General features: G+C 46.9%; 1 protein-coding gene across 1 annotated transcript; it reads left to right on the top strand.

Moving 5' to 3' along the window:
* The first annotated feature begins 21885 nt into the window (after positions 1–21885).
* Positions 21886–48889, top strand: SCD (stearoyl-CoA desaturase). Its single transcript, XM_090056969.1, has 6 exons — positions 21886–22105; positions 26473–26752; positions 39011–39141; positions 42261–42466; positions 44065–44297; positions 45189–48889. Exons 1-6 carry the CDS (start codon positions 22079–22081, stop codon positions 45386–45388), a joined length of 1077 nt encoding a protein of 358 aa, XP_089913095.1. The 5' UTR covers positions 21886–22078; the 3' UTR covers positions 45389–48889.
* The last annotated feature ends 12059 nt before the right edge of the window (positions 48890–60948 follow it).

Below are 60948 nucleotides of genomic sequence, written 5' to 3'. Positions count from 1 at the left end.
ATGTTTATGTTATAAGTCCTTTGGGAGGAGTTGTCAGGAGCATATTCCATCCTTTTATGTCCCCCTCTCATCCAGCCAGGTGTGGCAGGGGTAGTCTGCCTTGATTTCTCCTGGCTGGCTAGTAAACAGGTGCAGACAGGCTTTGAGGCATTGATGAGCACCCCCTTTTGAGGACTTCATTACCTGAAATGCAGTCCAAATAGACCCCAGGATGGCCTTCCCCTTGGCTTGACTATGGGGAGGCAAAGCATCCTTCATCTACGTTTCTAAGCTTCATTTCAGCTGTTGAGAGCAAATCTTCCCCAAACATCAGGAGCTGCACCTCCTGCAGCTATTTAGAAGGTTCCACCCCAAGAACCTTTCTCAGGGAGTCCCCCAGCAAACCACCACACTACACTAAACTCTGAACAACTGAGTCAGTAGCCTTTACTAGGGCCAGGTGTGCCTTAGCTGATTAACAGTCTAGAGGGATGCTATGGACAGTTCATTACTCCTGGATAGGCTGTGATAGACTTGTTCCTCTTCAAGATGGCTGCCATGGGTTGACTAGATCTAACTTCACTTAAAAGGGAAGTGAAGTGATATGGGCTTGCTATTCTTCTCTTAAGCAGTGAATATTGCATGCAAATAATTTCCTCACTACCAGGCTTTAAAATTTTAAGCAGTACACAAAGCCAAATCTGTCCCCTGAATAAGCCACGCGAAATCAGTGCAGCAACCATGGAATAAATTGACAGTGTAAACAGTTTTCATTAATCGTTCATTGGCTTCTGTTGCAGTGTACTCCTTGGTCATGCCAGAGGAAGAGGAGCTGGGACTCCTGGATTCTTTCCTACAAAGCTCTTGTCAAAATGACGAGTCATAATTTTTCAGTTGTGGCGTCTGATTCTGTCAAGTTTTGTACATTGGTGCTGGTTTTTAAATGCTCAGAGCCTGAATTCAGCTCCCAACAATACTCCCAAAATGCAGCCAAAGGTGTCTGGGGTCAGGCACACAAAATTAGGAGTCAGTTGAGAACAGCCAGGCTTAGCTTTCATTTGCTCATCTGTGTAGTAGAGTAAAAAAATATTTTTCCTTTCAGAGATGCTGTATTTATGCAGTGCTTTGGTATCACTGCTTGAAAGATGCTATATGTATACCGGGGCAGATCCAGAGGGCATGCAGTCAAACCCCACTTGGATTCCTGGTCCACCCAGGTTTAAACCCAACTTCCTGGCAGTGGCAGCAGCATTTCTAGTCAGGTAACAGTGACGGAGTCACTTGACTTCATGGTTCATTATGATCTACCAAAGTCTTTCTAAATTCTTCATTCCACAGGGGTTAACCACTCTCTCTCCTTTTTAATGGTGTTGATGTTCAGCTAATCAAGTTAGCCTTTCTTCTGAAATTGTTGTCTGTTACCTGCTTCTGGTAACGTAGTTCCTATTTCACAGCTGTACAGACTTGTCTGACTCTAGCTAAAAATATTAATTCAGATGTGGAAATAACTTTCAGTGAAGCATTGGATTTATTGTCAAGAAGCCTAGATTTTGTTTTATAAACCTGAAAAAGACATGTCTATTTAATTCTAAGGACTGCAGAATTAGTGAAACAATATATTTTAATTATTTTTGCCTAGTCTGTTGGGTTTTTTATCCATGGTGTACCATATAGCAAATTAATGTACATTCTAATACATTTATATTTGTTTTTGCTCCAATTGTAAACTGAATAGTACAGCCCTAGGTCACTATTAAAGGTTCTAGTTTCTTTTGAATTTGATAAAAATATGTGTTTTGTATATGTGATGATGCAGCCCACCATTTGCATCCCCTTTTCAAAATCCTAGATCTGTTCATGGCTATATATGTTCAATTTTTCCTTGTTATCTGTCCTTCCATCCTCACTGCCCTGGGGCAATGGCTCCACCTCCTGTTTCTCAATCAGTCTAAACCTGCCTTGAAAGTTCTGCTCCTGACCCATGATTCAGGGATCTGTGAACAGAAAGGCATAACTGCCTCTTAGCTAACCCTGACACTGATGCCCTTTCTAGCATTTGTGACTGTCAAGTCATTGCTCTCTACCGCATTTTTACTGTCTGTGAATAAGGAATGATAATAACAAGCTAGGTTACTATCAATGTGTCGACTGATCTGTTAGAGAATGCTTGGGGAATAATAGAGCCTACATAATACTTTTGGCACCATGATCTTGCATTTTGCTTACATGAGTATCTTGTAACCAACAGCTTTTCACCTAACAATGCATCAGATAGAAATGCACAGGCTTCAAACAGACTTTTACCACAAAACAATGGTTTCCTTTAAACTCAGAACAACCAGCCAGGCAACACATGACAGGAACCACTCTCCTGTACAAAACCCTGCTAAAGACCCCAGAGGTCAGAGCACCTCAGTGTCTACAGGCTCTTTGTGCTGGTGCCCACAGACTGGACTTAAAGTTTGCATCTTTCAGCTATAAATCCTTAGAGTAGTGTTTTTTAATATTTTTAATCTCAAGACACCCCTCATTAGATTCAAGTGCTCCTCCCCTCCTCCCCTTGGAAAATATCAGCTTTTAACTTTCACTGGTTTTCTGACTAAAGAAAAATAACAGAACAATTTTTCTATTGCAAAGAACTCAGAAAGACCAGAAGAGGTCAGAATGGTTTCTGACTGTATAGATTCCTATTTGAAATCTCTTGGTTTATCTTATAAACCATACATAGGTGTTTCCACACCTAGTAGGCTAATGTTATACAGCACCCTTAAAAATACCTTGCAGCACCGCAGGGTGCCAGAGCAGAGCACCCTAGGGAGAATCACTGTATTAGGGACTGAAACAGCCACTGTTTAATAACCAGAACTCAGTCTCTAATACAGTGATTCTCTGCTAGGTTTGCTCTGGCCCCTGAATCTTTGCATCCTAGGGCTGTGAAGCTTCAGGTGCTAATTCGATTCAGAGGAGATTCAGCCCGATTTGGTGGCCAAATCTCCAAATCCAAATCAAATCAGGGGACCAATTAAAAGGTCCAAATTGATTTGAAGCTCTCCAAATTGATTCAGAAAAGATTCAGAGAGCTTCAGTGATTTGGGTGGTCCCTGCCCACTGCAGCAGGGACCTGGACCCAGATTCATGGGGGACACCCGCCAGGGCCCATCCCCTGGCTGCTCCCCTGCCTCCCCATGGCTGCCCTGCCCAGTCCCACCTCCCCACCCTTTATAAAAAAGCCCTCACTCACCGGCTGCTGCCTGGTGGGGGAGTGATCCCGCACTGCATGGGGGGCTCTGCCATGAGCCCCTCGACGCCCGCTCACTCTCCCAGCCTCCCCTCCCCCATGGCTGCCCTGCCTGTCCCAGCTCTGGCCTTTTAAGAAAAAATACATCCTGACTCACCAGCTGCTGCAGCAGCCTCAGAGCTTCTGAGGGCTCATGGCAGAGCCCCCCACACAACACAGGGCAGTGGGGATCACCCCCCTGCCTGGAAGCAGCCGGTGAGTGGGGTTTTTTTTTTTTCCAAAGAGCCAGGAGCTGGAGCTGGGCAGGGCTGGGAGAGCAGGTGGGGAACAGACCTGTGTGATTCAGAGATTCGGGTGATTCAGCAGCAGCCGAATCTCTGAGTCAGATTCAGCCGAATCGATGTGGACCAGTGATTCGAATCACTGAATCAAATCACTGTCCCCCGAATCGGCGAATCCAAAGCGAATATTAGCCGCTTTGCACAGGCCTACTGTTTATTCCATCTGCATCTCTGCTATATTAAAGTTCCACATACAGCCAGGATGCTGCAGGAATAATCATCATGTAAAATGATTTAACAAGTTGGATCGGTGACCCTAAATCCTGAAGACTTCAATCTATGTCAACGTTCAGGAGAGGCAGTAGCAGGGCAGTCTGTCCCTGTCTGGACTGCCCTATATGTGTCAGCACTGACTGAAAAATCATCCTTTTCTCTTCTGTTCTGGATGTTCTGTTGTGCCTATCACCATAAATATCCTTCCTGTCTCATTCACCCTTCCATCTGGCTGTAATGCCCTGAGACATGCCCTCCTGATTCATGACCAGGACCTCAAAAGAGCTAATGAAAGGACTAGCTTTTAGAGATCCATCCCAGGTGAGCCCAGTGCATTTTGTGACAGAGCTATAGGAACTTAGTGTTCAGTATGGATTACTGTAGAGATAAAACAAGCTGCCCAGGAAGAGGGCAATACCATGTTAGCTAATTCTCCCAGTGCTGCTGGGTTTTGTCCTGGGTGTATACTTTTTTCACTGCTACTCAGTCCTCTCACAGGTCTCTCTCTCCATCCATATGTGGCATATGGGTGTGTGTGAATACCACTCAGGTACTGGGAGAACCCATTGCAGAGTCCCATTGGTTGTGAATCTGCCTCATGTTCAGAGGGAACGAGTCTGTTAGAGGTCCAAGATGGGGGACATACTTCTTCACGGGGGACATACTTCTTCACTCAAGGTATAAGAGGGCATGCTGTTAGCTGTGGAGGCTGCTCGTTCAGTCCCTGGTGCATGGTCATTATTAATTTCCCCATTACAGACAATTATTGTCAGGATCCTACATCAGTTCACCTCCAAGGGTTAAGAAGAGGAGAGAAGCTACTCTGTTCCTAATCAGGCTTTATCCTCCTTTCTAGTCCCACCTGCTTTATCCTTGTGGGTGAATACTAGGAGTTGCCTGATTTGCTTGACTACATTAGAAAATGTTTTGGAACAGCGTCCTGTGCCCATATACAATGGTCTCCAATGAATGGGCCTGCTTTCATGGAGGGAAGTGGAAAGCAAACACAAGGTTACAGTCACTTCAGGGGAGGAGCATGACCATTTTTAGAGTGCACGGTAACATCCATAACATTCTGGTAGCAAGTAAAACTGAAAAATCATATCATATGGAAAGCAAAGGAGAAATTGGGGGCTTTAGGTTTGGTACAGACCCCTCTTTCCTCCTCCCTTGGATCTTTCAGGACCTATAATGGTCCCAAGTGGTTTTATGGCTCATCCTAAAGCTAGTCCCTCCCTAGGGTCCCAATCACCATACTGCAGCATTGGTTAAAACAGGACCTCACACAGCAGAATCCTGCTACCTGGATCACCACCGCCAGTGGGTATAGCAGGGCAGGGCAGTGTTTTCCTGGGTCTTTCCACTAAGCTCATGGCTACTTCGCTAGGCATATCCAACAGACCCTCAGCATGCTCCCATCTTCCAAGAACATGACAGTGCCCTACATGGTGCACTAGGGCTCCAAAGAATGCACCTGCTAGAGCTGCCATGCAGGCTTGTCAGGTGTAAGATTTAGTAGCTGTTTGAATCTGGTACCCTCCACATGTGTGGCTCTTACTCTGTCAGCAATCACATGCCATGCTTGGCTTGCGCTTGATGCTGCTGCAGTGAGGTGTGGATGCCTGATATGGAACATTACCCACAAGAACACACTTTGTCAGGCTGGAATTAGAAACACCTCAGTTACGTCGAATCTCAGTATTGGCCAGTGCTGTTATTCCAGAGGGTGTTCAGTGTAGCCTCTGTGTGCCTGAAGGAAGCCCCCTTTTACTTCTCTCTCTCTTGCTCTGCCATCCCTCATCTTGACTGATTTTTATCTCTCCTTTTTCTATTCATATAGCCCAAGTCTGGGATGGGACGTACTACATATCTGTAACAGAAGGAAAGAACTCAATCAGAGCAAACTGTATTAACTATGAAATGGGCTCGTCAATTAATTCATGTCTTTGGGCTGCTGGATACATTGAATTTTGTGTGTGTGTGTAGTTGGTAACATGATGCTATCCTCTTACTATGAGATTAAAAGAGAGAAGAGCAGGATAGAGAAGGAGTACCCACCACCTGGTTCATTAACTCCCATGGAAAGGTGCTTGGGATAGAACCGCGAAGATGGTAGCAGGAGGCCCGGCGTAAGGGCCCGTTTGGGGGAGATCTGTGTTCAAGAGGTGGAGTGAAGGAGGAGAGTGTCCATATGCTCAAATACAGGCAAGGGTGCAGCAGCAGAGCAATATTAGTCTCCTGCTACTGCTCCAAAATGTACCGTCAATCCTGACTTATGCTAAAGTTAACCTAGTACAAGTGGGTACCTGGTCAGTCTGGCTAGGGATCAGAAGTGGTCAGATGTGAAAATGGCCATACTGCTCTCTTTTGGGTCATTAGCTACAGAAATTACCACAGACTATCAAGCTGGTGTGGTTAAGACAAGCCAATCAGGCAAATTCAAGTAAAGGAGAGGGAATAATCAAACTCCAAGTAAGAAGTAACTATGCACCTGAGGAGTGATGAGGGTTACAAAGCACAGCAAAGAGAAGCATCCAGCAGTGCTGAATGTAGCAACCAGCAACCCTCCTGCTGGCAGCTGAGCTGCTCGCTGCCCAGGAAGCACCTTTCTAGCCTTACTGGACCCTGCCTGGGAGAAATAATTGCAGAGCTAGCTTCAAGCAGTCCTCAGAGGATGCTGACAGTGGTCTCCAAGTGTGCTGACTACTTGGCATCTGTCTGGATGTGCATGATGTGAGTAGAATGACACTAGGCAGATACATAGATGGACAGAGACAGGCTGTACAATGAGCACAGTGTTTCCCCTCAGATTTATTTGCCTAAGTTAAAAAGACAGCCTCACAGTTCCCAAGGGGCTGGGTGAAGCAGCCAAGGGGTGGGCTGTGAGGTCATCCTTAATGAGGGCAAAAATCCAGTGTCAACAATGCTGCCCATTGTATATCTGTGTTTATACAATGCTGGGCTGGTTATTGCTGCTTGCATAGCTGGGACAGGGAGCAAGGCCTGTTTGGAGCCAAGGGAGAAGGGGCACAGGGCTTGGCAGTGAGTCAGATAGTTGAGGACTGGAATGGGCATGGGGAAAAGCATAGAGACAAATGCCCTTCGTGATCGCTAGCTTGCACTTTATAAAATAACATGATTGATAGGGGATCAATTCTGGGCACCTTGGTTAGGCACAGCCAGTCACCTGCATTATTCCTTTCTCTCTACCCCCACTGAGCTCCTGCAGTGTGGCACCAATAATTTCATCTACTATAAACAACTCATTTATCACCAGTCTTATATGGCAGCAAATATCTTTGTTATATAAGCAGATAGTGCAGGTTGGGAAAGATAGGCATTGCTTGCTCCCCTCCCCACAACCAGCATCAACTCTTCAAAAGCCTACCAGAAAAGTGATGTGGCCATTAACTGTTTCTGACACCTGGCTCTGTTCTAGCAACTGTCTTTTAAGGAGGGGTTTCTAGGGACTGCTGTCATCTGGGGAAGCCAAAGGTGACACAGGTCTGATTCAGGCAGGCTGCCAAACAGAGAAGAGCTCAGGGGGCAGCAGTGGATCTTTGAGATGTACTTGGCTTTGTAACACAGCTCTTTGCTCTTTTGGGGAGGCAATCACAAAGATACCAAAGGTAGGAACAGTCTGACCAACTTTTGTGATTTTCATCATAACTCTTGCGACATTCACTACTTCTCTTAAATCACCAAGTTGTAGAGGCATGTCATTACAGGAGAAGGTCAGCATTCATTGATTCATCCTCCCCCCACCCCCCTTGCTTCTTTCATATTTCCTGGATGACCATGGCTACAACAACACTGACTCTACAACAGCATTCATTTAAAAAGGGAAGAATCTGGTTGTGGAAAAAAGGCTTGGAAATATGACTCAAATCTATCACAGCATAAAAGTACATAGAGGAGCAACCATCATATTTAAAAATCTCAGGAGTGGCGGAGACCTGCCTGATTCATGACTTCTTTTCTCCGGGAATCTGGAGGAGGTAGAGGTGTAGGCATACTGAGCCGAACTCCGTTTCACCAAGTGACAACCAAACTGCAGCTTGTGACCAACTCCAACTTACCTGACCGACGTGTAGGAATAGAGAGGTGTGCAGAGCTCCCACATCCAGGAGAAAGAAGACAGCAGTCTAAGTATAGCTGGGTGACACTGACAGGAAACAAGAATGGCAGTGTTATTATGGTGCAGGTCTACTATAGGTTGCCAAGTCAGCAAGAGTAGGTGAACAAGGCCCTCTTCAAAGAAATAAGAGTATCCCTAAATTATGACATGGCACTAATGGGGGTGTAACAGGGAGCTTAAAGCTCCTGGTACTTTAAGAGGAGAAACCATAGCAGCTAGAGCTGGGTCAGCTAAACAGTGCCAGCTGTAAGTGAGAAGGCAGCAAGGAAAACACTGCTGCCTAGGCATTGAGCTGCCTGTCAAGGAAAACGGCACAAATGCCACCAGTCTAGGGAAGCCACACAACAGAAAGGGGGCAGGGCTGAGGGAGCACATAGACCCAGGGCTTGAGCTAGAGCACTCAGTCTGGCCTTCACGGTGCAGGGCAAAGGGTTCCTGGTTTGGAAGGCTGTAGGAGGGTATTCTGCTGACTCCTGGGCTGCCCTGGCAGTGCAAGTAAGACACCAAAGGCTTGCGACCGGGGGATATGACCCAGGGCAGGAGAGAAGCTTGTTATACAGCCAGTGTGCCTATGTTTTTGTTGGAGTTTTAACTGGTGGTTTGGGAGTGGCTGTAAGGGGAGCGTGTGGAGGCCGCAGTGGGGTGCCGGAGGGGCTGCATTCCGGGTAACCCCAGTGGGGCATCTCAGGGGCATTGAGGTGCCAGAGGCACACTAGCATTTTGGAGCTCAGACAGGGGCTAGGCAGCTGGAGGCAAAAGGGGCCAATGCCTAAAAGTATAAGAGAGGAGGGGTGGCCTGAGGCCAGGAAGTCTAGGGATGGAGCCCAGGAGGGGCAGTGACCGGGGCCAGGGAATGAGACTGTGGCTGGAGCCCAAAAGCCAGGTGCAACACGGTGGCTTTTAGCTTAACAGACCAGCAAGAGGAAAGGGGAGGAGTCCAAGAAGGCTGAGGCCCCATCAAGGGAGATTGCCTGGACAGCAACACCTTTGAGGCATGAACATGGCTGTAGGGGAGGTTGAAGGCCACAAATAGCCCATAAGGCAGTGGTGCCCAGGGTGGGCACATACAAGCCAGGAAGGCCCACAGTTGTGTCTTTTTGTGTTTTCCTTGTACAGTCCCTGTAAGGCCACAGCCTTCATGTTCAGCACTGCAGAGTTCAGTTTGCTTGTGGCAGTTTTGCAGCACTGGGGACTTCATGCTCTCTCCCATGAGGAGCCAGAGGCTTTCCTGGTTCCTCTCCCTCCATATGACTGGGCTGGGTCAAGTCAGAGGCAGAGCAAGTATAAGTTCTGTATACATATATTGAGGCAATTGTTAAGATCCACCCTGGATATGATGCCAGAGAATTATAATAATAAATAACTGCTAGTTCAACCCAGCAGTGTCCAGAGTGTTGTTGCTGAACTTAAAACATATCATCTAGCAACAAGGATGGGATCCCTTGCTAAAAAGACACCCTGAGACCGGGAGACACCATTCTGAGACCTGGCTGTGTTTTGCGATCAGAGGAAAGTGTTTTTTCTTCTTTTTCTCTGTTATGGCTGATATTAGTTAAGGTGGCTACACGGGGGCATATAGAAGAATTTGATGTGAGTGGGCGGGGGCCAGGGGGGGCTGCTGGAGTAGGGGGGTCAGGGGGACTGGCAGAGGTCCCCCCCATAGTCCCCTCCCCTGCCCCTAGCACTTACCAGCTCTGAGTTGGCTGCAGCTCCCTGCTGCATCTACCAGGGACTGCCTGAATCATGAAAGCTCTCCAAATCTTTTCCAAAGATTCGGAGAGCTTTGAATCGATTGGGACCTCTAAATTGGTCCCCTGATTGTGGAAATTTGGGGTAGCTGCAGTGTAGATGTCCAGTATGGATCTGTTAGACAGTGTCTACCCCTCATTGTTACTAAGGGTTCCCACAAAAGTCTTCTGGGGAGAAAGTCCCAATGGGGAGTCCCTTGGTTCTCACCATTGGGATTCAGTATTCAAGGCACACACAGTCTCTGCACAGAAAGTCTGGAACAGCTTGCAAGGGAGTTTCCCTGGGTATTCTCCAAGGAATTAGGAACTTACTTAGGTCCACCTGTGATGTTCCAAATGGATCCTGTGATCGCCCCTCTCTCTGTGAAGGCTCAGAATGTACCTGATGCAGAATTAAATTCGCTGATCGTGCAAGGGGTCCTCAAGCCAATCATACATACAAGCTGAGCCACACCAGTTGCTCCTGTTTTAAAACCTAATGGCAGTGTTTGCATCTCTGGAGATTACAAGCACACTGTTAATAAAGCACTTAAGCAGGACCCGCATCCATTAACCAGTTACTGCCATTAACCAGTTACTATCTGTTCTTGCAGGAGGGAAGGTTTTTTGCCAGACTTGACCTTCCTCAAGCCTATCAGCAATTGATAGTGAATGACAAGGCTGCTGAGGCCCAAACAATAATTACACACCGGGGAGTGTTTCATGTCAAGTTCCTCCAGTTTGGAATGTGGCACCAGGGATTTTCTAGAGGTTCGTGGAGAAAATGCTAGCAGGAATTCCCAGGGTTGTTCCATACTTCGATGATGTGTTGATCATGGGGCTGTCTAGAGAGAAACTCACTGAGAGGCTCAGAGAAGTTTTACAGAGATTTGATAAAGCAGATATCAGAGTAAGAAGATAGAAATGTCAATTGGGAGTTTCCAGTATCAACTTCCTGGGATATCAGATTGAGGCTTCTGGCATTCACCCAGCTGAAGACAAGGTAAAAGCAATACCCGGATGCCCCTATACCAAAATGCAGACATGATCGTCAAGCATCCTTAGGACTTCTCACTTTTTGTCACATCTTGAAAGACAAGGCCACCAAGGCAGAGCCCCTGCATCGCTTACTAGATAAAGGAGCTCAGTAGAAGTGGACTTGCCAGCACAACGAAGCCTTTCAAGGCATCAAGAAGTGGCTGACATCAAACTCTGTCCTTTTTCACTATGATGAGCAGAAGTCACAGTTCATTACTTGTGATGCCTCACTGTTCGGTGTTGGCGCTGTCCTCGGTCACACATTGCCTGATAGCACAGATGCACTTGTTGCTTTTTACTCAAGAACAATGACTTCAACCAGGAGGAACTATGCACATATTGATAAAGAAGCATTGGCAATCATAGATTGTTAAGGGCTGGAAGGGATATTGCAGATCATCGGGTCCAGCCCCACCACTCTAAGCAGGAAGACAACTTGGGTCAGGTGACTGTCCAGTCTCCTCTTGAAAACCTCCAGGGTAGGTGACTTCACCACCTCTGAAGGGAGTTTATGCCACAGTCTGGATACCCTGACTGTGAAGGAGTTTTTCCTGGTATTAAGCCTGAAGTGGCCTTCCAGGAGTTTATATCATTGCAGGAGTTAAGACATTTTACAGCTATGTTTACAACTATGCAAATTCAAAATCTGAACAGACCACAAACCCCTTCTTAGAATTTTTACTATGGGCAAACCAACTCCTCCTATTTTGTTGCTCCCCATATGCAACTCTGGAGCATCATGCTAAATGCATATGACTATATATTTGTGTACAAACCTGGGGAAATGATTGCAAATGCTTGATAGTGCTACAAATACCTGATAGTGCTACTCCTCCACCACTGGAAGTCCTCATGCTGGAATCCATGCCAGAAGCCCCTCTTCAGGCTGATCAGATAGCAATGACTGCAAAAGACCCTATCCTTGCCCGTGTCCGCAACTGGGTGTGGAGAGGCTGGCCTGCCGACAAATTGGCTGAGGAATTCAGGTCATTTTCATCAAGTCAGCATAAGCTGTCTGCTCACAAGGGTTGCCTCTTGTGAGGAAATCATGTCTTAAGTCCAGAAGCAGGAAACCAAATCATAGTGACAACACTGCTCGCAGCACACCCAGGCACTGTGAGGATGAAAGCACTGGCTAGAAGTTATGTATGGTGGCCAGGTGACATAGAAAGGGTTGTGAGGGAGTGCAGCAATTGTCAAGCGACCCGTCATAATCCACTGAAGGCACCAGTATCCCCTTCGGAAATGACAATGTGGTCACGCATCCACATTGATTTTACTGGACCTTTTCAAGGTAAAAACTTTTTAATTGCTGTTGACTTGTACTCAAAATGGCTTGAAGTGATTACTGTCTCAACTCTTACATCAACTGCCACTATAAGAGCTCTCCACCAGCTGTTTGCAATCCACGGGGTGCCTGACGCCATCGTTTCTGATAATGGCAGCGCATTCACCTCAGCCGAGTTCCAAGACTTTGCCAGCTCCAACCTCATTCGAACTGTTACCATTGCACCTCACAGGCCACAGGTCAACGGGCAAGCTGAGCGAATGGTGCAAACCACAAAAGATGCACTGAAAAGGCTTGTTGTAGGAGGCTGGCCTACCAGACTGGCCAGATTTCTGTTTGCTCACTGGAGAAGTGCCTATCTGTTTCCACCAACTCAAACCCTGCTCCATCACCGTCAGAAGGAAGCATCACTGTTGAGTCTCCAGATAGGCTGACAGGACCGTCATCTGCTGAACCGCTCCTGAGTCCAGTCCTATGGGAAGACCACAGCAGAAGTGGAGCCCTCCTAAATGGTTGACTGACTATCCTGTCTAGGTGAAAGGGGTGTTGTGTTTTATTGGCTTTTCCTTGTACGGTCCTTTTAAGCCCAAAGCCCTCATGTTCAGCACTGCAGGGTTCAGTTGCTTTTGTGGCAGTTTTGCAGCACCGGGGACACCATTTTTCTCTGCTGTGAGGAGCTAGAGACATTCTTGGTTTCTCTCCCTCCACAGGCCTGGACTGGGTCAAGTCAGAGGTAGAGCAAGTATAAGTTCTGCATACATATGTTGAGGCAATTGTTAAGATCTACCCTGGATATGATTCCAGAGAATTATAATAATAAATAATTGCTAGTTCAACCCAGCAGTGTCCGGAGTGTTGTTGCTGAACTCACAACGTATCACCCACCTAGTGTAAGGACTGGATTGAGATCAGTGGGGTTTGAAAGGGATCTGCTGGCAGTAAGACAGAATAAGGCTTACACTAGGACCCTTGGGCAGCCTCCCTTTCCGAGACAAAAAGGGAGGGTACACTAGAGCCAGAGCAGGGTAGGAGCTGTGTAGTCACCAGAGGGTGTTACAGCCACCCCTGGAAACCCTGTCCTGTTACAGGAGGATCTTAACTTCCTAGATAACTGCTGGAAGAATAATGCAGCAAGACATAACAGGTCCAGCAAGTTCCTAATATTTGTGGAAGACAACTTTTTGTTCTAGATAGGTGATAATATGACTAGGAGACAGGGGCAGATCCAGGATTTCCCAAAGTGGGTTGGAGGAGCAGCAGCCTGCATTGCAGGGGTGGCTGCACCCCCTGCTCCCAGTCTCCTCTACCCCCACTGGCCTGGGCAAAATTTATGAAGTCCCTAATGCAGGTGAAAACTGCCTCTCCCTTTCCCTTCCTTCTCAGGGGCACACCCCTCCCTTTCTCTTCCTCTTCCTGCCCAACTCCCCTGCCTGCTGCTGCTCCTTTGTCCTCTGCTTAAGGCTGGGGAAGCTCCAGCCAGTCTGAGCAGTGGCTGGGCTTAGTTGGGGAGGGGATTGTGGCAAGAGTGAGGTGGGAGAGTAGTTCCCCCACTCAGCCCCAAAGGGGAAACCCCATCTATCCTTGCTGCCATTGTCTGGGACCCCAGCTGAGTCCAGCACCTGCATGGTGAGTGCTACCCTTTCCATAGCAGGGAAAGTCAGGCAGGGGAGGGGGCATGCCTTTGACCAGGAAGGGAAAGAAAAGAAGGATTTTCACCTGCTTTAGGGGTTGTAAAAAGTCTGCAGAGGCTCCCATGGTGTAGGCCAATCCAAAAGGTGGAGGGGAGGGGGGTGCAGCCACGCCACTGCACCCCCTCTTGATCTGCATCTGCTAGGTCGGAGATCATCTATCTTGTCATCTGTTCTGATGAACAGGGAAGAATTGCTGGAGACTGTGAAAGCGATGGTTTCTTGAGGGGAAGTGATCACGATATGATAGAATTTATGATTCTAAGAAGGAGACAGCATGAGATTAGCAGAACTAAGATGCTGAAATTCAAAAGAGCAGATTCAGAAAAATAGCAGCTCAGTTCCCATGGATACGCAAGCTGAAAGATAAAAGAGCCCAGAAGGGCTGGCAGTTTCTAAAGGGCAAGAAGCTATACCGACAAAATGGAAATTCGAGAAGAATGGAAGGAGACCAATGTGACTATACAAGGCACCTCAAAATTGAAAGGAAATGAACAGGCAGTGGAGGGAAGGGCAAGCCATGAAGGAAGCATACCAAGAAACAGCAAGAATGTACAGGGACAACATCAGGAAAGAAAAGGTAAAATGTAAGTTACATCTGGCAAGGGAAATTAAAGACAACAAGAAAGACAGAGAAGAAAGTCTAAAAAACCTGTGGATACTTACCTGTCCACACTGCACAGGGAGTAAAATTGTGAACCATCTGTGTGTCAAAAATGGCAATTACACAGGTGGAAAACTGCCATTTGGGCATGTAAGATGAAATAGGTTTCTGCCCTGGATATCTAGGCAAAGAAATCAACCCTGCCTAGAAAATGGACAGTCAATAAACTCTAATAACCTGCTAGTTGCTATTAGGAGTGACAAATCAGGGAAATAGTTCACCTTTCCCAAGCATAATAAGCAAGGCCAAGCAAACCCTTCTTCTTGGTAGAGTTTTGTTCTGCTGAGGTATTGCCAGCATAACTAGGCCAGTTTGAGGGGTGTTTTTTTCATGTTTCTATCCAGCACAGCTCTATTGTTGAACTTGTGCATTATCAACCAAGACTGTGGGTCAAACCTTCCACTGATATAAATCAGAACAGTTTTGCTGGACTCAGGTAACCTGCTTTTAAATCCGAGTCCTACAAATGCACATGGAGCTGTTTGCAAGAGGTAACATTAAGCTAAGAGAGGGAGCTCTGTTACCTACATCTCAGCCTGGGAATGAGAAATCCAGCATTTGTGGAACCCCAGCTTCCTGCTTTATTCTCTGTCCTATGTTGCTTTAGGCCACATTTCTGCTACCAACCTTTGTCAGCATAGTTACATTGGTCCTGGATAGGAAATGGTGGGTTCCTTGACTGATCTATCTGTGTTGGCATAAGCCCTTAGCATAGACACAAATCTACTGGCCAAATGTTACGCTTGCTGGAATAGCTTTATTTGCTTTGCAGTATCACTTCAAGGTGCACATTTCTGCTAAATATCTACATGTGGAGTGCTTTACCAGCAGTGTATGTACTGGCCTTTCTGTACCAGTAAAGGGCTTTTAATATAGACATGGACCCAGTGGTATAACTGAGGGGGGAAGTGGAATGACCAGGGCACCAACCCTGGGTGCTGCCTTTCTAGGGGGGAGGGGAGCAAAAAAATAGTGCTACTGCTGATAGATGGCCACCCCACCTCCAACAGCATGGCAGCCAGTGCTTCTCCAAGCACCGCCACTGCCCAGGGTACATATTACTAATTAAGAAAAAGGAAAAAAAATGTACAGGGTGCCTGCCTTCATAATTGTTGAACAGAATCCACCTTTTTATCTTGATTGATAATTCAGGGCTACACCTTCACCACGAAAATGTACCAAAACTAAAGCACTGGTGAAATTTATGCTGTTTTAATGACATGTTTAAGGAATGATACAATATTATTACAAATAGGATTAATAGTAACTGAACCAGTTTTAAATTCTTAAAATTATTTATCCAAGTATCCAAATCAAGTATTTCCTATCACCATCACATATGAAACCACTTAGAACCCATGTGGTTCTGAATGTATCATTGTTAATTTGGATAAGACAATGTTGTGATTCAACTATGTTTTTAGTATTAGTGAATTAATATGATCAAACACCAGTGCACACTGATCAAAGCCCCCTTGATGGTCAGGTTTACTTTGAGTAAGAGACTTAGTAGAACTCTGATTATTTGTGTCCGGGCTGTTTGCCACCTGTTTAGAATGCACTGGGTTGCTGAATTAAGCCACTCTGCCACTTCCTGTGGCTTTTGTTTCAGTGGGCACCACTGTTCTGATCAGCTGGAGCTCTTCAGCAATCCTCACACACCTGACTGGAGAAGCAACACCCTTCAAAACCAACTGTAGCACCCCAGTAGGCCAATATAGTTGTTTGTTGTGACTCTGTATATTCTAGTTGGTTTGCAAGCCATCATCTTCACAAGGATAGGGTTAGGAACAGAACCCTATGAAGTATCCAGATTCTGGTGTGTTACAAAGCCCCGTATGGCAGGAGGCGTGATTGTGGGGTTGAGCATAGGATCTTATCATGCCTTATTACCAGTACCGTGGGAGCCCATGATTGCCATTCTGGGCTCCCCCTGCACTGGCAAATAGGGGACTCACAGCCCCAGCTATGCCCCATATGCAGCCAGAAACTGCTACACATACTGCTAACAGTAGCTGCTATCTCTCAAGCTATCTCTCAACCACAAGGAATATGATAGGCACCCCACTGCTGGGAGACTGCAGTAGCTGCAGTTTCTCAGCCTGTGGGGTGCCCCCATGGCTGGAAAGTAATGGCTACTGCAGTCTCCTAGTTGCAGGGATGCATGGAGCTCCCTCCCCCCACCATGGCTGGGAGATCATAGCTGCAGGGGCACACCATGGGGGTGGGGAGGGGCTGGGAGATCACAGCCACACCCCACAACTACGGGGACCTAAAGTCCCACAGCTGCTGGGTGCTGTAGGGGCTGAGAGTCCCTTCAGCTGGAGAACTCACAGCCCCAGCTGGGCATGGTGTATCCCTGTCACTGGGAGCCCAGTCAGCTGTGGCTGCATTACATGTGCAAATTAAAGTTGGATAAACCAGATATGAAGTTAGTACACATTTTTGAGGTCTAACTGTATAGCTGTTTGGACCATTTATAATGTGATAGGTACTTTGCAAGTGTAGCTGGTCTCAGTTTACTTGCACAATTAATCAGTTAATTGCACACTAGCTGTAATGTGTACAGGGGTTCAAAATGCATACAGAGGTAACTAGAGTTTGGCCAATTATGCTGCACACCTATGAGATAAAAACAAAAATCTGGAATAGTGATGTCACAAGTAAGGTTTCCTTATAGAACATTTTTGTAGTTCTCTCCAATACTGCCTTTCCATTTTGCAGTTTACCTTTGCTGCTAGTGGGTACTATTTGGTAATCTCTGCAAGATAAATAACAGTAGAGGCTTGCTTATCTGTATTTCCCATCTGTGCAACACTGTGGCCTAAGGGACTACTATGTCATAGACTTCACATCTGCTCCTACACTGAAAACTCCTCAGAGAACAGCAAGCAGTGGGTGGTGCTTTCCAGGAGTCTGTTACTGAATGAAATACCAGAAGCTGATTAAGATCCAGGCATTCTTTGCAGATGTCTTCTTAGATAGCCTGTTAATGGACAGCAGCAACTTCATCAGCAGGATCAGGGTCTGAGACTGGCAAGGATATCGGAAAAGAAATACATATGGACCATGATACAGCCAATCCACAAGAAGTTCTGTCACACATGAAGGATAAAACCATTGAGACAATTGCTTGTGTTTAAATAAAATGAGACAATGTGTTCCTTTTCTAAATATTTTAATTAACTGGCTGTGGTAATTAAACATGTCATTTCTAAAAGCAGCCTTAATCATTTCTTTGTCTCTCTGATGTTCCTTATTTTATGATGTGCTTTTTTATAATTTCTTGTAGTCATTTTAATTGTATTAATTGGACAGATTAGGAATGTAATGTCTGCTATAAACATATGCGCATCTTTTTTGTAGTTAGGCTTTGATGCAATGTATTCTACGTTTAGAAACTTTTGATAAAATCTTATGTATGATTTAGCTCTCTGCACATATTTATCCATTTGCATGCGCGCGCACGCACACACACACACACACACACACACACACACACACACTAACAGAGTAGTGTGCTACAACAATACATTTATACTTTGTATTTTTACCTAATGGCCACATTTAATGATAGTTCAATGAGAGAGGCTTAAAGCAATAGAACAGCAGATATGTGCATAAATTATACATTATTAAGCAAAATGTCATGGATTGATGAAGCAATCGTACCACTTAGTGGTTCAGGTTCCAGCTGTGGACTCTCAGCTGTCAGTTTCCATGTACAGCGCTAGAAAAAATGTTTTATTTGGCAACTGCTTCTGATGGATATAAAGTTGTAGGGTAGGATATCCAATAAAATCAGCTTGTCATGTAGACCATGGTTTAGCTTTTTGCTGATGTCCAGAGGGGGGCATTGTTCTTATTGTTGTTAAGACTTCCCAGATTAAAGCAATTGTCACAATTTTTCTGTTTGCAGCTGTGACCTGTGACTTTTAATTTCTGTTTTCTTTTGTCTGTTGCCAACCTCCTTCTAACGGCACAGCATAAATGAAATTCTGAATCTGCTCTGGTGTCAGTTGCATCAGAGCCTTCTCTTCTTTGTGTGTGAGCCCTCTGTTGCTAACATTAATTTTGCTTCACAGGATTTCAGGGAGGAATTCTGTAATTTCTTGTGGGCTTCTGTTTCATTGTTTCTAGGAACACTGCATCCTGTTTCTGCAGCAGTGATAATTCAGGCACAGGTTCTGTTGACTAAAGCAAGAGAGGTCATAATTTACTGTAACTGTGTTAATCTACCTGTAGTCTGCCTGACAACCTCTGTGTGATGCTTATCTGCATACCCACCCCGCCATGCTCTTGGTACTTGTTTTATCTGTATAAAAAGGTTTAACCACATTTTAACAGTTTGAATGGAAGAGGACAAGTGAGTAGGGTTTTGTGTACACTGGCCCTGCCTTCTAAAACTGTAAAATTTATAATGGTATCAGTGGTGTACAAGAAATTTGGGTAAAGGTTGCTGAAGGACCAGCACTTAACTATGATTTATGTAGGTTGGAGGATCCTCAACTCAGAAGTAACATGGGAAGCTCTTTCCCTGGGAGGGTATTATATTTTGCTATCAAACCTCACAGTGAAAAGTACTTATGATGTGCATATTTGGGTTCAGGTTGAAGCCTATTATCTACTTGTTTCTAAAAGAGGTGAAGTCTGTGGAGTACTTACAGTGAATCAAGTTGAGGCTGGTAAATGTTAGATTCTAGGCACTGTTATACCTTAGGCTGTAAGCCACACATGTGTTAATTGAAAAGAGATCCTATAGATGCCAGTCGGAAGGGACCTCAAACCATCATTGAGTTTGACCCCCTGCCAGTGGCAGGAAAATGTGCTGGGGTTGGACGACCCCAGCCAGGTGCTTGTCCAGTATCTTCTTGAAGACCCCCAAGATAGGGGAGAGCACCACTTCCCTTGGAAGCCCATTCCAGATTCTGGCAACCCTAACCAGGAAGAAGTTCTTTCTGATGAGATGATGAAATCCTTGAGCCTGCTCCAAGCATCAGAAAGTTGGTTTGCATCACTAACAGAAGTGAAGAGCACTAGTGCCCGTACAGCTTCCCCCAGGGGTGGCAGGAAGGGTCAAAGCCGCTTCATGTTGAGCTACACCCAGTACCAAATGTTCTCCCAGGTTGGATGGGATTCTGCGCACACCTCCCAGCTTTCTACATCAACACTGAACAACTTTATCTCATGTTTGTGTATGTTGTGGTACTGCTATAAAGGGTGACCCCACTTCCTAGAGCCATCCTGAATCCAAGTGTACAAAATATTCTTGCGTCCCCTCGTGGGACTGAGAGCCTGGCAGGGGAGGCCCCAAACACACTCTGGCTGCTAGAGCTGGAGCACCACTGTCAAGGGCACCCACCAGAGTGCCCTTTCTTTAAATCTTCTTATTTAAGAAAGCAGGGGACTACAGAAGGTTAAATTTCAAAGTGGGCAGCAGACACTCTGTAAACAGTGCCGCACAGACTATAAATATGATAAAACCTGTGAAAATCGGGGACACTATAAGTCCAATGAATACACACCCTAAGAGGGAGGAAAACAGGGAAAACATTCTGAGAGGCAAAAGACATGAGAGACAGGTTGTTGCCAAGGCAACCAAGAGGGAGAACAAGTGCAGACCACCCATAAAAGTGCAAGCAAAAATAAGAACAGAGGAACCTCCAGGCATCTGCCAAGAATTGCAGACCTCTGAATACTTCTGAACACCTGGCTGCAAGGAGACACTGTCCTCTGAGACAATGGAAGTTTATGCAAGGTTTTCATTGCGTCTTAGCTTGGGCAACGTTTCTATTGTTTCTTTGTCTTGGGTGTAAAATTGTAAAGTTCTGTACTTACTGGCACATCCATTGAAATCTTCCCCTTAAAGACTCAGCTCCAGAAATCAGGTTATATTGTAAGCACAGAAAAGTTTGTAGCCATAATGACAGCATGGACCAATTTGAATGGATGTGCATGTTAAATAAAAGCTTGTGATTTTTTTAAGCCAATATGATGACGGTGATGGTTGGCTCATGGAAGGTGTGAAACATGTGAATAGGGAACTATGGTTCAAATCCCAGAATATTCAAACTAGGGGGCACCTGCCAGGGGTGGATCAAAGAGGGGGTGCAGTGGTGCAGTTGCACCTCCCCCCCCCGCTTTGATTTTTGGTCCACCCAGACTTTAAAAGAAACTGCCTAGCAGTGGCAGCAGTCGTTCCATTCAGGCAGCCTTAAAGGAATCACTTGACTTCATGGCTCATTATAAGGGTTGTTGGTTGTAACCATGTTGGTCTAAGGACATGGGCAGACAAGGTTCCTTAGGTAGATGTGATAACTTTTATTAGACCAACTAAATAGTTGGAAAAATTGTTCTTTGCAAGCTTTTGGGCACAAACACCCTTCTTCAGGCACAGGGAAAGCCCAAAGAACCATCTACCCAAAGAAGCTTGCCTTGCTCATTATAACCTACTTGAATCCTTCTAAACTCCTCATTCCACAAGCGTTAATGATCCTCCCTCCTTTTTTAATTGTCTTAATGCTCCACTAATCAAGCTATTCTTTTTTGTACAAATCTATCTGCTATCTGCTCATAGGCGACGCAGGCGGGGGGCATATGCCCCCCCTGACAGTGAGTGCTCTGGCTGGTAGGGGGCATGGAGAGCACTAGTGCCCCCCTGAAATTGACTCCACTGGCACTTACGCTGCTGGTGTGCTTGGCGACCAGCCACCAGGACACGCCCTCCCCCCCACCTTTTTGCTGGTTTGCTGCTGGTTGACCCCTCCCCCTAGTCACCAGCTGGCTGCTTGGGACCCCCCCCACCATTGTGCCCCACTGGTGCCCCCCCCAGACTGGGAAGACACCAGTCTCCCATGGATCTGTGCCTGGTAGTGTATCTCCTATTTCATAGTTTGGCAGGCTGCTTTTAATTCTAGCTAAAAATACTAACTCAGGCCTGGAAATGTTACCTCAAGTGAACGTTAAAGCAGGTGCAGAAATAACTTTCAGTGATGCCTTGGCTGTACTGGTGGGATGCTCAAGAAGGCTCGATGGGTTTGTTTCCTGAATCTGGGAGGGATGCACGTTTCATTTGCGAGACTACAGGACTAATGAAGCACCCCCTTTCCTATAGGTTTGCCTCCTTTTGTCTGTCTTTTTCTAACACACAGCGTAGGATGTAGCAAATTCCTGCACATCTTCCATCTTAACCTGCAGAGCAGTCTTCGGCCCGTAACAGATTAGTCAAGCTCGCGGTTTCTGTTTTGCCCCGAGAGAAAGGGGTGCTGCAGGGGGTATGGATACGCACTCCCCACCTGCCCCCACTCTGCAGAATCCGAGGCGCGCCGCGGCACCCGCTGGGACCAGTCGGCGACGGTAAGGGTGCAGCCCCGCCGGCTCCCGGGGCGCAGCGAGCGGGCCCCGCGGCGCCCCCCCGCCCCCAGCCCGCAGCCCCGCGGCCGGGCCGAGCCGGGCACACGCAGCGGAGAACAGCAGATCGCGGGCAGCCAATGGCGAGGGCGGGATGAGGTGGCACCAAATTTCCCGCAGCCAATGGGAGCCGCGGGCAAGTGTGAAGGCATCAGCGCCCAGGCTCGCCCTCTCCATCCCCCCGCGCCGCCGCCGCCGCAACGCAACGCTCCCGCTCCCGCTCCCGCTCACCTCCGCCCAGCCCCGGCGCCGCCCCGGCCGCAGGAGGAGGGACGAGAGGAGAGGAGGAGGCAGGGCGCCGGCTTAAATACCGCGGTCGCCCCCGCAGGTGCAGAGGACGCGCGCGGAGAAGCCATGCCCGCCCTCGTGCTGCAGGAGAAGGTGAGCCCCCGGCGCTCGGCCCCGCCGCCGCTCCCCCCCTTTGTTTCGCGTGGGCCATCCGGGCGGCCGCAGCCCGGGCTCCGTGGCGCAGGCAGCCGCCGGCCCGGGGAAGGCTGCGGCATCCCAAGATGTCGGGGTGGACGAGGAGCTCTTTCTTTGCGCCGCGCGGCGCTGCTCCGACCGGATCCGCGCGGGAGCAGCCCTGCGGGGCGGGGGAAGGAGCCGTCCAAATGCTGGCGGCGGCTGGAAAGGAAAGGAAATGGCCACTTTTGAAAGATGACTTCGCTTTTCTTCTAGCAGTTGCCCTAAGGGCATGTTCATGTTCAGCCACCCGCTTCTCGTGCCGCTGGCTAGCACCCCGCTGAGACCTGCGCACCGCAGGTCCCAAGCCCAGCCCCTCCCCCTGCTCGGGTCCCTCGCAGTCCCCTTTGTAGCCCTGTTAATGCCTACGCAAGGCAGGAAAGGATTCTGCCCTCTTCTCAGGGCTGGAGGTTTCCTTGTACTTACCTCTGTGGGGATGCGTTTTATTAACAGCTCTCCAGCCTGCTTGCTTTCTGTTGCAACGCTGTGAATAACCCTGTGCTAGGTTGCAGCATGCAAAAATGTGGCTTGAAGCTGAGATTGGGGCCTCACACTGCACCCAGGTAGTGCATCTCTCCAGGGCGTGTGTGTTCCAGTTAGCTGTATATGCTGGCCCTATGCCAGGCGAACCTATTGCGCGCTTGATGATATTGGGGCATAGGGGAGGGGCACATGTGAACTGCAGATGCCAGCTGTAGGCTATTCAGGAATGAAGGGCAATGCATGTAAACAACTTGCAGCCCCTGACTCTGGGCTCCAAAGCAGCACTGCTCACCCCCACCCTCTTCACTGCATAGTAGAGGCAGTGGGAGTCACAGCCCCAAGGGGATGAGTATTTTCTTCTTCCTCCCTGCTTCCTTTATCTCCTGCCAAATGAGCTTCCTTTGTCATGTTTCCTGGACAGAGGTAACTTTGACTGCCTCTGGCCTCAGTAATTTAAGTGTTGTTTGTGTGGGGAAAATTCCCAGTATACTAGCATTGCTACGTGGGCTGTAGTCTGCAGTTCATGGCCTTGGCCTGATTCTGGAATAAGAGTGTCTTTTTTTTTTTTTCTTGCTTCTGCGTCTCATGAAGTGGTAGAAGCTAATCAGAGGGGGGGAAATCCATTGTTTTCATTGCCAGGCGAGTGTCCACACAGGGAGTTTTACTGGCTTAATTGTACCGATGTCACTATGTCGGCATTTCTTCCTGTGTAGGCAAGTCCCAGCTCTCCTTGGCCGATTATCACTTGGCAAGGGAGGGACCTATACCTTCCTGCTGACATGTTGGATGGCTATAACTGGCACTTAGTTTGGGCAGAGCTCTTAGCTGTTTAATCTCAGGATTTGAGAGCAGGCCATCTCCAGCATTTCTGGAAGTTCAGTGGTGCCATGAAACTGCCATTGGCTAGGTAAGGGAAGAAAGGATGGGGAAAGATGGAGCCCTGTGCCAGGACGCAAAGAACCTGGCTAGCTCCCAGTCCTCACAGTTGTCGAGATCCACTTAAAGAGGCAGGATATTTGCTGGCATCTACAGTACAGATGTGCCTCTCCCCTATGCCCCAATCCCATTAAGCGCTCAATAGGTTAGGCTGGCGTGGGGCCAGCATATACAGCTAACTGGAACACACACACCCTAGAGAGATGCATAAACTGGGTGCAGCGTCCACTCTTTGTCCTAAATGAAGTGTTGCTGATTCCAAACGGCAGCGGGAAAACCTGGAGGGTTAATCTGAGTGGAATCCCTGAGTGCTTGCAATCCCTCTCTGTGGCAGGGTTACGGCTAAGTTGCTGGTTTCTGCCCTTGAGACAGGGAGGCCATGTAAGCAGCATGGCCTGATTTTCAGTGTCTCCCTCAAGGAACTGGGCCATGGTGAAATGGTGGCCCTGGAGGGAACTCTGCAGCTGGCAGGCATGTAAGTATAAATCAGCTTTAATGCCTTGTCACCAAGGATACAAATTAACCTTCATGGAGCTCAGGGTCAGTCAGGGTCCCTTGGCGTCTCCAAAGACACTGAGCCTAATTGTCAATTGGGTAGCATCCTCTTGCCCAGTTTGCACTGGTGGCAATGTCTATCTAGGCTTCAGGACCATGGAGAATTGGGCCCTTGAGGGGCTAATGAGCACCACTGAGTCCCCTGGAGTTCAAAGGTTCAGCACTGTTGAAAGTCAAGCCCACTGTGCCTAGGTTCAGACCTGAGAGAGGCCCCCAGTGGCAGTGAAAGCCATTGTGCCTGGCTTGGAGGAGAAGCAGCGGATCCAGCGTTTAACTAAAGGATCACAGCTTGTTGGGTCACTCTTTCCTGTGCCTTGTAATATGCACATGTGATTTGGACACTTCTGCTCGTAGTGGGTGGTAGAGCATCAGAAGAATGACTGTTGTCTCTTGGTTACCTCAGCAAGTCAGTTCTGTTTGTAGCTCTACCACTGATCGCTCTGGGCCTTGTCAGACATTATGTTGTAAGCAGAACAAATATTAACTGACTTAGTGTTGTTCAACTTAGTGAAGTTGTACCTTAAGGCAAAAACCTGCTCTGATTTCTCCTCACAGCTGTGACTTGCCACGGAGGCTTGGTGAGCAGAGGAAGGACTAGGAACTAGGGGAAGGACAGACTCACTGCTCCCACCAGGCAGAGCAAGTACTGCAGCCCCAGAGTGCCTTACACCCTCAAGGTTTCCTGCTGCTGCTTAGACCATCTCTACCCTTGCTGGGAGCAGAGCCAACTAGTCCGAGCAGGAGGCACCACCTCCCCACTGCTGCTCACAGCAGCTCAGCTGGGAGCAGAGCCAGTTGGTCCAGCAGAGCCAGTGTGAGCTGCAGTGGGGAGGCAGTGCCCCATCCCCCCACTCAGATGGGTTAGCTTTGCTTCCGCTGGGAGCGAAGTTGGTGTGAGTGGCAATGAGGAAGTGGTGCCTCCCTGCTTGGACCAGCTGGCTGTGCTTCTGGCAGAGTCGATGTGAACGGTGGTGGGTGGTACTGCAGCCAGCAGGTGCTGCAGGGTTGCAGTGTTTGCCCTGCTGGGTATCCCCGGAGGGCAAGGCACTATGCCTGGGCCCGCTGTGCCCCAGCGTCCCCACTTGCTCACTGCCTCTTGAGATGCTAGAGGACTTCAACAGAAAAGCTGTGAAGAGCGGCCGTAAGTTAGGAGCAAAATTAGGCAGATTAGGGATAATCCTGCCCTGGAGTGGCGTAACTTTAAGATGAATAATGAGCGCTTTAAGTCGCTTAAAAGGGGTTAGCGTGCAGCCAGTCCAAGACTTAAGAGCTCCAGAAGCCGCTTTAAATTACCATGTAACAAGGCTGTCTGTGGCCTCAGGTAAATCACTTCTCTTTCCTGTGCTTTAATTGTCCCATCTACAAAAACGTACCAGCAGCCAGGCAGTCTGAACTTCAGTGACTAACTGGGAGCATTCAGTATTCATCTTGTACTCAGTCATTCTCATCTACAAAACTCAACGCACAGACCTAAGATAAATCCGTATTATAGTACTATGCTCCAGGTAAGGAAACTATATACAGAAGTTTGGAAAGGAGGTTGCTAGGTTTTACCCAGTAAAGTTTGAACTGCCTGAGTCACTCCTTCAGGCAGGATGAGAGAGATTCAGGATTAATATTGGTGATCAAAAAGTGATCAAAACTGCACATCTTAATTTTCTTCACTGCACTGCTAGGTTGCAAGGTTACTTTTATTGCTGATTTAATTACAAAATGAGCTCAGCTGATGGTTCCACAGATCTGTGTATGATCAACATAAAACATTCTGTTAGGAAAGCCAAATGGAAAGAAAACATTCCTGGTAGCCTGCAGAGAACTCTCCATCCCTTTGAACATGGATCAAGGAATCTGTGCTTGGAGGGGAAAAGTCTTGCATTTCACCCTCTGGAAGACTCACCCTCTCCGCAAAGAGTCAGCTCCCTTGGCTGAAGCAGGACAAAATTGGTGAATTTGGATGAAATCTCTCTCTCTTTAAGGGCTGATTTCCTCCTCTGGGAATACATGCTGCATGTATGAGTTCTGCTGACCCTGTCTGTACAGCCCCAGAGAGAGTCCTGCAACCACATGTAGGAGACTTTCAAGACCATTCTTTTCTCTCTGCACCACGTCCACCCCCCTTTCTCCCAGGATATAATATGGTGGTCTGTGATGGAAGGTCAGTTCCTGAGGAACTCCTATAGCTCTGGGTGGACTTCTGATGCTTTCTGACCTAGGAGATAGATGCAGATAATCCAGAGCCAGTTCCTCTTGATCCCTGTAGTAAAAACCAAACTACAATCTGTGCAAGGTCTTGTTTTTTATCTTTATACCAGCTCTCCAAGGATTTCCCTTCAGCCACCAGCACCCTTACTGCAAGGGTGACAAGGAATGGGGAAGCAGTCATGGAAAAGAACTTGTCCAACCTTGAGGAAATGTCAGGTGCCCATGGCATGATAGATGACATCTTTGATGAGAGCTACCGTGAAAAGGAGGGCCCCAAGCCTGCCAAAAGATATGTCTGGAGAAATATCATCCTTATGTCTATGCTGCATATAGGAAGCTTATATGGGATCTACCTGATACCCTCAGCAAAACTGATGACTCTGGGATGGGGTAAGTGGAGGAACTCCTTTATTCTTCTTTGTGTATGTGAGCTTGACTGATCAGTGAGGTTATTCATTTGCCTGGGCCCTCATACAAAGGTGTAGGAGGAAACTGGGTTTGGATAGTGTTGAAATGATGCTCGGTTTAGTTCACAAGTGGTTTTGGTGGTTTAATATCTGTAGTTCACTGGGAGATCCCTGGGAGGAAAGGAGATGGCAGAGAAGTACAAGTCATTAATAGTTTAAAAAGTGAATTCTAATGCATAGGCAAAAATAAAGGTAGGATCATGGCTGGGTGGAAAAGAGATTTCCTATACTGAAGAACACTTCTTGGTTCCAGATATATTTTTTTCTTTTCCATTTAGTATTTTTTCCCATTTTTCACTCAACCTTCATAGCCCCCATCCAAGGTAGTCATATAGGGGCCTTCTCTGAACCTGCCCACTTCTGATGTTCCCTGTGACTTCACCCCCCAGCCCATAGCTGATGATAATGAGCTGAAGAATCATGATACACCTTTGTTTCTGATTTTGTACACTGGGTAGGAAGAGAAATGAGTAGGTATGGGGAGAGAATCATAGCCGTCTCAGGAGACCCTGAGATTTCCCACAGCAGTGCCCTCCCAGTGTGCACAGACTGGGTAGGAGGGGCAGAGAGCAATCCAAGGAGCTAAGAGGGCACAGGTAGGATCTGTTCACACTCCCTTGGGGGGCACAGATGTTTCTCTCTACCTCTCAGAGGATCACATCAGGCCTTACATGATCAGGTAAGTAATCTGCTCTCTGGGGCTCCATTTTTGTCTCTTGCTTTGGCCCTCCAACTCTCAACCCATCTCTCTCTTACAGGGGGCATTAATCCCTAAACTGTGCTGTATTCTCCCCTCTTTCTCTCACTCTGCAGCACAGATGTGGCTAATTTGTGCTCTCACTTCGCTACCTATCTGGCCTCAGGGCTGGTGCCCTTGGCTGGCACCAGTGAAGTTCCCTGGGTTGTGCTGGGATGAATGATGCCTGCCATAGTGAAGACCAATAGATCTGGTCACATGGAAGCAGGGAACTCCCAAGCCCCTCTGGGAGGAGCTCCCTCCCACATCAATATTCACCTTCTCTATTTTCTTAAGCAACCAGGTCACAACGGGGCCAGGGGTTCCCTGCTGCATTAGGGATCGGAGCGTTGTTTGCAAGCATCCATCTCGGATCTCTTCCTTCCCCATCCACTCGGTAACAGGCTGCCCTATTTCTGAGTCAAATGGCCTGCAAATCCGTGGATGGTTGAGCTGACCTGCAGAGGTTCATGGGGGGAGAGATGGGAGGACTGGGAATTCAGTGCAACATGCCTGAAGCTTACAGAGGTGTCAGAATGGGTTGGTTTCAGGGAGGATTAAGCCAGTAGGATCTGAGTCTTGGTAAATAGCAAGTAGCACATCATACAGGTGGCTACTACCAGCTGCAGGCACAGGAGGTGGACCTGTCAGCCACATTTTCATTCTACCATGGTGTCACCCAGAGCACAGGATGCTCCTGGGACTCACCCATGTGTGGACTAGATAAGGGATATGTACCATGGCAATGACTCTTTAGGATGAGAGGCTGAAGACTTTAGAGAACTGGGGATCAAGCTGTGTGTAGTGTGAAGTCAGCCCTAGACTGATCTGTTATGAGAGTAGTACTGCAAGCTGTGGATGAGAATGAGAAATCCCTTTGGAATAGATGGGTGTCCAGCTCAGAGGATGGGTTCTTTGCAATGGTAACCGGTGTCCCAAAATACTTCCCCCTCTCAGATTTTCAAATAACGCAACATCCCCAGGCAGAGCATAGCATTGAACTTTCTTCTCCCAGCATCTCCCATGATGACATGTATGGAGCACTTATGACAGTGATTGTACCACAATTTTGAAAGCTTAGTCCTGTAGGCATGGAAACAGACAGTAGATGAAATTCTGGGGTAAAACTCAGGGACAAGGCACTGCAATATAACATACCCTGTTAGAACCAGGAGAGAGGATATTAACTGGCTGTTAGGAGGGCATGTAAAGAAGAACACTACATGGAGTTGAATCAGAAGGAGGAAAACAGAATAGTCAGCCAAATTGGAAAGAGCCATTCCCCAAGGGCAATATAAACATCCCTGTTCTCGCAGGTAGAGATGCACCTTACGGGCTAACTGAATCAGACATACATAAGCTGTAGCTAACAAAAGCTCACTTCATCAGATGCTATGTTCTTAATAGGAAATGCCAGGGAATCGAGTTGTTACACAAGTAGTATCCTCTCATGAGAGAGGGGAAAAGGAACGGTTGAAGCTGCAAGGTGGAGTTGACTTGGAGGTTAATTCTTTTATCGCTTCCCTGAATGTACAGATAAAAACAGCGAGCCTAACACTTGAGCAAACCTGCCAAACTTCATTAGGCTGCACCTCGTATAGCCAGAGGCTGTCATTGACAGGTGAGCCACCCTGATGGGTGGATGGGATCAGCTCCACTGTGCTCTCTCACAGCTGCTGCCCAGTGCTGGAAGCAAACCTTTCCTTGAATCAACTGAAGGCCAGCCAGGATCTGGGCTTGATCTGAAAATCTCTCTACCATGAGACTTTTTCTGCAGAGCTTTCAGCCTCTGACTAGGGGACTGGAGCAATTTATACCAGAGACTCCAGGTCTCACTTGAGCCTGAATTACACCAGAGCAATCCCATTGACTGCAGTAGTGTTACTCTGGATTTGCACTGCTGGGACCAAAGGCAAAGCCAGACCCTGTGTATTAAGGGTGTTTGGCTGGGTCCACTTGGCAAACCAGACAATTGGACAGTTCCCTGAGAGATCTGGCGGCAAGCTCTTGCTTTGCTGTCCCTTCATGTCATTGCCCAGCTGGTGCTCCTCTCCAGCTGTTTTGCCCCTGGACAGCATCATCCAAGCTGCTTGGAGTTTGGAATGGTTCAAGGCAATGATTCTCAATCATGGTGCCACAGCACCCTGGGGTGATGTGAGATTAAGGGTGCTGCACAATATTAGCACTGTTAGGTGTGCAAACACCTATGCATGATTCACAAGATAAACCCAGAGATTTCATATAGGAATCAGAATATCAAAATGATCCAGATGTGTCACAGTCTTTGCAACAGAAGAATTTCTCCATTTATTTTTATGTAATCAAGAAACAAGTGACAGCCAAGAGCTGGCATATTTTTCCAAGCAGTGGCTTGAGTCTAAAGAGGAATGCCTAGAGTGTAAAAATTTAGCAGAGTTTGTGTTAAACATATGAGCTCCTGGGTGCTCTTGGATCCTTGCCTACAAAGAATGGTAAAGGGTGAGGGGGTGACAGGTGCTAACATACTGATGCTGGCTTTACCCACTAGTACAGCTTTACCCAAGAGCAATGAAGATGCGGTAGCATGGATGTTAGCATGCCCTAACCACCAGAATGCAAACCCTCCAGAGACGTTGATGTACGTGCCACTTACTAGCACATAACTGCACCTTCATTGCTCTTGTTACCTGTTCCAGATCAGTGAAGCTTGCACCTAGACATGTACCTATGACTTCCTTTTGTCAGGTAGATATCTACTTAACCTAGATGCCCTATATATGTCAATCCCAGCAGAGTTGGCTCTGCTTATCTGCCTGTTGTGACAACTAAGTCCTGTTCTGTGTGACTTTTTGGGACTTTTTCCTTTCTTCTTTGCCAAGCATGGACATTGGAGGTCCCATTGACACTTTCACTGAGTCAGGAGCTTGTGCACACTTTCTTGGCTTAAATCCATCTTACCTCTGACCAGGTGCAAGTGCCAATGGCCAGCCTTCAACCCCTCTCTGGAAGTGGCTGCACAGTTCCTGTCAATATATAGTCTGACTGTTTGGGAGTGACAGGTGTTGAGTAAGCACAAAGTGCCAGATCCTAAGCAGCTGCCAACTGGCATAGCTCTACTGCATTTGCTCTTTCAGAAGCTGGCCTGAATGAGTGTGGCTGGAGTGTGGAGTCCAAGGATGGAGAGGGGAGGCTCCACCTGTTTTCTGTCTCTTGAATGACAGATGTTTATATTGGAAAAAGACCAGGTAGATCATCTTGCCTGGCATCCTGGGACCCAGTCAGGATTCTTCCCAACAGTCAGTTTCCCAATGAGTCATCCCATCTGGTTTGCAAGTTTCTCTGCATTTCCACAGATCTGGCTGCCCAGAAATCTCTCCTAGTCTTTTCACTTTGCTTACCTTCATAGTTTTGTTTCCTAGGTATGCTTCTGGCCCCTGTAACTCTTACTAACTCGTTGCCTTATTATGAGTGCAGAAGGTACTACCATCCACATTTTATAGATAGGGGAACAAAGCAAAATTATGATCACCCTAAAGCCTCTCAGAACACCTGTGGTAAAGCAGGTTTGCCAAGCCGTAGGCAAACATTGACTCTTCCTTCCTTACTCTTTGGAGCGCCCCCTCCCCCCTGCTTCCTCCCATCACCTCCTTCAAAATATCTGCATTAGTCATGGCTCAGAGCACCTTTGACAATAACACTATTGTGCACTGCAGTGCTTAGGACTATTGAGCATTGCATTTTTATAAGAAGCTATTTTTACTTCAGCCCTGTCCACCCTGTGTCCTCGATGGTCACACCCTGTTACCCTGCAGAGACCAGGCAACATTCTGGCTATGCCCCCTCTCATTTTCAGTTTGCCAGGCTCCGCATACTAACTTCTCTTCCATCATCACTTAGGCTGCTGACAGATGTGGCAGGGGGCAGGAAATGCGTTTTACCAGAAGTAACAGCAGGTTAGTTCAACCCAGCTCTGCAGCACCTGTATAAATTGCATGTTTCAGCAGGGCTTTTTGGCACCTTTATCTAATAGTCAATTCAATCAGCTATTAATTAAAAACACAAAAAAGCCCCACTGAAGCGCCCAATCTATACAGACATTGGATGAACCAGATCAAACTAACATGGTGCCTCTTTTGGGCATGTGCTGGGCTCGCAGAGTTTGAAGTAAAGTGCCTTGGGGGGGAGGGGGTTTGTTTGTTTGTTTGTTTTTACAGCTGTAAGCAGCCTACATTGTGTCCCCCCTACCCTTCCTCCATTGCTGTTTGCCCTTCTGAGTTCCAGCCTGGTTCAAGTTTCATCCCTGATCTCTTTCTCTTTAGTTGCACAGAACTGCACAGTATTGTAGGCACAAGGAAGTCTCCCCAGTGCAGGGGCTAGCACTTCCCTTTGGTCTCTCAGTATTGTTGCTTCCTGTATGTCTTTTTTCCCATTGTCCTCAGATGCTTACTCTCCACCTCAAACGTCCTACTTTTATTTCCCAAAGCCAAATCTTGTTTGATGTTGTGGTTGTGGGCCATCTGCAGTCTTGTTGGGGCTGAGGCACAGACGGTAATGGGGGTGGGGATGGAGCTGACATCCGAGTTGAGGCAGAATCCAGACTGAGCTAGAGGCCAAGAACTGCAGTGTCCAACCGGGGATCAAAATCCAGAAACAGTGATCAGGATGGGGTTGGAGAGTCTAGGATATGAAGGGCAGCCAGATAGGCTTGGGGGACAAAGCTGAGGCAGGAAGCAGAGTCCAAGCAGTTTCCTGACCCTGCACTTCTCCTGCTTCAGGAGTAAGATATGTTGTGCAGCTGCCTTAAATCTGGAGCCCTGGCCAATTAAGCACACCAGCTAAGAAGCTTCCTCAGCTCTAGCTGGAGCTGCCGAGCTTCTCAGAGTGCTTAACACTGTGTTGATTGGTCTCCTCACCAGCACTTGAAACTTAACTCTTATGCAAACCACACAAACCAGGAACAGTGGTATGAAAAGGTGGTGTAAAGCTCCTATTCCCACTCCCTTGATCTTGGGGGATTTTTCACCCCTGCAGTCCTCCTGTAGTAAAGCATCCTGAAGGTTGCTCTAACCCACTTAGATCTGCCATGGCCATAATGGGCTGTAAATGCCACCCAGAATTGGCAGAGCACCATGGTACATTGTGTCCAAACAAGGCCTTCTGCTTTCAGCACAGCCAGTAGCAGGAAGAAGATGAGGCTTACTCATGTCTATGCTGCCACACCCTTGCTGTGAGGCAGTCCTTCTTGGGGCATTTAGGCAGCACTTGTAGCTCAAAACCCCAGCATTGCAATACAAACCAGCTGCACAGCACCCAGGGATCTATTCCCATATTACCTACTCACTCCAGATGGTCCCTTGTTGCTCTGTCCTCTGAGCTATTGGCCACACCTCCCAATATGGTATTGTCTGCAGACTTAATTAGCATGATGCTAGTTTCTCCCTATCCAGCTGAGAAAAGAAGTTAGGGTATTTCTGGACAGAGATGTCAGGGTTTAGTTTTTCCTATAGTCAGTCCTTCTAAACACTCTTCCCTTACTGAAACCTGTGCATACACAGGACATATGCTGATGTTGAGCTATGGAAAATGCGTCCAAAACAACAGCTTTCTGCATGTCTGAACATTGATGGCCGCATCCAAGCCAAGGGGTTTGCCATTCAGTATGTCCTGGGCAGAGTTCCCAAGGTGCCTGTGTCAATTGCTTTCAGCCTTTCCTCTCCATGTTTTCCATTCTTAATGTCTCATATTTGGAGAATGGATCTTCCTTTTCTGCCAGATGTTTACCCCACTGCTAAACCAATACATGAGAGCTTTTTGCACCCGTGGTCCTGACGTTTTCTGAAAACCAGGGGAATGTCCAGTTTGCTGGGTCCACCAGTCGATCCAGCTGTAGGTTTCTGGCTTCCACCTGTCTAACTATTTATATCATCATCTCAGCAGCATCCTCATCATCAACCACATTATTACTGCTGCTACTCCTACCTTTGTGACGAATGGTTGCACAGGACACTTTATTGCTAAATGCTACACACGGAGAATCCAAAGAGAGCTCCACCCCAAAGAGCTTACAATCTTCTTGTAAGATGAGTTGCAGCAGGTGGAATCAGGTTGGGGGACACAAGGGTGTAGTCACAGCTGTGCCTGGTGTAGTAAGCTGGGGTCACACAGCTCCAGCTGAAGTAAGTGTGAGCTGCAGGTACTCAATGTCTTTGAAAAATCCGTTCCAGGATGTTGGGCACCCAAGATTTTCCAAATTTCAGCCTTGGGCTCCTGCCTGAGGCTGTGCAGTGAGTTGGCAAGAGAGCTGGATTTACAAGACCTGGCTCCAGGACATAGGCTAAACCCAGCAGGGACACTTGTGCTCTCTTCTGCCTAAGTCTCAGCACTGCCCATTTCCCTTTTGTTCTTTCCCTTCCTGTATTTGTCTGCTGTTCATCCATCTCTTCCCCTGGGACGTGGTCTATTCCCATCATATAGTGGGGGTTTGTATCAGAGACGCAAACCTGGCTTGCTTCTTCGGTAACTGTGGTTCCCTGAGACCCTCCATTATTCTGTTGGCTTTTTGCAGTACTTTATCTACAAAGTAACAGCACCAACGAGAGCTGGCCCACACTTCCTCAGGCCTGTGTTCAGGGCTAGAAATAGGGCTCATTTGTTTTTGATTGCCATTAAAGTTGAATGAAGATCCTACAGTCCCATTTAGTGTCCAAGACACTCTGTCTCCTCTTGCACAATGTGACCTACCCCTAAAAATGATCTGATCTGGATCTGTGCCTTGTTTGCTGGTCCAGGATGCCATTTAATCACATAGTCACTAGTAGAGAGCATATGGTCTTGTGGATAAATAGATGAACTGGACTTCTGAGTTCTACTCTTAGCTCTGTCATGGACAAGCTGTGTGACTGTGAACAAGTCAATAAGCCCGTTGAGTATAAATGGGTAGGTAGAGCTGTACCTTGTGATCTAGTGTCAATAAAATGTTCACATAGTACCTTGTGTCTAGATACCTACAAGGATGCTAGTGATTTCCCTATTTCTCAGAAGCCTCACACTCTTCAACCCTCTCTTCTTGCTTCTTTTCATGCTTATAACAGGGTTCTAGAAAAGAGAGCCAGCCAAAAGCCGCCCTCTCACCCTGATACTGAGACGGTGGATGTGCTTGATTGAACATTCTCACTTTTTTGTTCCTGTCTAATTCTAGTAGGATCCAGCAACCTGTCAAAATGCAGTGAGTCATGCTCCTGTCAGAAAGAGGAAATACCAAGAGCTTCCTGGCAGGAGCCCAGCTCCTGACCCAGCTTTGCATATCCAAGCACTTCCACAAACAAAAGCCAAGCATCCGGGTGCTTTTTCAAAGACAAGACTAAGCCCCACACCTTTTGATGGCTTTCAGGAAAGACAAGTAAGGACAGGTTTAAAACTCAGGAAAATTTTTTCTGAATGGTTTGAGCCAGTCCTTGGCCTCTGAGAAGTGCTTAAGAAGATCACCAAGGAGTCCAACATGGTGTTTTCCTGTCAGCAAACCAAATACAGACCAGAAACAAAGCCCCAGGTCCAAACACCTCCCTTCCTTCCTCTCTTCACCATTTTGGAAGTCCAAGTTGGAGCTTTGTGGCCGAGGGGGACATCTCTATAAACATTGCTTATCATCTTGTGTTATTTTCTGCTACAGGCTTACGCTGCCTCTTGATGTCTCCCTCTTCCAGCAGATTTCTGATTTTTACCGTAGTGGCATGAATCTTCACATAGATGCAGATGCAGGAGAAAGTGACTGGAAGCTTACTTTCAGGAGTGGATGGGGCAGCCAATAGAGAAATTTGAAGAGGGGAGAGATGTGATCAGCTCAGCAGACAAGGAAGATAACTGTTGTGGTGGTGTCTTGTAGAGAGCTGAGTGAGATGTATTTTACAAGCCAGAGGAGAAAGTAGTATCAACTGAGGCAGAACCTGAGCCTGAAAACAGATTTGGCTGTGAGGCTGGAAAGAAAAAGATCTTTGAAATACTGAGGAAGCAGTATTGAGAGACTAATAGATTAGCCATTGATCAGTTTGAACTAAAGACCAGCATGAAAACACATGGGCATGTCTCAAATCCAGCAAATCTTTAAAAATGTGCAGGATAACTACACTTGTCATTCTTTATCTTAACTGCTAGCACAATGCACTTTGCTGGCATTCAAGGCAGGTTTGGTTAAAGGCAAGTTAACTGGCCGTTAGGCATTACCAAACCAACACATGATTCCTGCTCATTCACATCTGCGGAGATCAGTGAATTTTTAGTAAAGAGGAAGTTTCCCACAGGGGATTTTGGGAGGTGAAGCTTACCTTCCTCCAGAACGCTGAGCAAACATAAATTATTTTGGTGTATGTGAGTGCAGTCTCCATTATCTTTAGGCTGATGATTGCATAAGTGGAAAGGTAGGATAGCAAAGGACCTTGTTTCTTTTGTCAAAGTATTCAGCTCTTCCTCCTTTCGTAGTTGTTTGTTTTTCAAGTGCAGGTCTAGGTTGCAGTTCTCAGCTAATACCCAACACTCAAATGAGAAGATACCAGTCTAGCTTTAGGGCCAGTTGCTCTAGGACTAAATTAAATTGGCAGGATGATGGTTTGAGACAGAAATGTTCACAAACAGATAGTTTCATAGTTTGTAGGGTCGGAAGGGACCTGAGCAGATCATCTAGTCCGACCCCCTGCCATGGCAGGAAAGAGTACATGACAGGCAAGATGTTCATCTAACCTTCTCTTAAACACCCCCAGGGTAGGAGCCTGCACCACTTCTCTTGGAAGCTGGTTCCAGACCCTAGCCGCCCTGACTGTGAAGTAGCGCCTCCTGATATCCTAAACCTACCCTCTGCCAGCTTGTGACCGTTATTCCTGGTCACTCCTGGCGGTGCTCGGGGAAACAGTGACTTCCCCAATGCCTGCTGATCCCCCCTGACTAGTTTATAACAGGCCACAAGATCCCCCCTCAGCCTTCTCTTTTGGAGGCTGAACAGGTTCAGGTCCCGCAGCCTGTCCTCATAGGGCCTGCCCTGTTGTCCCCTGATCATACGAGTGGCCTCCTCTGGACCCTCTTGATGCCGTCGACATCCCTCTTGAAGTGCGGCGCCCAGAACTGGATGCAGGACTCCAGCTGCGGCCTGACCAGTGACGCATAGAGGGGGAGGATCACCTCCTTGGACCTGCTTGAGATGCATCTGTGGATGCATGCCAAGGTGCAGTTGGCCTTCCTAACTGCCTCTCCGCACTGCCAGCCCATGTTATCTTGGAGTCAATGATCACTCCCAGATCCCTTTCCGCCTCCGTGCTGACAAGAGGGGAGTTCCCCAACCTGTAGGTATGGTGCTGGTGGTGCTGGTTGTTCCTCCCGAGGTGCATCACCTTGCACTTGTCTGTGTTGAAACCCATCCTATTCTCGTCCGCCCACCCTTGTAACCTGTCTAGGTCCGATTGTAGCCTGTTGCATCCTTCCAATGTACCCACGTCCCCCCACATCTTAGTGTCATCAGCAGATTTGAACAGGGTGCTTTTTACCCCCTCATCCAAATCGCTGATGAAGATGTTGAACAGCGCGGGCCCGAGGACCGAGCCCTGCGGAACCCCACTGCCCACGTCCTTCCAGGTTGAGAATGACCCAACCACCACCACCCTCTGGGTGCAGCCCTCCAGCCAGTTGGTGACCCATTTGACTGTGTGGGTGTTGACACCACAGCCCCCCAGTTTCTTAATGAGAACAGGGTGAGAGACAGTGTCAAAAGCCTTCCGGAAGTCCAGGAAGACTATCCACTGCTACCCCTGCATCTAATGATCTGGTGATCTGATCGTAAAAGGCCACCAGGTTGGTCTGACAGGACCTGCCACTGATGAACCCATGTTGGTTGCCCCTAAGCATGCAGTCTCCTACTGGCCCCTTCTGGATGTGTGCCAGCATAATTTTTTCAAACAGCTTGCCTAGGATTGAGGTGAGACTAACCGGCCTATAGTTTCCCGGGTCTTCCTTCCTGCCTTTTTTGAAGATGGGGACCATGTTGGCCCTCTTCCAGTCCTCTGGCACCTCACCAGAGCACCACGAGTGCTCGTAAAGTTGTGCCAGGGGACTTGCAATGACCTCGGCCAGTTCCTTTCACAGATAGTGATGTGTGCCTGAGAGAAAGAAGGGCATTTTTATCCTAATGTTTCTGTTTCCCTTATGGATGGCATTCCACTTGGCTAATTCCTTAGCAAGCCCTGGGAAAAAGGCAGGAGGGGGAAAAAAAAAAATCGAATTGGTAACTTTTCTGATCTTTTCCACCAATAAGCTCTTTTGTGCAAGACTTGGAAGTGATTGTTGGGTTTAGAATTACCTACTGTGATGGATCAAAGGGCTGAGCAGAAGGGAGGATTCGGAGGCAGGGACAGAGCAGGTTGAAATAGTTTGGGGTTTATGAAGAAGCTGAAATATAGGGCTTGGTTGGACAGCCATTTCTCCCAGTTTTCCCCTGCTGGGATATTTAAAAGATGTTGAGAGAAAATGAGCCTGTGTCTGCTTTATTTCCTTTGATAGTTTAAAAACACCTGCCAGATTCTGTCACAGATAACGTGGATACTATGTAGTGTGCTGAGATGTGCTGGAGTGGGACAGGCAATAGGCATAAATATCAAATACGATTAAGTGCTAAAGCGATAGATAGTTTCCAGAGTAACAATGTGGGAAAAGATCATCTCCCACAAGGTATAAATGCACAAGAGGCTTAATGAGGCATAACAGGATAGAATTAATGAAGAAGAAGAGACTTTATCCTGATTATCAGAAGACCAAGGCCTGTCAGACTATGGAATCATTGCATGGGGCAGTACTGGAGATGACAATTCTTTCTTCTTCCGGAGCAGGTTAAACAAATACCTGAGCAGGGCAGACAAACATTTGTCTAGAATGGATTGGGTAGGGTCGATCCTGCCGTAAGGTTGGGGAATGGATTCGATCACCTCTCTCAAAGTTCTCTTCCATCCCTATTTTCTATGGTTCCTGTACCACAGTATATAAAAATACAACATGCTAATAAATATAACTTTCAGATAATGCCCTTACTAGGGAGAGCTGCATTGTTATTATAATTCTTGCCTTTCACTCGAGGAGCTAAATTGACTTTTCCTGTCACCCAGGAAGTGTGTGACACCGCTGGGATTAGAACTGATTTATTCGGAGTCCCAGCGCACTGTGGTAACTGCAAGACCAGCCTTCCTATTTCCGCAATTATCATAATTATTTAAAACCAGATTAGAGGGTGTATATATAAAGGATTCAGTGAGACCTCATGTCATTTCCTGCCTAATTCCTACAATTATGGATCTTAGCAAGTTTCTGTCATGCCTGTATAAACTGTGAAAGAGGGTGTTCTCTTCTATTGAACCAACAGAGGCTCTGCACCTGGGCAAGTCACTGGTTTGTTTTTTTTTTATTTATTTTTTTTCCCCCTCTTTTTTTGTCCAGGTATCATATGCTTTGTGGTGAGTGCCTTGGGGGTAACCGCTGGAGCACACCGCCTCTGGAGTCATCGGTCCTACAAAGCAACTTGGCCCCTCAGAATCTTCCTGGCCGTTGCCAACTCCATGGCCTTCCAGGTAAGACTCTCTCTCGGATGTTGCCAGCCTTTAGAAAGAATCATTGGAGCCCAAAGCTGTAGAGACGCATACAATAGGGCAGCATCTTAAAAGCAGATGCTTTTCTTGTATTGGATCACCTGAAGAAACATTGTCCTCTTCGAGTTTCAACTCCAGCGTCATGTTTGAGTTCAGTTTTTTCACCTTGCATCTTAAATTGGGAGACTTTGAAACAAGAAATGCTGCCGAGATGGAGTGAGAGTTACTAATATGAGGGAACTGGCTCAGGACGTGCGCTAGTAGGAAGTTCTCCCAACCACATGGAATTCATTCTTCTCCTGCTTGTACAAGAAAAGGCTTCACCCAGTTGCCTGGGTGCAAAGTGAGGTCTCATGGATCCAAAGCACAAGTCATACTTTACTGGAAAAAGAAAGTCCTTAGCCTGTTGTGTTACAAAAGATGCTGTGAGTGGTGCTCTATCATGGGTAGAAAGCAAAGTAAGACCTGTGGCTCAGGACAAGAATTTTATGGGATCTGACTGTTTTTCTCTTTACCCAGTTACTGGTTGTGTTTGAGGCACTGCGTTATCTATCCTAACCAAATGGAGTCTTGTTCATCAAGACTTCGCGTGCTGTAATAGAGCAGGTTGGAAAAAAAAAAAACTGTTTCTGAATTGTTCAACTTTTGAAGATTAAAAAAATTCCTATTTCTCACCTGGATAAAACCAAAGCCTTTCCGAATTTTCTCAAAAAACCAAGAGGAAACAATACCCAAGGATAACTAGTAACTTGGTTAGGACATTCACCTGATCAATTAGGTTGATGTCTCTGCTGTTGTTCTCCAGCATCTTAGGTGAGTGCCTTAACCACCAGGCTATTCTGAAGTAGGTTGCTTCCAGTCTCTCCTGTTAGAGCTGCCCCACTTAAAATCAACAGTCAAATAATATTCTTTGAAGAAGGGACTTGAACATAGGTAAGTGTCTTCCACAGTACAGGCAAATGCTTTAACCACTAGACCATCTTGGAGTAGGTCTCTCTCCACTCCAGAAATTCCATCTTGGACCTGAGAACTTCCCTGACAAACTTTTTGTCAAAACTGGGTACTCTCCAAGAAAATTTTCAGTTTCAAGAAATCAGTCCCCAAAAAAAAAATAAAAAAAAAAATTAAGAAGTTTCCTGGCAGCTTTGTTCAGAAAAAATCATTACAATCAATGTCAACAAGCATTGTTCTCCCGTGTTTTCCCTCCCACTGAGTAATTGTTGTGTGGTTCTTACATCCCATCTTGAGCAGTTTGTTCTGGTGCCACACTTGGAGATGAGTCAGTGGATTAGCTGAACATTGGGTGCGGTTTAATTTTGGTAATTCCCATGTGCCCAGGAAGCAGCTAATTAAGGCTGAGTACCAATGGACATTTGAGTTTGGTGCTTTCTGGTGCAAGATGGTTTCTCAAGGAGGTGAAGAAAGATTAGGGAAATCACATGGGATAGAGACAGATTCCAGTCCCCACTGTCTGGATTGCTTAGACATTAGTTGGGTAAAACCTGGAAGTAATCCTGAAGACAAAGACAGACACCTAAAAACTCCCCCTTCCCAGCTGAGTACCTTAACCTTTAAGTTACAGATTGGGCTCCATCTTTGTCTTTGAAGTTTCTCTGGCTTCATGGACCCAATGATCTCACGAGGCCCCTTCCAGCCCTAAACTTCTGTGAATCTGTGACTGATTTGCGTCTGCACAGTGCCTTAACTTGAAGAGGATAGGTGAGGGGTGCCCCTACCCAAACTCTGCTGGTGGGTTAGGCCCTCTCTTAGAAAGTTTGAACCTGCTCAGGCTGTGGAGGACCTTGAAGCCCAGGTCACTCATATTCTGGTCAAGTGTTCTCACTCTTAAGTTATTATGCAAAATGTGGGTGACAGCAGAGGCATCCTTACTGGCACTCAGTAAGTGCCTTCCCTTAGGAGCAGACTTGGCGCTCTGCATCCTGAGGGACCTAGAGGTGCCTAAGGTATGAGCCTGACTCGAGCATCTGAGCTCCAAGGGAGGGCCTGAGTTGGGAGACATTCATAGACTCAGTGTTCCCTATTGACTAGCTGGAGGTAGCTCCCCACCCAGCATCCAGGCGCTCTGAGTTGCCCTTAGGGGGCACCCGGTTCTTCCCATTGATATAAGGAGCCAGAGAACCGAAGCCTGTTTCTTTGAATCGCCCTCCTACAGCAAGGGTCCTAACTTTTTAGGAATTGCAACACCTCAGTGGAGGCACCTAAAAAATCAGTATGGACTCTACCTGCCTTTTCTCTGTATCACACTTTTCCCATCTCTAAAATAGGAATGGTAATGCTGCATCCCTAATTTGTAGGGGGTATTGAGGAAAAATCCCATGTACATATGAGGCTAAGGATATTGCAGTGATGGTTGCCATAAATGTGCCTGAATAATGCTATTGTTATCCATCTGTAGGATGGGAGGACATTTACCTAGCTTTTCAAAGTACTTTGAGATCTTTTTATAAAGTCAGTAATGTAAATACAGATATTTTTATTATTATGATTAGTTTGGAAAAAATATACCTTACTTGTTAAAATGTTAATAATTTTATTATTTTCCAAGCTGGTTTTGTTCTGATTTATGTTTAACAGAATTTTATTTCTATGAAGGTGGTATTTCATTTTTAATAATTCTCAGAATTACTTATTTCCATTCCCAAACCAAAATCTTTCATTTTTGAAAATGTTTGATGCCTAGCACACACATGCCACTGTCTGCTTAAACTGACCAGTCAGGTTTGGAAATGCAGAGGAGGAAAAGGAAATCAAGGCCTAAAATGGATTGATTAAAAGATGAGGTTGAAAAAGGGAATCAACATAAAGGAAAAAATCAAAATGTTTAAAGCAAAAATGTCTCTTCTTGAACTGGAGCCAAGTTTGTTTGTTTTGCGGGGTTTGTTGTTGTTGTTGCTTTGACCAATCTTTGAAGTAAATGATGTGAACTTTGAAATCAGTTGGATCTAGATGCTTGATCTGTGTAGGCAGCTTCGTAAATTCCACTAGACATCTATCTGCAGACATAGAAATGCTTTAAGCAAATTTGGCCCTAACTCTGTGCATTGCTGATTTTGTAAGTCTTCTGCCCACATTCATTCCAGAATGACGTCTACGAATGGGCCCGAGATCACCGTGTTCACCACAAGTTTTCTGAGACAGACGCAGACCCTCACAATGCCAGCCGCGGCTTCTTCTTCGCCCACATTGGCTGGCTGCTAGTGCGCAAACATCCTGATGTCATTGAAAAGGGCAAAAAAATAGACCTGTCTGACCTGAAGGCTGACAAAGTGGTTATGTTGCAGAGGAGGTGAGCTGTGGGGTGCTTGTGCAGTGAAGGGGGAGACTTAGCTTTCCTACTCTACTCAGATGTGCTGGGAGCCAAAGGGACTCAGACCTATCATGTATCGTTATAAGCCAAAACCAGCCTTCACTGGAATCCCCTGTAGCAGGGGAGTCGAACTCACCTGGGCCCTTGGGCCAGATCTGAACTGTAGGACTCCTCACAGGCTATGTTCAACCTGGGGCATAGGGTTGGCCACTGTGGCCACTATGGCAGCAGTGGCAGGTCTGGTAGTAGAGAGGGGTCTGGAGGCATTGAAGGGTCTGGTGGCAATAGCAGCAAGAAGTCTGAGGGCAGGGGTCTGCCAGCAGCAGGAGGGGATCTGCCAGGGGTGGTAGTAATCTTGGGGGCAGTGATGGCAGTGAGCCAAGCTCGCCACCCATGGCAATGGCCAGTGGGCGCCAAAGGGCCCAGAGTTCTGAAACGGGCCCCACTCCGCCACTTCCATAGTGGACCAGATAGAGCAGCTATGTCGGCCCCATGTTTGACATATATCTACACATATGAAACTATATAATCAGCTTTCAAAATCATGCATTTCAGCAGGGGTCAGCAATATACCCAGTAGTGGAGGGGTATGTAGTGGGGTGTGGAGCGACCCAACTTTGGTAAGTTGTGGGCAAAGTTTAGGACTTGGCTGCTTCTGCTGCTTCTCCCTGCTACCCAGCTTTAGTGCAGCACAGAAAGAGCTCTCTCTTCCCCAGAGCCTCTGCCACCCAATTTACAGCATGGCACAGGCAGAGCACCTCTCGGCTGAAGTGCCAGACACCCACCTGTGGCACTGCAGAGATCCTCATCTGCCAAAGTCTCAGGCACCCAGCTGCAGTACGGCACAGGCAGAGCCCCTCCACCTTCAAATGCTGCTGAAGCCGTATCTCCGTGGGCCAGATCCAAATGCTTTGCAGGCTGGATCTGGCCGGTGGGCTATAGGTTGCTGACCTTTGTGTTTGCAATACCTGGTCCCTACTTTGTGAATCTGTGCAGAAGTCCATGACGGAAAGTTTCCAACTAACTGCAGTTGAATATATACATAAATACATTAAACCTTCTTTTTTTGGAGGGAGAAGGGAAGAGCTGTAAAGTCAGCTCAGGACAGACTGGGTACACCACTGCTGCGGTGCTGTTGCTTCCCTGCCACTATTGTCTCTACAGCCTGCCAGGGATGCAGTCTTACCCTGGGCCTACGACAGACACCGGACAGCTAGGCCTAAATTCCAGCATCCTTTGTCTTGTACACCTTCTTGTATACCTGCATTCCCATGCCATCTACCACCTGGGGCCCTGGCCTCTTCCTCTGGGCCCAATTTCTCCCCCTAATTTTATGCACCCACTCCCTGATTATTATTATTATTTTTTTTTTTTGTCTTCCCCTGGTGCAGGGAAAATAGTGGGGTCAAAAGTAGAATATTTCTGTGTTTAACTTTCTTAGTGTCATTACAATTAGCATTTCTCCCCCTTCCTAAATACTGACCCTTGTAAGGGTTCTGAACAGGCCAAATCCACACACCTTCCCCTAGTGAACCCTCCTCCCACTCACTGTCTCCCTCCCTTCTCTTTCTTGGCAGGTACTACAAGCCTTCAGTGGTGATCATGTGCTTCTTGGTGCCCACCATAGTACCCTGGTATTTCTGGGGGGAATCCTTGGCCATCAGCTACTTCATTCCTGCTATCCTGCGCTATGCTGTAGTGCTCAATGCCGCCTGGTTAGTCAACAGTGCGGCCCATATGTTTGGCAACCGGCCCTATGATCGAAACATCAACCCACGGGAGAATCGCTTGGTCGTCTTGGGAGCCTTAGGTGAATATGTGATGCCTTTTTAGATTCTGAAGCACCTGAAAAACTGACTAATACAACTAAAACCTGCTTCATTCACCATTGAAATGTAGCTGTTTCTGGGGTGCAACACAGCAGCTGCTTTATGGGATACAGTAATAGTGTATGAGTTTGGGGGAAGGGGAACATTGTATCTAATTATAAACCTAAAGAAATGGAGTTTTGGACGGTGGGAAGTGACCGATTACAATGGGCCAGATTCTCAGCTGATTTAGAGTAGTATAACTGCATAGAAGTCAGTGGAACTTTACTGAGTAATCCCAGCTTACTCCACCTCTGATTGCCACCCCTTGTACAACAGCTGATTTCCAGGCCAACCTGATTGATGGAGATGCTTCTGCCCTGATGCTCTCTGATGCCCTCACTTGCTTGGAATGTCTCACCAGAGCATCTTTGCTAACACCGTCAGTAGTGGGATAGTGGGGACGCTGAAGTGGAGAGCATCCACACCATAGCATTTTCTACTCAGAGTATGGAGTAGAGAGCATAGTGCCAAAATTGCTTGAACCCAGATTTCACTGGTGTTTCCACTAATGGAAATGTGCTGGGGAGAGGCCAAAAGCTGGGAGATTTCCCTGAAAACCCTCATTGTAGGCAACGCCACAGCATACATGGCACTAACTTAACACAGGGCCGGGTTTTGTTCCCAGTGAAGTCAAAAAGCAGATCCCCCATGGATTTTGGTGGACAACAGGCCTATGGACTTCAGTGGGTGGAGGCTGGGGCTTGTAGTGGAAAGAGTTAAGGAAAGCACAATGTCTTTTCAACAGAAATTTTGGGGGCACAGTGCTTTGAGGGAATTCAAAGTCAGGTTTGGGTGTTTGCAATGTCTCTTCCCTGATTATTCTATTTCAGGAGAAGGATTCCATAATTACCACCACACTTTCCCCTTTGACTATTCCACGAGTGAATTTGGCTGGCACTACAACTTTACAACAGCCTTTATCGATCTTATGTACTTCCTGGGTCTGGCCAGCGACCGCAAGACGGTGTCCAAGGAAGTCATCCTGGCTCGGAAGATTCGGACTGGAGATGGGAGCCACAAGACTGGCTGAGTGCCCACTTCTCTCCTGTCACTTTTCTTCCCTCCTTTATTTCCCCCCCTTAAATGAGCTGGACAAAGGTTTAATGTTCTGTTTTACTAACTACTGAATAATGCTACCAGGTTGATGATGATAATGATTTTAACCCACTCCCACACTGTGTTTTCAATTATGTATTTTAAGACCTATAACTTTGCTTTTTATAATGCTAAACCACCTCTCTCCCTCTTCTTCTTTTCACTCTTCTTTTGTCAGTCTTTAATAAGATCTCTCTCTCTTCCTTTCCCCCTCTGACTCTTCCATCCTTTAATTTTTTGTGTATCCCTGGCAGTGAGCTGATAGAAAGTAGCCTAGGGAATATCATGTAAGCTGGCTGTGTAGCATGAGTTGCAAGAGATCTGTACCAACCAGCTAAAGACTTGAGCCAAAGTCAGTGACTCTTTTCCCAAAAACTCTCCCTCTCCAGCCTCTGTTTCTCTGACCTTCTCATGGCTGTTGACTCTTGGTCTAATAAAGCTGCTTTCTCTGGGGCATGGCAGCCCCCTTGCCTTTCCTTGCTGGCACAATGTTATCTCCCAAACATTGGCCCTACTTTTCATTTGAGGAAGCTGAGGGAAGTTGTGGCTGGGCCTGGAGAGGAGACTCCTTAAAGCTTGCATCTGGAGGGATGCAGGCAAGTGTACTATTTGGCTATAGAACATTGCCCAGGCCAGACTGGGGAGCATCATCTGCCTTGCTGTAGTATCACAGGCTCTCCCCTTTCACTGGCCTGAAGCATCTCTATGCTCCACTTGCCTTGAACACACAAAAAAAGCAAATACCGGACTCCAAGCTGCCTACTTCAAAAAACTGGAGAGGGACATCTGAGAAGTAGGCAAGGGACATGTTTTTCAATGCCTTGAAATATACTTGGCTGGGAAAGTTTTTTGGAAGTTGCAGAGCAGGCCACTGGTACATTTTTGCCAGGAAAAGGAACTCTTCCTAAATCAAGAGGCTGAGAGAAGCTGGAAGGATGCAAACCAAAGCTCCATTGCTGTTTTAAGCTGCTTTACATGTTAAAGGATCTGGGTGCAGCTGATGTGCTCACATCCCTCCAGTAACCAAGGAGGAAGCAAGAAGATACTCCAGAGGGGCAGGGGAGAGCTGTATTTATCTGCATGAGATTCACACAGTCTACTAACAAGTTCTGGATAGAACCCAACACCAAACCAGGCAGCACAGAGAGGGATAAAACAAGAGAAAGGGAAATGATACCACATTTCCAGGCCATTCCTGACCCCTTCCTGTCACAGGCCATCTAGAAAGCAAGGCAGGCTGGGAGTACTGCACTGTATCTGTAGATCAGGCATGGACTTGGGTCTGAAGAGCTTTCCTGCTTAAAAGTGCAGCAGGGCACCTTAGGGGGTTATGATCAACTCTCTCAGCTCCTCTGAAAGTGATTTGGGCACAAATTAAGAACACTGCCCATCAGATCCTGATTTCTGCTAGTGGGGGTTGTGGGGGAGCCCTGACTTTGGGAAGCACTAGAGCAGCTGTTGCTGGCACATGCATCTATTTGCTGAAGCATCTCCTCATTGTTAGTCATCTAAACTGTTCCCATACATCTCCGAGATATGAATGTCTCTGGCAGTGTTGCTGTTTGCTGAGCCATTCTTAATCCCAGGTAGGACCTGAAAGCACAGTAGGGTGTGTCCATTGCCTCATTCCTTGTCATGGCAAGCACATTTCTCACTTCTTAATGGCATCTTATAATGGAGTCTTAAAAAACTGATTGATTAAATGCCAGTTATGCTACCTGAGGACCTGCAACATTTGTGAGCAGATGATTGAGAGGTGTGTTTAAAATCCTCCTGCATGCTATGTCCAGAACAGTTGTAGCTGTCTGGGATGGGATTGGTGTGTTGGGATCCTGTTCCCTCGGAAGGTCTTCACGAGACTGCACCCAGTTTATTTCTGTTAGTGGTGGTAGTATTTTCTGCTCAAATGCATCCAAGCAATAGTGCAGAGAGTTGCCAAGGGCTGAAGAAAATGGACAGTTCTGGATGCTTCTTGGAGGTGGGGCTGAGGACCTTAAGGCCTCTTGCATTTGGTCTGGTGTGGAGGCATGTTGCATGTCCTCAAAGCAAGATTCGGAGAAGGGGGTCTTCAAGGGCAGGCTCCATTCTCTCCTCTGCATGTCTCAAAGGTGGTAGAAGCCAGTAATGTACATAGCAAAACCTGAATACTGGGGTCAGCAGAGAGCTTTTGCTATTATATAAAATGTTGGAATGAAGATGGCTATGACTTTATCCTACCGTATAGAAAAAAGTCATTTAACAACCCTGGGCCAGCTTCTTCCAGGTCTAAATCCCATTGAAGTCCCTGGATTCTACACCAAGGATGAATTTGGCCCATCCAGCATTTTCCCTCCCTTTGCCTCAAGATCTTAACATGTTGTGTGACATAACCTAGAGCACATTCATGTGCCATGACATACTGCAGTGTCTAACCTCTTCTCAGAAAAAAGCAGGCTTTTTTGATTCAGGGGTTCCTTTTAAATTCCCAGATCCTTGATCAGGTCTAAATATCCTGATGTGAGATCAAAGCCAAGTAGAAGTAACCAAACTGTCCTGATGTTTGCTCAGCCACTTTGTGGGTATATTGGCAAATATCTTTGGATGCCTTAAATCTTCAATATACATTGAAGCATTGACAACTATTGTAGGATTTGTTTTTGTTTTGGTTTTTTTTTTTGTTCTGAGTTACGGAGGTTGGGGGGTTGCTTAATTATTTTATTGCCTACAATAAATTGTGGGTGCATGTGACTTCGAATGTAATCAGTTACAATTTCTGTTAGATTAAGGAACTTGTGTAGTTTTTTTGTTTTTTGGGTGGTTTTTTTTGGTGGCAACATGCTTGTATTCTGAATGCATTTTCTGTAAGTTTAACTAAATTGAGTCAGAAAGAGAGGTGGAAGTCAATAAAGCAGCTGTGGCTCCAAGTGGTTAGAGCAGCAGGATTCCTGGTTATAATCCTAGTCCTGCCCCTGACCTGCTTTGTGGTTACAGGCAAGTCACTTAATTTATTTGTGTCTCAGTTTCTCTATCTACAAAATGGGGATCACACCCTACCTCACAGGGATGTTGTGAGGCTTTAATACTTTTACAGCACTGTGAGATCATGAAATGGGAGGTATAACACACATGGTGGTAGCAACTGCAGTAAGGGAATTGACTGCAAACAGCATTCTCAGCCCTGACTGTACCACGAAGGCTGGATTTCTGAGTGCTGGATAAGAGGAAAAAGGATTGGGTTGGAAAGTCGAGTCTGCACATTGTCTAAGCTCTGTTGTTATTGAAAAGTGAGTAGAATACAGGTTTCATGGCATAAGGTTTCTGTATTGTAGGATCTCCATGTTTTGTGTACTGAAAAACTGTTTTTTGAAATAATTTCTACTAATTTGGAAGCAGAAATCTGGTTGTGCTGATCTGAAGTGTTGTTTGTTCATAATAAAAAGGTTATTTTAAAACTTGACTGACTGAGTGCCAATGCTTGGGCTTTCTGGAGCTTTTCGGGCAAACAACAGTTATGCATTGTTGCTCGCTAACCAGAGAATGGGGGTGGAGAGCAGAAGAGAGAGCAGTGAATGAGCTTATTGGAGTGGTTTTCGTTGCCAACTGCAAGCGTTGTCCAGTCACACCCCTGTAACCAGAAAGCTGGCTATCCCTTTTAGCAGGGGTTACTTCAGTGTAATTCCAGCCAGGGCCTATTGCCAAAATGTTGTGGCTGACAAATGTATATGCAGCAAAACACGTAATAACAGCATCTTGGTTATGTGCAACTAGGCAAGTCTGAGTGTATCATATGAGTTCAGTAACCTATAAACTGAAGGAGGAAGGAGTCTCATTCCCCTCTCCTCTTGCTACAGATGTGCACTGTTCAGCTGTAGCTTTGAAACAAGTAGACAGGAGTCTTATGCAGCAGACTCCAGCTGTCATTTTCATTGCCACTTTTTACTACCACTTGTGGCTTCTAGATGGACATTATACACAGGTACACAGAGGCAAGAGAAGCACCTGGGAGGGTTTTAGAACAGAGGCTCCCACATCTCTGCAGTAACATGCAAGACTTTTGAGGTCCCTTTCAGTGATTGTGGGCCAGACCTCAACACTCATCAGATTTTCAGACAGTATCCTGAAAACTGTGACAAATCAGGCTGGTAGGTCAGCTTTGAAATCTGGTTCCATCTGTAGATGCTGGAGGCAAGAATGTGAAATCCAGCCCCTGAGCGCTTTTGAAAATCTACAGAAGGAGCATTGTATTACATGTGGAGGAGAGAGGAAAAGCGAGGGTGTGGGAGGATCCTTCAGTAGAATGAAGAAGGAGGTTTAGGCTCTTTCTGGTGATCTCATTCTCCCCTTTGTATGTGAGAACCAAGGCCATGTTGCAAGATTCATGTGGCTGCTCTGAGCTGTAGAAAGGCTTCAGCTCTTTAGCTGCAAAATTATGCATGCCTGTCCCAGACAAGCTTGGAAGTGAGAGATGTAGGAGAATGGATCTGATAACCTGATGCTCCTTTTGTTCAGATTCTGCATTACATAACGCTGTGTCAAACAGAGTCCTGCATCTGTCCCCTTCCAATACAGGTGCAATGGCCTTCTAATACTGAGGTTGGGCTAAAAATAACATAATGATCCCTCTGCATGGCTTCATGAGCTTGCTGAACTCAAATCAATGCCTCTCCCTCTGTGTTAAGGTGGTTATTAAATTCCTAAACTATACAGTCCCTTGGCAGTACTGGTTCAGCAGTTAACCCTGTCCCCTGAAGCCAGTTCGTATGTTGTTATTGCCAGATGCCTGTGTAGCCTGCTTTTGGGTGTTGCTGGAAGGGGAGATTTTCAAAGGTAAAAAGGGGAGGCCAGGGCCTCATTCCTAATTTGCCTTTGAAACTCTCCCCCACAGTTTCCACATAATGGGGAAGGGAATATTTAATCTCTACTTTTAAACGGGTAACAAAGAAACAAGCTGCTACTCATTAAGAGCTCCAATAGCAAGGCGAAGGGAAGATTGTGAAAAGGAGCATGTGTAATCTGAGCAGCTGGGTTAATAGGTTGCCATGTACATTAGTACTGGGCAAAATGAACAGGAGATGCTAAGTGATCCACTGAAGAAATTCTGTCTGAAAACTGAAATCTGGCTAACACTGTCTGAGCCAGGTACTCACCAGGGTAACTCCACTGCTTACAATAGGTGGGGCTGGAAAAACTTCCATGGAGCTATGCTACCCTGGTTTGACATGAAGAGCATGTCATAGAGGGGGTGAAACGTGGTCTTCTTGCAGTACATCTGGACTCAGTAAAAGTTTGGTGTTTGCTGCTTATGGTGGTGCAACTGGTTGGTGTTTGTGATCTCTTTCCAAAGCTACACTCCTCCTCGCTGCTTATTACTCTCTCATAATGGTCAAAAGATCACCAAACTAAATGCAATAATTATTTTCAGGGACTGGAAATCACACTTAGGTACCTAAATCTATTTATGCACATAACAGATGGAACAGAATATGACACCCAGGGACCACCAGGCATTAAAAGGGGGAATGATTTGATATGGAAGGGCCTAGTCATCTGTTGCCAAGGAATAGCTTCTTCTCCCAGCAGCACAGCTCCACCAGGGATCATGGCTGGTGTCTCATGTTAATACAGCCCCTCAGGCTCTGCCTACTGGTTTGGCCATAGATGTCATTGGGAGGTGGCAGCCCAGTCCCTGTGTAGCAGGAACAGGGATGCAACTTGAATGAACAGGGTGGATTCACATTGTTACTTAAGGCAGGAGAGTGGCCCCAGTATCTGCTCAGATATTTCAAAGGGGCATATGGAATGAGACGCTGCCTCTCCCAAGGGGCCAAGGATTTAGTGGTGAGAAAGGGTCTAGATCTAGACTGTACTCCATTTATGAGGTGTCTAAGGGGACCTAGGCTCCTAAGTGCAAGTCTATTCCACCCATTTCAAGTCCCTGAAAATCCATTAATGCATCTACTTTTGTAACACACCGTCAGCTGATCCTTGAGACTGAGTCAAAAAAAGCAGCGAGGAGGAGGACCCTCTCACCTTTTCCATTAACTATTTTTAGGGGTGTGAGCAGGAGGGAATAGAATCACATACAGGTGCCTAAGTCCACTTGTGGGTGCCAAATGGGTGGAATAGAATTAGGCCCCTCATGTCTCTTTACCTGCCAACACATGAGTGGCCATTTGCTGGTGTGCAAATGCGCACATGCTGTATGTGCTCTAGCCCTCTGAAATGACGGCTTGCCTATTGGGTAGGATTCCCACACCATGCATGGCAGGACCTAAACACCCACATGCATACACATATACATATACACGTTTTAAATAAGCCCCTCACCGTTCAAACATGCCCTCCCCCTAGCACAGCCTCGTCTCCATTTCAGTACAGCCAGGTCTGCCCAGGAGGATCTCTCTCCTTGGTGGCAGGCCTCTGGTACATGCTTTCACTTCACACGCAGCATCCTCTTACACAGGATAGCCTGGCTCCATAGCTCTCCATCTGTTTGGGCCTGCAAGAAGCCACTGGAAGAACAGCTGCTTTGGCATGCAGGCTAGAAAGGGCACATTTTGTGATTACACCCAGCTCTCTTCTCGGCTGGGGGTGGGAAGCACATCACCCCCCCACACACACACACTCCTCCCGACCGTTGGCTAGGCCAGCTGCCACAGAAGAAGCTGTAACAGGCTGACTGTGCACATGCACAGAGCTGACTAAGTAGCTCCAGGGGAGAGGTTACTGTCGGTCACCGCCTCCAAGAGCAAGTTGACTCTGCGTTTACAACAGCCTACAGCTCCTGACCAAGCAGGAGCCAATCAGCAGCTCTGTTTCCTTGTCTGATTCAGGCTGGACCAATGGGCGGCCTGGCATCTGGATTTTGTTTCTTCTAGTGAATTACTGTGCGAGGGCTGTCTGCGGTTTAACCTCTTCCATGCTAGGGCTGCTTTTGTGCAGACGGCCGCGCGCCTTGCACCTCGTGACAGACCTGGCACCGGTTCAGGGATGTCACATAACCCAGGGGATTGCCTCACTGCAAGCTTCCTGTTGCTCTGTCAAGAAAGATTTAACACAGAGGGCTGCCACTGGGGTTCCCAAGGCTGCCGAGAGGAGTCTGCTCCTAAAGTCACAGAGTGAAATTGAAAGGCCCCAGGCTCGCTTCACACGGATATATAAACCAGCAGCACCCAAAGCGGGATACCTGGCATCAACTTTTCCTCAGTGAATAATAATAGAAAAGGTATCCAAATGTATCTTTTTCCCGTAACAACAAATACAACACCGACTGAACAACAAACAATAAATGAACACCTTACAAAAAATCTGTTAAAACCACTATATATATATATATATATATATATATATATATATATTGCTCCTTGGTGGCACATAAGCTGCTAACCAGCTTCCCTGTCTCTGATCCTCCTCGCCTTCCGAGCTCGGTGAGCAGCAGACTGAATCCACTTTCCCTGGGGCCTCTGGGCGGATTCAATGTGCTTGTGTTATTTCTTCCTCCCAGCTGGCGCTCCGAGCAGGGGACATGCCTCACTGGCTGAGAGAAAAGTCATTCTAATTTCCCCTCAGCCTACTTCAATTCCTGGGACGCTGGACAGATTTTCTCTTCTCTCTCTCCCAGCAGGAACCAGAGATGACACAGACCTGATCAGTCGGTCTTCTCGTTCTGGCAGCCCATTGCAGTCTACCAGACTGCCCCTGTTCACGGAGAGTTCCCTTTCAACACTCCCCTCTGGGCCCAGTCGCCCCCACGCACACTGTCCTTTGACCTCAGTGGTACACCCCACATGGCCACCAGTCACCACTGTTTTCCCCTGAGCAAGCTCAGGAGGGTCTCACCGACCTTCCCAACATGGATGCATTTAGAAAAAGTCCCTTCTACAGTACAAGGTGGGTTACAAGACGATTAACCCCTCTGAGTCTTTTGGAAACGTTCAGAAGACTGAAAGCACATTGAGCGCCATTCCATGGTCTGCAGGAAGGAATGAGATTTGACCCTGCTGTTTTCCAGGGCATGAAGGGCAAAGGCTTTTGCTGTGCTATACCACTCTCCCTTCTGTACTCCTGCCTGACAGAGTAGGATCACATGGTTATTTCTGGTTGTATTACAGCCAAAAAGGCAGGAGACAGAGTTTCCAGGAGCTTAGGTTGGAGACATGGGCACTGGAAGGACATGAAGAGTGTGTCTATGGTGCCTCTGTGGCAAGCTACCAAGATATACAACTGCAACGTGGAAACTGAGAGGCTCTGAGCACATGCTTAGAGCTGCACTCAAGCAGCTGGGATGCCTAATACCTGGGGTTTAGTGCAGAATAGGAGCAAGTGGGCAGGGTGTGCTGCTCAGCAGATCTCCTGGCCCCGTAGAGGCAGTATAGACATTTTCAGATCCCTTAATGCTGTAGGAGAGCAAGGCACTAAGGCTTGCCCAGGCCTATTCAGGAGATAATAAAGCCATTATGACTGCTGATTGTACAGAATGAGAACCACTCAGAGATCCCTAGTAGTCCTAAACAAGTGCTGCTCTGCCAGCTATGCCTCAGCCCCTCCGGTTCATGCAGGAAAGCGCTCAATCACATCTCTCAATCCCACTGCCAGCAGCAGCTGCAGACGAGAATGTAGAAGGTGGGGAACAGATACTGTCCTTCAGAGGTTTCCCCATACCCACTATTACTCCCAAGAAATGACAGGCAGATAGATGATCCCCATTTATCAAAGGGATATTCACCTGAATCTAAGGCAACACGTTTGGATAAACCCGTCACAAGGGCTGTAGGGCTGATACTGGTAAGTCAAAACAAGGACATTAGTAAAGAAGCAAATAGCCTTCTGATGGTAGGTTATGTCTGTCTTGCTGGTGGCTCCCCTTCCTAAACTCCCTCTGCACCGGGTTCCACTATCCAGCATTATCCCATTGCTAATACTTGTCATATCTCTAGTGCCTTTCTTGAAAGTCTCCAGTTCCTGAAGTTCTGGGATCAGGTGAGAAATTGCAGTTGTCATTTTAAAAAGGAAAAGACATGAAAATCAGCATTTTTAAAACCATTTTATAAATTGACACAAGGGCTGCTTGGTGTTGGCTGTACTGCTGCGTGTTAACCATGACCTGAACTGCCGGATAAAACTGACCAAAACCAAAAAAAAAAAAGAGAGAGCCATTCCTTTAGCAGTATTGTTTATACTGCTAGAGGAATGGCTCTTTAGAGCTTTATCTTATAACAGCATTATGACCCAATGTTTACTTACTCCAATAATTTATGGCAGAGATGTTTGTTGCTCGTATGAAAGAGCTTTGCATCATAGCTTGGGCAACTGATTTAAAATCTGCATTCACATGAAATGCTGAAACTGCAGCTGTGACTGGGTTTAGGAAGACAGTATGTGCGCCAGGAGTCAGGCCAAGAGTCTTGCAGTCAGGACATCTAGAATCTGTTCTCTGTTAATGTACCGGGCAGGTTCATTTTAAAAAATGACCCAAGTTTTTGCTGCCTTCATATATGGTTCCCTAACCAGAGAATCCCAGGTCAGAACATCGATCATTTAGAAATTCCCACTACTGAGTATGTTCTGAAAAAACAAGGCCATGGCCTCTCAGGCTGATGCAAACTCTGTGGCCTTTAGAAAATTTTGGCCCTACCCTATGCTTCAGTTTCTCCATTTCAACATAGAAAACTGCGAGATAGATCTTGTTACCAGTTGAGCGCCTCATGAAAGATAGTGAATTCACACAAAGTTTTATTTGAAAGCCTTATCAAGTTCTTAAAGACCCACAAGCAATAAAAACTACTGTCAGCGGTCATAGCATGGACAGAATTCTAGTCCATCACAACCTATTAATGTGTGCATATATGGTCTGAGCTGTGCTGTCATCTTAGTTCAACCCCCCCTCCCCATAGAAGAAACGTGCATTTAACAACACACCTTTAATTCTTGTTTGTGTTTGGGGGAATATCTCACTTGAGCACATCGCTTGTACTCAGTTTCACGTATACATTTTGCAGAAGTTTCGCTGACTTTCCAAACCTTAAAGCAACTCCAGATGTGAAACAAGTGGCCTGTCTGATGGTGTAGTGTGCAACAGATTTAGTGACTGCAGGTGCCCCTTATAAACAGTGTTGCCAAGTCTCGTGAGAAAAAAAATGTGGCACTGCCTTTAAAAATAGGCCCAAAGCAAGCCCAACCCATTCCAAAGAAAGGGGAGTAGGGGTGCTTATCAACCTACGACTCTCAAAAAATGAAAATGACTTTTAAAAAAAACAAGCCCAATTTTGCTTCTTACAAGAGAACTTGGCAACACTGCTTATAAATAACTTTACCAGTCAGGATTAACAAACCCATGCATACATGAATATATCCGTTGTACTAATAATCACACAGCACAATTGGATTGGATTGTGGCAGCATCCCAAATATTTCAAGGAAGTAGCAGAGGTCTTTAGGACTGCTGATAACAATGCACCAAACTTCATTTGAATGTGCATGTGGGATTTATTTTACATATTTATGAGATTTTGTCTTTGCCTCCAGCTTTCCTATTCCAATAAACCTGATCTGTGTGTAGGTAGTATGGTGATAAAATTATTCTCAAAGAAAGCAATAGTAATAATAACAATAACTACAGCACAGACTTGGGAGTCTGAGTTTTGGCAGTACTTTCTCTGCTCAGAGCTTCATTTGTGCCAATTCCTGTGCAGACAATGAGAGTATGTGGACCATTCTCCCATTCCATTAGCCCTTGTATGGAAGTAGAGCATGCTAAGAACTCTCTTGCCTTTGAGCCCCTTACCCATGCACTCAGACTTTAACAAGGGCACTGACAGAAGTGATATTTGTTGCACGATTGGCCCCTTGAAAGAGCTCTACAGCTGTGCCCTGACAGAAGTTCACAGCTGCAGAGTGTCCCAATGCACGACAAATTAACCCTCATTACATGAGGGTTCAGATGAACGCACTCCAAAGCAGAGCACCTTCATTAATTTGACAGAAATTCAATCTTACCCCCCCCGCCCGCCTCCAGTGCAGGCTGGATAAACCCCAGCCAGAGCTCCCTCCCCTCCCCCATTCTCCCTCCCATGCTGTGGACAGCACCGGAGCTCTAGGCGGAGGGGCAGGGGAGAGAGGCTGCAGACATACACCCTCTCTCCCATGGATCAGCTCCAAAGTGGAGCTCGTTCCTCCACCCCCGCCCCACCAACCAAACAGCAAATGTCTGTTGGGTTGGCAGGGAGGGTCACTGTAATTCGTGGCACTTTCTGTGAAGTGTCATGAGTTACAGTGGAGAGATGCCTGTCTGTCAGCACCCTAAGGTATGCCCAGTTGCCCACACTGCCTCCACAGCACTCTCAGGGAAGTTTGTTCCTGAATATTTCCCATCAACAACAAACTTGGCAATGAAGTAGCCGTAGGGGGTCCTCTTTCAGCTGCTGGGGACAGAGGTTTTGACAGTTGCCATGAGGGAATATTCCCAGAGTGGCTTCATTGTCATATTTCTGGGTTTGGCACAGGTGAGTGCCAGAAGGTAGACAGGCTGTGTTTGAGAGCCTCCCAGGCACTGAGCAGTCTAGGCATACCTTAGAGCCCAGGAGGCAGCCCATGCAGAACCAGCCTCCTGGTGAAACAAGCCTTCTGTCAACAGTGAAACCAAATAGCACTTTCCCTGAAGATGCACACATACCCCTGAGATGGATTTTGCATGCTTTTCCATGAGGGTGCCTGAATCATTTCTGTCTGCCAGATTAAATATTTAACACATTTGAATCATTAATGGGCTGAGCTATAGAATCTTCTTGTACCTGTGTTATCCCTGGGAGAGTTGAGGGGGAGATGAAAATATCTTGTGCTAGTAACACAGCCTGGACTTATTAAAAATATCCATCATAGGAGCTGCTTGGCAATCCTGGCCAGCAATTAATTTATTTATTACCATTTTGGGGCTCTCCTCCACTTTTTCAGTTCCACTGTGCACAAGGGTTGCCAACTGCTGTGTGAAGCAGTATTTTTGGCTTGGTTTCACCTCCCCTGCCCTCCAGATCAGTGTTTCCAACTCAAGATTTCATTATGTGAAAACAAGAAAACTTTTTTTTTAAAAAGCACATTTCTAGCCTTTGCAGCTGCAGAGAAACACTTGAAGGCAGGGCATCTTTGTACAGCCCTTTCTAAGAATTCCTCTAAAGATTAGGACCAGGTCAAGTACCCTTCAGAAATGTGGAAGTGCAAAACACCTTCCCTGGGCACACTTAACAGAAAATATTTCCCCATCTTGAAAGCTGGAGTCCGCATAACACACAGAAACTTTTTTAAAGAGGAGAAAAAAACCCCAATCAATTGTAGGTTCATGTGACTGGTAAGGCCTGACTCTGCCACCATTGCATCTTTAGCAGTAGCCTTTTGCCTTAGTTTCCCCAATAGGCAGTGTGAACATGTGACGTCAGACATCTCTCTCACATACTCCTCTCCCCTGCACTCTACTTTCCATTTACAGCTTGTCAGCGGTACAGGAAATCCAGCATTTGGCAATGTACTCTCAGAGGCCCATCCCCATCCCTTAGGGAAGTACTGCCTGATTCCACCCGAGTCTTCCACATTGCTTTCTGACCACACCATGTTAGCTCTCCTGCGCTATCTGCCACCACGTCTTTGCCTATTGAAGCATAAATCAGCAGCACAACCTCATCACTCAGATAGTGACTTTAAACCCAAAGGTGCTGAATAAAAAATGGTGAGGAGACTCATTAGAGTTCACTCAATTCTTCTGAAGCTTCACTACTATCGTAAGCCACAATGACCCCGCAACACCTTCCCTCACTGCATTGTCACTACTCATCACAATGCCTGATTGACTTTACTAAACTCCTACTCCAGCTGTAACTATTACAGCACCTGTTGTTCAGGGTAGGTACCAGATCTTGATCATTACAGATATCTGCCATTACACTGTGGTATGTTACATCCTTAAGCAACACCCCTGCCATGAAGGGATATAATTCCTGACTACATAGAAAGGTACCCCATTCTTCTTCAACTGAGGTAATTCCAAGCTCCATTGCTCAGTGACAACTCACTGATAGGGTGAGCACTTAATTCAGGGAGCACACTTCTGCTTCCCTTTTTAGTTACATAACATTTCATAGTTCCATAGTTTCATAGTTTCTAGGGTCGGAAGGGACCTGAGCAGATCATCTAGTCCGACATTGCTTCATTATCCCTACAGCTAGAACTTACACAAATTAAACAGCCAAAAAAGTTTGCACAAACACAGTGGCAGCCATTCATGCAAGCAGCAACAGATCATTCTATTTTCTCCTCCATTGACTAATAGTGGCAGAGAGCTCCCCACACCCATTTACCATACATATTTAAGTCCTGTTCCAGATGAAGCTAACATGTAAGTGTGTTGCTTATTGCTATATTGAAGCAATGGAACTACCATGGTATATCCAAGTGGCAAACACTCATCAGATAAGATTAATTTTGCACAAGTTGTTTCATACAAGCCCTGTTTCCATGTGGTTTGTTGAGTCATACCTGGTCTCTCTGTAAAAAGGCAATAGCATTTACTTGAGAACTATAGTTGCTCAGGCAAGATCTATTCATGGTCATGTATGGGATCCCTTACTATAGGAGATGAGGGCTAGATAAACTGAAACAGTTAGAATCTAACCAGGTGTGAAAACAAGTAATTTGAAGTCATTGATCCTTAATAAAAATATGTAAGCCAGATCTACTAGTGTAGATAAGCATTATTCTATTCCAGTCAGACGAGCTGTGTAGACTTACACCAGCTAAGGAACTGGCCACGTCAGCCTGTTCTATATTGCATCAGTGGTGGGCTCCAGGAAGGAAGAGAATAAGCATGTCTGACCCAAGCCCTGCCCATGTGAATCTTTTGATTGTCTCCAGAGCCCAAAATTTACCAGTGAGGCTGATCCAGTCTCTTCCCCAGCATCTACTCTCAAACTCACTAGAGACAGATGGCTCAAGAGTAGATATTGGAAACTCACTTGGAGCCACCTCACTGATGAAATGCTGGCTCTGGAGTAAGTCAGTGGAGTCAGGTGAGGTAGGATGGAGTCAGTCCTGTCCACCATTTCCTTATCTACACAGCTTACTTCATAGGGGCTGGAAATACAGCATTAGGGAAACCGCTTTCCCCATGGGGAGCCCATGAAAATTCACATGCTCTTACTGCACCAAATACGAAACAAATTTGAGAGGAACAGCTTTTCAATGGAGAAATCCCCACTCCTGCACACCCTATGGATAGATGGATCATCTGGCACATTGCTGAAGAGATTACTTGAGTGATCCAGGAACAGACAAAGGATGGTTGCCATGCCTACAGGCATTTTTACCTTGGAAATGACAGGTAGTCAAAGTGCTTGGCAAACCGTGGTCGATCAATAGGAGCTTGCATGACACTCTCAGCCCAGGACTTGACCACATTTTACAACGATTGTGCAGGGTAGATTTTACAGGTCAATTCATGTTACTCAACACCAATGTACCAGAAAGTTCTCCTCCCCATTCTAAGTCACTCTGACATTTTCACTCTCCCTGTTAGTTTTTCTCTTGCGTCATTAACCACAAGCACTTTCCTGTACTAATCCTCAAATTCTAATATAATAAGGGGTTAGTCTGTCTGTGTGTCTGTCTGTCCATAATGCTTTTGGTTAACTGTGCATGCGCTGCCAAGAAGGCAGGTGGTGACTGGGTGTGAGGGCCTGGGCTGTGTGGGCCCAAATTTGAGCTGCTGCTGGGGAAGTTTGTGGCAGCAGCAAAATGCTCCAGCCACCAAAGCAGTGGGGCTTCCCCACACCTCCCTGCCTGAGGGCAAAGAGAGGGGTCACAGTGGGGGCCCCCCCCTGCCACCCATCCCTGCTGCTCCCCAGAACAGCCAGCAGGGACGGGGTGGTGGCAGGGAGGGAGGGAGGGAAGCGGAGTGGGCTGTTGTTGGGGCCAGGTGACAGGGAGAGAGGTATGAAGGGGAGTGGGAAGGGGGCCCCAAAAACAGCTGGCAGGAAGGCAGAGGTGGCGGGGAGGGAGGGAAGCTATGTGGGCCTGGGCAGGTGCAGGGCAGAGGAAGGCGGGGTCAGGGTGGTGGCTATTGTCGGGACCGGGCAGCAGGGAAGGAAGGAAGGGAGTGGATCGGAGGGGGGTTCATGGTGGTGGCGCCCCTCTGCGGTGCAGCCCCAAAAACACCCGGCAGAGACAGGGAGGGGGAGGCAGCGGAGAAGGAGGGAGGGCAGCAGGGAGGGGAGGGGAGTGGGAGGAAGCCCCACTGCAAGGCGGAGGTGGGAGAGGGGAGGGAGCCCCTGCGCCAGAAGCAGACAGAGGAGGTGATGACAGCAGAGGGAGTCTTTACATGGCCAACCCTGAAGGGTGAGTGGGGGACGAATGGGGGCCGTGTAAAAGCACTCCCTGAAATCCATCATTCTTAACAATGGCCAGCCCCACCACCAGGGTGTCACCCACAGGCTAGCCCCTGGGCTATGGGGCTTGAGGATTCTCCAGCCCCAGTGC

This window comes from Crocodylus siamensis, chromosome 7 (genome assembly GCF_052110815.1).
Source record: "Crocodylus siamensis isolate JL-2025a chromosome 7, ASM5211081v1, whole genome shotgun sequence".
Taxonomy (NCBI): Eukaryota; Metazoa; Chordata; order Crocodylia; family Crocodylidae; genus Crocodylus; species Crocodylus siamensis.
This window is presented reverse-complemented; position numbering and strand designations above follow the sequence as displayed.

What these genes read in the sequence shown, in the direction of transcription:
- SCD (XM_090056969.1), top strand. Translation starts at nt 22,079, where the DNA reads ATGCCCGCCCTCGTGCTGCAGGAGAAG. An exon ending in CCCTCGTGCTGCAGGAGAAG is followed by an intron (nt 22,106 to 26,472) that starts GTGAGCCCCCGG and finishes TCTTTATACCAG; the next exon opens with CTCTCCAAGGATTTCCCTTC. An exon ending in GGTCGTCTTGGGAGCCTTAG is followed by an intron (nt 44,298 to 45,188) that starts GTGAATATGTGA and finishes ATTCTATTTCAG; the next exon opens with GAGAAGGATTCCATAATTAC.